The following is a 72,089-nucleotide window of genomic DNA, read 5'->3' as shown; positions in this document are numbered from 1 at the left end:
GGTAAGATGCTTTCATAATATTCCTCCAACCCTTAAACCTGACTGATTTTGGCAACTTCGAGACATAACATGGCTCCGAGATCGAAACCTGGCGGTGAGTGGACTACTCTAAGTCAGAGACTTCATAAGAACGATGAATCTGTCGATTCATAGGTAAGATTCTTTCATAATATTCCTCCAACCCTTAAACCTGTCCGGTTTTGGCAACTTCGAGACATAACATGGCTCCGAGATCGAAACATGGCGGTGAGTGGACTACTCTAAGTCAGAGACTTCATAAGAACGATGAATCTGTCGATTCATAGGTAAGATGCTTTCATAATATTCCTCCAACCCTTAAACCTGACCGGTTTTGGCAACTTCGAGACATAACATGGCTCCGAGATCGAAACCTGGCGGTGAGTGGACTACTCTAAGTCAGAGACTTCATAAGAACGATGAATCTGTCGATTCATAGGTAAAATGCTTTCATAATATTCCTCCAACCCTTAAACCTGACCGGTTTTGGCAACTTTGAGACATAACATGGCTCCGAGATCGAAACATGGCGATGAGTGGACTACTCTAAGTCAGAGACTTCATAAGAACGATGAATCTGTCGATTCATAGGTAAAATGCTTTCATAATATTCCTCCAACCCTTAAACCTGACTGGTTTTGGCAACTTTGAGACATAACATGGCTCTGAGATCGAAACCTGGCGGTGAGTGGACTACTCTAACTCAGAGACTTCATAAGAACGATGAATCTGTCGATTCATAGGTAAGATGCTTTCATAATATTCCTCCAACCCTTAAACCTGACCGGTTTTGGCAACTTCGAGACATAACATGGATCCGAGATCGAAACCTGGCGATGAGTGGACTACTCTAAGTCGGGGACTTCGTAAGAACGATGAATCTGTCGATTTATAGGTAAGATGCTTTCAGAATATTCCTCCAACCCTTACACCTGACCGGTTTTGGCAACTTCGAGACATAACATGGCTCCGAGATCGAAACCTGGCGGTGAGTGGGCTACTCTAACTTAGAGACTTCATAAGAACGATGAATCTGTCGATTCATAGGTAAGATACTTTCATAATATTCCTCCAACCCTTAAACCTGACCGGTTTTGGAAACTTCGAGACATAACATGGATCCGAGATCGAAACCTGGCGATGAGTGGACTACTCTAAGTCGGGGACTTCGTAAGAACGATGAATCCAACCATATACTGGGATTATTCCTTTGGAATATTCTATGTATATCATCACATCATAACCACCCATTCATTTAATTTTTAATTCTATTTCATCTACAGCCGTTAAGTTTTTGTTTTTTTTTTTGTTTAACATCATTCTCATATTTATTCCTTCCTTATCCTTTTCTTTTTTTCCCTCAACTGCATCTCCCCAGTGTGTTCGACGGAGAAACTTCACCTCAAACCACCATTACTCAAACCACCATCACTCAAACCACTTCGGTATAGCAGCACCTCCATCACTCAAACCACTGGCAACTTCATCGTCTACGACTCCAACAGCTCCGTTCATTACCATCCTTTTTAACTTCATCGATCTCAGGAGATTACTTCACCAACTTCATCACCACCACACAATGTTGAAGATCGATCTGTAACCCATATCTCGACTAACCACCTCCACCAATTTCCCGAAGTTGAAGATCGATCTGTAACCAAAGCTCAATTTAGGGTATATTGATTTTTGATTTTTGAATTAGGTTTTTTTCAGTGACTTTTTTTGCATTAGAATTTGAATTAGGTTTTTTGATAATCAACATAGAACAATATGGGTTTGGTTTAAAATTTGATTAAAATCAACAATATGGGTAGTTTGTTCCTTTCTTATTTGCATGACAGTAATGAAGAAAAGAGGGTTTCATGATTTTAGAGAGTTTTCAATTGCTCCATTTGTGTGTTCTGAGTTCAATTTTGTTGTGATCCAATGTAGAATAAGAATTGCCTGCTCCAATGTGTTGAATGTCTAGAATTAGTACTCACATATGTGGTTCATTGAAGGGAAGTTGAACTGGATTAACTAGTATTGACATATTTTGTCTAAACAGTGCGAATAGTTTGTTTGAAGGACTTGATTTCAATTTGGTTGGCTAGTTTGTCTAAAGCTTTTCCTGTGTAGGCTGTAGAGGCACTCTTAGTAGCAAATGGTTATACATGTGGCCTGATGTACTCAATTTAGATGAGGCTGGTTATACTAGTTCGAAATGTATCTATATACATAAAAAACTAAACAAGGTGGCTGTTATATGCTAGCTAAATATTCATATCAGTACCTCACTCTGGAATATGTATTCTCAATCCCCTTTTTGTATATGTAAATATCTTATGATTTGTTAATCCGTTGTGGTTACTTATGCTGGTTATCATATTTTGATTGCACCAGGTGCCATTAATCTTTAATAAATTCAACATTCCAACCAAAGAAGTGGCTCCAGTGTTGGTTGAGAAGGGAAATTGAAAGGTTTTTTTTAACTGGATTGAAGAACTGAACAGATTTGCAGATTCAAGTCATTCAAAATTATGAATAAAGATTGGGTTCATTGGCCAAGGTTAATATGTTGTTCACTGTAGAATATTACATTCTTTACATTGGTTTTCCCTCTTTTATTGTGTTATTCCGTGATTAATTATTTCGTCGTTCTTTCATGTAGGGGTTGGTGTGACAAGCAAAGACACACAAAAGCTTGCAAGTATACAAGGTCAAGATTTATAATATAGTGATGAGTGGGGGTTTGTCCACAGGGAGAGGAGCATACAAGAAGTCTTCCTAGCTAAGTTCACAGTGAGCTAATGGCAGTGACTATAGTGACAGTGACAAGTTTCTAGAGTAGAAGTGAAACAAAGGCAGCAGCCTAAGGCAAGGGTATTGAGTAATAGTGACTGACAAAGAGCAAAATGCAGAATTGTGTGAAGTAACTAAGGCAATTGAATCCACCTTGTGCCCTAATCAAGCAATGCAATCTAGGTTTAGTTGGAGTTCCTATGCATACATCTAGAATGAGATGAAAATCAGCTTGCTCACTGATATGCCCCTAGAATTGATTGTCTTTTGACAGCACAATCAATCACAGGCATGCCAGAGCACTGAGTACTTCTCATTGCTCAAGCAAACAGGCAATAAGAATAATATCCTAACCATGCATCATCCAACAGTGCACTAGGCTTCATCAGAGCCCTAGTTGCAGTGAATTAGCTCATGCTAGACATGAGTATAACCAAAGCATTCATCCAACAGACTAAATTCAAATGCAACATACATACAAGAAACACACATTCAACTGTTGCTAAACAGAAATTGGGAAATTGAGAATTGATTCAATAAATTGTTCACTGGCTAGCCCAGAGATAGTCTATAACACAACCCAACAGTACATATTTATACCCACAGATTAAAATTAGGGTTCTTCCCCCTTTTCCCAAAAATCAGAAAAATAGGGTTACCTAATTTGTTGAAAATTGAGCCTTGAAATCGAGCACCCATGCTTTGAATCGTCCTTATGCTCCCTCCTGAATCTTCTGCTACCATTAATTTCCCTAAATCGAGATGTTTTATCAACCTCACCTAGGACAGTTGGTGAGAGAGGATAAAACAGCTAGGTTTAGGGGGATTGTTTGGGGGTTTGTTCTGTCGGGTGATGGTGGAGGTTATGGTGATGGTTGAATGATTTGGGGAAAGGATGGTGGAGTGATTTGGGGGAAGGGTCACTGTTGCAGGAGAGGGGAAGAAGATGGATTCGATGGATTTGGGAGAAGGGTGTGTTTGGCTAATGGGTGTAGGGTTCGGGTACTAGGGTGTTGAGCAGGTGTAGAGGATTTTGATGTTTCGCGAAGCTGGACCGATGGATGGGAAGATGGTAGGTGGATCTGACGGCGATGCGGAGGCAGGCGATGAGCGACCGTCGGATGAAGAGATACAACGAAACGAACGGTACTTGATGGAGTTAGGTATTGTAGTGTAAGGCGGAGATATCAAACTTCGATGCACAGCAAGGGAGCGACCGTCGGATGCTTCTGAGAACTGATCTGACGGCTGAAGACGCAAGCGGGTATGGATTTGGGTTTTAGGCTTTTGGGTATAGAATATGGGTTTGGGAAATGAGTTTGGGCTTGGAAAACCTTGAGCCCACTTCTTCTTCTTAAGAACAACTTCTTCTTCTTGAGCCCATTTCCAGCTTTTTGGACGTGCGCTCCATTCTTTGCGGCTTCCTTGCGTAATTTCTCCCGGCTTTTCACTACTTTTCTGCTCTTTTTGCTCCGCAACTCATCCAACTTTATTTATTAACCTAAAAATGCAAAATTAAGTAAGAAAAATATTTATTCTTGAAAACAATGAAAATACAGAATATGGGATAAAATGTAGAATTAATGCAAAAGATGAGTTAAATGCCAACAAAAAGGGATAAATATATACATATTTGGCACTCATCAAATACCCCCAAACCTGAATTTTACTTGTCCTCAAGTAAAACAAAACTAAGGAAATCCTAACTATACCACTGTCGCTGGTCTCTCGAATGCATTTAGCGTATGCACTAAGCCTTTTAAACCACTAAGTGTCCCTAGTGGACGAGTTGAAGTCTCGTGAAGGTTTGCTTAGAGTACCTACAAACTAGGTCAAAATATAAGCTCAGATTCCATCAAATGTGACATGTGCAAAACAGTTTAAGCTCACAGCAAAATGGAGATGTCAATCTAGCTATCGAAGGCACAATCCTAGCACTGATAACAAAAAAGACATGTGATAAGAGTGTAAAGTGTATCTACACATGTGTAAAGAAAGATCTGAAGTTATGACTACTAATCACCAAGAGATAGTTTCTCAGGCTAAGAACTGAGGTCGAAATCTAGCTAGCTGTCCGGACTTTACGAGAATTGTGAATGAGTTGGAGGTATTTCACAATTACTCGCGTTGTACATCAATGGCATACACCCTCCTTGCTTATTACAACAAAATGACTCTTTACATGACTCTTATTTACATTGACTATTCTCTTTTTTTATTTTTGGAACAAGAGATGATGGAATTGATAAATACTTGATTTTTTTTTTGTATTTTTCTGATTTTTTTTTTTTTTTTTTTGATATATACATCGTTTTTTTTTTTTTTTTTTTTTTTTTTTTTTTTTTTTTTTTTTTTGAACAAGGAAACACTTTTGATACATAACAAAAGGAAACAAAAGATTACATGACACTTTGCAAGAGGTAGCCCTTTTTGATGCACCCAGTTAAATTCGATGGTTGTCTTTCTTAATGTAACCTCCACCTTCTATCCCAACCAACCAAAGAACAAGCTAGTCAAGTTTCGTTCAGTATTCTAAAGTGATTGGCAATCGTAACTTCCTATCAAACACCTTGAAGATCGAGGCCATACATGTATTGGTAGATCGTGCGCGTGCAAATTTCTTATCACTATGTGAATTGTGCTAGAATCAGGGTGCCTAAATATCTAGACTAAGACTCCTAATAAAAATACATATTTGCACAAGAGTCAACATTTCAAGGTAAATGAGCTCCATTTTTATGATTTTTTTTATTTTTTAATTTTTTTTTTTTGATTTTTCAATTTTTTTTTAATTTTAATTTTTTTTTTCAAAAAGAAGAAGGAGTTCGTTTTCAATTATAGCAAATTATCATGGTATCTACTCTATACCCCCAAACCTAAACTAAACATTGTCCTCAATGTTTCAAAATATGGAAAGAATTATAAAACAATATATGAAGAGGAACATGCTGAGTAGAGTAAAAGGAGAGAGAATACCCGATTGTACGGTGAGCTCGATTAAAACTCTCCGTTATTCAAGGCAAAAATCCATCATATTAGGAGTCACAATGGATGAGCACAAAATATACACAAAAGGAAATTTAACTAACACATTATCTACAAGAAAATTTGGTTTTTAATGGGATTGGACTTTTTGGAAAAAATTTGGTTTTGTTGGGAAACATTTGGTTTTGATGGGAAAACGAAAATTTTGGTTTTTAGGGAAAGATTTGGAAAACTTTTTGGTTATTTAGGGAAAGAGTGGACCAGTTTAGTCCACATAGACTGGGTCCTCCAGGTTGGTTGTTTCAATGTCGGGTGGAAATGGCTCAAGGAATGGCTTTAATCTCTGCCCGTTGACTTTGAAAACGTTCTTGTTGGAGACATCCTCCAGCTCTACAGCTCCATGAGGAAAAACTGTGCGTACTAGGTACGGACCCTTCCATCTGGAACGCAGTTTTCCTGGAAAAAGATGTAATCGGGAGTCATACAGCAAGACTTTCTGACCAGGAGTGAAGGATTTGCGCAGAATACGCTTGTCATGAAAATATCTTCATCTTCTGCTTGTACAGCTTGGCACTGTCATAAGCCTCATTTCTCAATTCTTCCAACTCGTTGAGTTGAAGTTTCCTTGAATTCCAGCTTCGTCCAGAGAAATTCAGCTCTTTGATTGCCCAGTAGGCACGATGTTCTAATTCCACAGGTAGATGGCACGGCTTTCCATACACTAGACGATAGGGGGACATGCCAATTGGTGTCTTATAAGCTGTTCTATAGGCCCACAAAGCATCATTCAATCTCAATGACCAATCTTTCCTGGACGGGTTGACCGTCTTCTCCAGAATGTGCTTAATTTCCCTATTAGACACTTCCACTTGTCCACTAGTCTGAGGGTGGTACGGAGTAGCAACCTTGTGAGTTATGCCATACTTGCGTACTAAAGACTCAAAGTACTTGTTACGAAAATGTGAACCGCCGTCACTGATGATAGCTCTAGGGGTACCAAAACGTGCAAATATGTTTTCCTTTAGAAATGAAAGTACCACCTTGTGGTCATTTGTTCTGGTTGCTATGGCTTCTACCCACTTAGAAACGTAATCAACTGCGACTAGGATGTACAACTTGCTGTCAGACATGGGAAATGGACCCATGAAGTCTATCCCCCAAACATCAAAAATCTCCACAATCAAAATGGGGTTCAATGGCATCATGTTTCTCCTCGAAATGCTTCCTAGCTTTTGACAGCGTTCACAAGCAACACAATAATCATGGCAATCCTTGAACAATGATGGCCAATAGAATCCACACTGCAAGATCTTTGCAGCGGTTTTCTTGGCACTGAAATGGCCTCCACATGCTTGGTCATGACAGAAAGATATCACATCTTTCTGTTCAGTGTTGGGGACACATCTCCTAATGATTTGGTCTGGACAGTACTTAAACAAATATGGGTCATCCCAAAGGAAATGTTTGACTTCAGCCAGGAATTTAGAGCGGTCTTGTCTCGACCAACGTGAGGGCATCCTACCTGTAGCGAGGTAGTTAACAATATCAGCAAACCAAGGAAGGTCTGAGATAGACATCAGCTGTTCATCTGGGAATGATTCTCTAATCAGCTCACATTCATCAATAGACTCTAAAGTTAATCTAGACAAATGATCAGCAACCACATTCTCACAACCTTTCTTATCACGGATTTCGAGATCGAATTCCTGTAATAAGAGTATCCATCGAATAAGGCGAGCTTTAGCATCCTTCTTGGAAAGAAGATACTTCAAAGCCGCATGGTCTGTGTATATGATGATCTTAGACCCTATCAGATAAGATCTAAACTTGTCTAATGAAAAGCGAAACGACGGCAAAATTCCTTCTCGGTAGTTGAATAATTGAGTTGGGCATCATTAAGGGTTTTGCTAGCATAGTATATCACATATGGTAGTCTATCAACTCGCTGTCCTAAAACAGCACCAACAGCATAATCAGAGGCATCACACATAAGTTCGAACGGAAGCTTCCAATCGGGTGGTCGGACTATAGGAGGTGGTGAGAAGGGTTTTTTCCTCCCATGCCTTACACAAGCAGCAGCATCGAAATTGAAGGCAACATCTTTGGAGAGAAGAGCACAGAGGTCTGGAGATTTTGCTGAAATCTTTGATGAATCGCCGGTAAAAACCAGCATGACCTAGAAATGATCTGATCTCCTTCACAGAGCAAGGTTGTGGTAGATGTTGAATGAGGTCAACTTTAGCTTTATCCACTTCAATTCCTTTTTGAGATGATGTGTCCTAGAACTATTCCTGAATTCACCATAAAATGGCATTTTTCCCAATTTAGAACAAGGTTCTTTTCTTTACATCTGGATATCACGAGGGCAAGATGCTTCAAACATTCGTCAAACGAGGAACCAAAAACAGAGAAATCATCCATAAAGATCTCGAGAAAACTATCTATCATGTCAGAAAAAATGCTCATCATGCAACGCTGAAAAGTAGCAGGTGCATTACACAACCCGAAGGGCATACGTCTATAAGCAAACGTCCCAAATGGACACGTGAATGTAGTTTTTTCCTGATCTTCCGGAGCAATGTGAATTTGGTTATAACCGGAAAAGCCATCTAGAAAACAGTAGTGACTGTGTCCAGACACACGTTCTAGCATTTGGTCAATGAAAGGGAGCGGGAAGTGATCCTTCCTTGTTACTGTGTTCAACTTCCTGTAGTCGATGCATACTCGCCATCCTGTGGTTGTACGAGTAGGGACTAATTCATTCTTGTCGTTCTGAACTACAGTAATGCCTGACTTCTTAGGCACAACTTGAATGGGACTAACCCATTTGCTATCGGGAATTGGGTATATGATACCCGCATCAAGTAGTTTCAGGATCTCTCCTTTGACTACATCTCTCATGTTAGGATTAAGTCTCCTTTGCATTTCCCTCGATGGTTTGGCATTCTCTTCAAGGTTAATGTGGGTGCATGCAAATGGTGGGACTAATTCCTTTGAGATCTGAGATGGTCCATCCTAAGGCCTCTTTGTGTTCCTTAAGTACTTCTAAAAGCTTACTTTCCTGTTCCGTGTCTAAACATGATGAAATAATGACAGGTAAAGTATCAGAAGAACCTAGGAATGCGTACTTCAACGTACTAGGCAATGTTTTCAATTCAAGCTTGGGTGGCTCAACAATGGATGGAATAAGCTTGGAATCAGAGAGGGGTGGTTCCACTTCATATTTCCTTTCAGTGACGTCCATTTGAGGTACAGATTCGAGCAGAGATAGGACGTCACTACAGTATGCATCATCATAGGAATCAGGGTTAAAGTTCTCCATACATGCTTGAAAGGGGTCGACGGATAGAATGTTAGTCAACGAATCTTGCATTAATCCTTCAATCATATTAACTTCATGCACATCATCATCATCAAGATTCACAGGTTGTTGACTAATATCGAACACATTCAATTCTAACCGTCATGTTACCAAAAGACAGTTTTAACACTCCATTCCGACAGTTGATGATCGCGTTGGACGTAGCCAAGAAAGGACGTCCTAAGATGACAGGAATGTGACAGTCTGGGTTTTGTACAGGTTGAGTGTCTAAGACAATGAAGTCTACGGGAAAATAGAATTTGTCAACCTTGATCAAAACGTCTTCGACCACTCCACGAGGAATCTTGACAGATCGGTCTGCCAGTTGTAGAGTGATAGATGTTGGTTTCAACTCCCCAAGACCTAACTGCTCATAAACAGAATATGGCAGTAGGTTAACACTTGCACCTAGGTCTAATAACGCTTTATTGACCGTGTGTTCTCCTATAGTGCAAGAAATTGTTGGACATCCTGGATCCCTAAACTTGGGTGGAGTTTTGTTCAGAATGATGGAACTCACCTGCTCAGCTAAGAAAGCACGTTTTTGCACATTGAGCTTGCGCTTTTGAGTACACAAGTCTTTGAGGAATTTGGCATAAGCAGGGATTTGCTTGATTGCTTCAAGAAAAGGAATGTTGATGTTGACTCTCTTGAACAGATCTAACATCTCATTGTAATGGGTACTTTTCTGTTGATAGATCAATCTTTGAGGAAATGGGGCAACAGGAAGAGAGTTGGCAAAGGGACATTCACAGCAGTAGAATTGTCAGATTTTCCAACTTGCTCAGATTCTTTGGTTTTCTGGGGTTGTGGAGACAAGCGTGGAATTTGTATCAGATTCATTAGGTTCGCCCACGTTGTTCTCGATGACTTTACCACACTTCGGAGGGTGGTAATGGCATGGATTTGATCAGGTGAGGTTTCAGTGCAGGATGTTGTGCCTGTTTGAAATATCCTCTTTGGATTTTGTTTGGGGTTGGCTCGGAAGTTTACCCTTTTCTCTCTCACACATTTGATCCATCTTTTGATCTAGATTTTTCTCGACTTTGCATCAAACTCTGGAACATTTCCTCTAGGGTGGATAATCTCTTGTCGGTATTGTGTTGAGGATATGATTGTTGTTGAGAGTTTGATTGTTGTTGAGGGTTTCTCGGGTGTTGATAACCTTGATTGTTCTGATATCCCTGATTGTTTTGATAGCTCTGATTGGGTTGAGATGGTCCTCCTTGAGTGGGTCCTTTTGACCATGAAAAGTTAGGGTGGTTTCTCCATCCTGGATTGTAGGTCTGTGAATAAGGGTTATGCTCTGGTTTTTGAAACATGGCATGTGCCTGTTCAAGCCTAGACTCCTGGACTGCAAGCAAATCTGGACAATTTTGGAATTGATGGTTGGGGTCGTTACAAGCAGCACAAACAGACGAAGCGACATGTTCTCGGAGAGTAGTGGTGGAAGGTTTTTGAATTTTTATGTAGTTCTAACTCTTCTAATCTCCTAACTATTGATGCCATGTTTGCTCTTCCCTCAAAATCCGCTTCAATCCTAAAAGCCTTTGCTTCAGATGTAGTCTTTCTGGTTTCACGGATGGATTCCCACTGTTGCGTCTTTTCAGCTACTTCAATCAAGAAGTCCCAAGACGCGTCAGCAGTTTTATCTACGAATATACCATTACACATCGACTCAACCGTTGTTCGGGTGGACACATCTAGACCTTCATACAAAATTTGCACAAGTCTCCATTTTTCAAAACCATGATGGGGACATTGGAGCAATAATTCATTGAATCTCTCCAGGTATCTAGCTAAGGTCTCACCTTCTAATTGCACAAAGCTATTCAGACTTTGACGAATTGTCGCAGTCTTGTGGTTCGGGAAAAACTTTTTGAAAAACTCCTTTATGAGGTCATCCCATGTCATGATGGATTGAGGCTGTAAAGCATAGAGCCAGGCCTTTGCCTTATCTTTCAGGGAGAAAGGAAAAAGCCTTAACTTCAGGGTTTCGTCGGTCATTTGAGTGAAACGCAGAGTTCCACAAATTTCCTCGAATTCTCTCACGTGGTGGTACGGGTTTTCATTCTCAACACCTCTAAAAATAGGAAGCATCTGTATTGTGCTTGATTTCAGCTCATAATGGCCATTAGCCTCGGGTAGCACAATACAAGAAGGTTGACTGGCTCTAGTTGGGTACATATAATCCTTGAGGGTACGGGGTTCTCCCATTGTTTCTGGTTGATCTGGACTGTCTCCCTCAGAACTTAGAATTTCGATAGGTTCGTCTGGGTTAATTCTAACAAGTCTGTTTGTCTGGTTTCTGTAGGTCACAATCATGTCCTAGTAGGTACCTTAACTAACATGTTGGTCAGACAGAGAAATCGGAAACAGTTTGGCCCACAAGGGTTATGAAGATTTGGTTTTGAATGGGTTTTGGTTTAAAGAAGGGGTTTTGTTTTTGGTTTAAAAAAAATTTGGGCTTTGGAAAAAAATTTTTGAACTAAACCTAGCATAAATTATCACAACTCATAAAAGAAAATAAAAACAATAATAATAATTAAGACAAGCCCATAAAAGAAAAATAAAAGAAAAATAAAAGAAAACAACAAACAAAAAAAAAATAAAATAATTACAATCCCAAATAAAAAAAAAAGAAAAAGAAAAAGAAAATAAATAAAAATTATTACAATCCCAAATAAATAATTAAATTAATTATTACAAGCCCGAATTTGAATTTAAATGAGGCCCAAGTGGGTTAACTCATGGGTTAGGCTTACTTGTTTTTTTTGGAGGGAAGCCCAAAAATAGGCTTTTAGTCCCCTTTTAGTTGCAAAGCCCAGTTGGGCTTTATGATCGTCCTAAGCAGCTCATGTTCAAGCCCAGCAGCAACAGGTGGAGCAGAGCCCAGCAGCAGCAGCAACGAAGCCCAGCTCACAGAAGACCACGAGCCCAGCAACAAAAGGAGGCAGAGCCCAACAGCACTTGGTGAAGCCCAATTCAGAAAAGTACAAGCCCACTAGAAGAGGGCAGAGCCCAGCAGCTTCACTTCAGTTGGCAGCCCAGCAGCTTCACTTGGCAGCAGCAGTTGCTTTGGTTCACCAGCAGCAGCAACAGCAACAGCAGCAGCAGACTTTGGCTTGGCAGCAACAGCACAGCTTGGCAGAGAAGGCACCAGCACCAGCATCAACAGCAACAGCAGCAGCAACAGCAGCAGCAGGCTTTGCAGCAGGCTTGGCAGCAACAACAAATAATGCACAGCTCCAGCAGCAGTTAGCAAGTGAACAAGATAGCAATGAACACACACAACTATGCAAGCACAACAAGGCCACAACAGCTATGAAAACTTCAAAAATATGGCAGCCAGCTCCCCGGCAGCGGCGCCAAAAACTTGGTGTGACAAGCAAAGACACACAAAAGCTTGCAAGTATACAAGGTCAAGATTTATAATATAGTGATGAGTGGGGGTTTGTCCACAGGGAGAGGAGCATACAAGAAGTCTTCCTAGCTAAGTTCACAGTGAGCTAATGGCAGTTACTATAGTGACAGTGACAAGTTTCTAGAGTAGAAGTGAAACAAAGGCAGCAGCCTAAGGCAAGGGTATTGAGTAATAGTGACTGACAAAGAGCAAAATGCAGAATTGTGTGAAGTAACTAAGGCAATTGAATCCACGTTGTGCCCTAATCAAGCAATGCAATCTAGGTTTAGTTGGAGTTCCTATGCATACATCTAGAATGAGATGAAAATCAGCTTGCTCACTGATATGCCCCTAGAATTGATTGTCTTTTGACAGCACAATCAATCACAGGCATGCCAGAGCACTGAGTACTTCTCATTGCTCAAGCAAACAGGCAATAAGAATATTATCCTAACCATGCATCATCCAACAGTGCACTAGGCTTCATCAGAGCCCTAGTTGTAGTGAATTAGCTCATGCTAGACATGAGTATAACCAAAGCATTCATCCAACAGACTAAATTCAAATGCAACATACATACAAGAAACACACATTCAACTGTTGCTAAACAGAAATTGGGAAATTGAGAATTGATTCCATAATTTGTTCACTGGCTAGCCCAGAGATAGTTTATAACACAACCCAACAGTACATATTTATACCCACAGATTAAAATTAGGGTTCTTCCCCCTTTTCCCAAAAATCAGAAATTAGGGTTACCTAATTTGTTGAAAATTGAGCCTTGAAATCGAGCACCCATGCTTTGAATCGTCCTTATGCTCCCTCCTGAATCTTCTGCTACCATTAATTTCCCTAAATCGAGATGTTTTATCAACCTCACCTAGGACAGTTGGTGAGAGAGGATAAAACAGCTAGGTTTAGGGGGATTGTTTGGGGGTTTGTTCTGTCGGGTGATGGTTGAATGATTTGGGGAAAGGATGGTGGAGTGATTTGGGGGAGAAGATGGTGGAGTGATTTGGGGGAAGGGTCACTGTTGCAGGAGAGGGGAAGAAGAAGAAAGAAAGAGGAGAAGAATGGGTCGATAGTTTAGGGTATAGGTATAGGTTGCTAGGGTGTTGAGCAGGTGTAGAGGATTTTGATGTTTCGCGAAGCTGGACCGATGGATGGGAAGATGGCAGAACAATCTGACGGCGAGATGGAGTGAAGCTTGTAGCGACCGCTGGATTATATAATACAACAAAATCAACGACGCCAGATGGAGTTAGGTGTTGTAGTGTTAGGCGGAGATATCAAACTTCGATGTACAGCAAGGGAGCGACCGTCGGATGCTTCTGAGAACTGATCTGACGGCTGAAGACGCAAGCGGGTATGGATTTGGGTTTTAGGCTTTTGGGTATAGAATATGGGTTTGGGAAATGAGTTTGGGCTTGGAAAACCTTGAGCCCACTTCTTCTTTAAGAACAACTTTCTTCTTCTTGAGCCCATTTCCAGCTTTTTGGACGTGCGCTCCATTCTTTGCGGCCTCCTTGCGTAATTTCTCCCGGCTTTTCACCACTTTTCTGCTCTTTTTGCTCCGCAACTCATCCAATCTTTATTTATTACCTAAAAATGCAAAAATTAAGTAAGAAAAATATTTATTCTTGAAAACAATGAAAATACAGAATATGGGATAAAATGTAGAATTAATGCATAAAAGATGAGTTAAAATGCCAACAAAAAGGGGTAAATATATACATTATTTGGCACTCATCAGGGGTGATCTTCCATATCAGGAGGCCTTGAAGAATTTCATAGATACCATTTGTCAGATACATGGAAATCCTTCTGGAGAGGTACTTCCCTCTGTCACTTTTTGATATCATGATGCACTTGACAATTCACCTAGCTCTAGAAGTGCGATTATGTGGACCTGTATAATATCGTTGGATGTATCCATTTGAAAGGTATGCCAATTTAATTTATATTACTTCTGTTTCTTGGTTTCATGTAGAAAGTTATGCCCTTTGTATCTTAGAGATACTAATATTTGATTAACTAGTAATTGTTGCATACTCGACTTTCCTAGGTATATGAAGACATTCAAAGAATATGTAAAGAATTATGCACAACCTGAAGCTTGTATAGTCGAGTGTTATCTTGGAATGGAGTGTGTTAGGTATTTTGATATTCGTAAGGCCCAAGCAGCTGAAACAGGAGTAAAGCAAAGGCGTAAAGAAAACACTCAAAATGGTTCCACACCGGCAGCACGTCCTCTTTCTAAAGGTGTCCAAGTGCGTATGGATAGTGAGAAGTTAAAGATAGCTCACAGATATGTGCTTTTTAACACACCCGAATTGACCCATATATGATGTAAGTATGATGTTCACGTTTATTAAAAATGGTATGTCAATTAATACTTCATTTTCTAATTTTAATTTTGTCTTAGAATGCATATGGACGAGTTAAAATCTCCTGCTGGGAGGGCAATTACTAGTGAAGACCAACTCAATTCCATACAGTCTGACACATTTGCAAATGGTTTCAACAAAAGGTATGTTTAGTCCACTCTTAGTCAGATTATGCATCTTAGTATAGTTTAAACACTTGGACATTTGGCTGCTGCGGAAAACTACTACAAAAAACACAAATGCGTGTGATTTTGTTTCATTCTATCACATAGAACAATCCATGTTAGGCACACCATCATATAAATCTAACTTCTTATGCTTAGATAACAAATTTAGTTATATTCTTATGTCCTGAGATTATACATTTGTAGGTTAAGATGCAAATTGAACAAGGCATGCCAATATCACACACGGTAGAATGGTTGTCATATGGGCCGTTAGAAAACTGCATATCATATAAAGGCTTGCTTATCAATGACACTAGGTTTATTACGAAGGATGTTAAGAGAGTCACACAAAACAGTGGAGTTTCAATTGAATCAACAACCTTAGTTGCAGGATTGTCAGAAACTAGTGGGTTCTACGGTGTTTTAGAAGAAATTCTATTGTTAGACTACAATCATATGTTTCAAATTCCAATATTCAAATGTATTGGGCTCACACCAATTTTGGTGTGAAGGTAGAAGATGGATTTACATTAGTCAATTTAAAGCAGCATAAGAACCAATACTGTAACGATCCATTCATTTTAGCAAAGCAAGCGCGACAAGTTTTCTATTCTCGAGAGTCAAATACATCTAACTGGTATGTGATAGTGAAACCACCGCCTAGGGGTTTCCATGAATTAGAGGAATACAATGAAAAGCATGACACAAATTTCCAACCATTGGATACTTCAACTCTTGGTTTCCAAATGGATGACGAGAGAGAGAGTTACTTAAGAGAAGATGGGGAATATACCATAGTGGTTCCGACAAAGAAGAAGAACAAAAAGAAGAAGAAAAAGAAGTTCACAAGTTAGATCAGTAGTTTATTGTTTTTACGGTATTGTATTCTTACTTTAGCAATATTTGGTGTTATTTGCCTTCTCAGTAATCTACTTCAACTGCTATTCTCAAGTTTCTTGCTACAGCTGAGTGTGTAGTTCTGTATGAGTTGTTAATTAATAGTGCAAGATCTTTCTTTGTGAAGTATGCTTCTATTGAGAATGAGTATGGAGCAGTAGATTCTATCACTCGCCACTTCTATGGATATTTGATGTATCTATGCTACTTCCGCACATGGGGTGTTTTTTCGCTGATAACAGTATTGCAGTGTGTGCTATGTGACTGCGTGTATTGGCTTGTGTATTTATCACTTATCAAACTCTATGTTCTATTGTTGGTAATTCAGGGCTTCTTTTGTTATCATCATTTGTGTGTGAATATCGGTTTGGAGATGGTAATGTTTTTCAGAAACGTGCAGAGTGCAGACCACTGTTCTCATATGTACAGGTTTGCAGGTTGTAAGAATGCAGCTTGCATACTCTGGTTTTATTTTCTTTACTAATACTAGTATTTTTCTTGCAAAAAGACAGTTAACAGCTCCATTTGTGTGCTTAGTTATAAAATGCTAGCTCTGTTACTTTTATAACACCATTTTTAACTCCGCCAGTGTAAATGATATATCATTTCATTGCCGGTCTCAAGGCCGGATGAAGGAGGAGAGAAAATGAGACATTTCAGTTGTTATGGTTGCTATATTTGCCCACTTAAATTCTGCCTTGGTCTCAACTTGTGCATATTTTCTCTACATCTGCTTATATTCGTATATATATGCTCCCTCCCTTCTAACTTATAATTTGATGGTATAATTTTGCCATAATTCCCCAGTTGCATGCTTTGCTTAAAGTGGGTGGTCTTATAGAATGTATGTGATTATTTACAGAGAAGAATGTATATGGTTACAGAGAATGCTTCACGCTCTTTGCGGCTCAGTCGGCTTTGAGAATTATATTTTGTTTTACAATGCTTATGAAGGGTTGTCATAATAGTATATTAAAGAACCACCAACTTTACAGAACTTGTGATAGTGTAGGTATGGTTAGTGGTGTAGACTTCCATATAGGAGGATCAGGGTCGAATCCCCCAAACCTAATTTTTTCTCACATTCTATATTTTAACTTCAACAACACTTATAAGTGTTGTTATACGTTTCTATTAAAAAAAAGAAAAAACCTAAACTTGTGAAATGTAAGGATGATTGATGAGCTATACATCCATGCATTAGGTTCATGTTCGAATCTCCCCTCTAACGTATTTTTCATTATCATATTTTTGTGTTCTTCAACAACACTTGTGAGAATTGTGATAGGCTAAGTCACTACACTTATGAAACAAAGTTGTTATACCTAAATATCGTCACAACAGTTTTGCTAAAGGAGTTGTCGTTTGTTTTCTTAGCGCAACCCCTTGTTCCTAAGGGTTGGTAGTGATGATATACGACAACTCTTTCTTTGAAACCACTTGTAAAACATAGGACTTTCTACGATGTATAGAGAAGTGTTGTAAATCTCCAGTTGTATATGTATATTTTTCCCATAGTGTACATTAACCAATAGAACATGATTAGTATAGCCGTTCATATACTCAACACAAGAATTTGTGGAATATATGAAAACTCAACTAGATTAACTACAAGAGAACCTATAATTAATCTAATTGGAATACAAACAACCAAACTAATCACCGAAGTAATCAATTTAATTATTTTGGCCTCAACATAAGAGAACTTATGGAACCCCGACTAAGTTCATCATAGAATATGACAACCTTAACCGTACATGTACTCGACATAAGAAAGAAAACTTATGGAGTACAAACTAAATAATCAAATTGGTTGATTAATTTAGTTCCTAATGCTCGACATATAACATCTTATGGAACAACCAACAAGCCAATAAGAAAAATCGACTTAGTTGTATCGTGCTCAACATAAGACACACAATGGAGCCTTCACGGTGAAACATAGAAAGATGGATCAATGAAGATCAATACCGTGGATAACATACAAGGATATATTTTAATTTTCCATCATAACGATATAATAGACTTTATCCTTGTCAAACAAAAGATATCATCATATTTTCCATCAAATACATGATTGCATAGGCATAACTTTTGTAATTGTCAAAAAGTCCATTCGTTCTTTCATCAATACGAATACAAATTCATGAACGACTTTACTTTTGACCGCAATATGGGACCTTCAAGTTCACGGACGTACACAATACATATCCCATAAACAAATTGCAATATCACAAAATCATAAAGATCAATACTGCAATAATAATCTTTGCCCTTAGAAGGTAGAATCAATCTTTTTCGCACGGATTTATACCAAGAGTGGTTACCAAAGCGTATAAAAATATTTCCTTAACAAAGAAGAACATACAAAGTCATTGACGACTATGCACCATAGTTCACATGAGGTGATTGTGAACACTCAAGAATATATGGCAATGTGAACTACTACCCATTCTCGAACTTCCTTCTTTGTTATTTACCAACAACATTCTTGTAAAATGATTAATAATTTTTCGTGGGTTGTAGTAATGAGGTTCAAACTCTCGGACTTGTGAAGATTAAATTTAAAGGTTTAATAAAATTATATACAAAATTATTAACAATGGGTGCGAGAGGTAACCAAGACACTAGATTCCACTATTATGCAAAATTGAATGATAAAATATTTCAAAACTCTATTCAATTCTTAAGTCCTCTTTTATCTTTAATTCACTATCAATCAAACAGATTCTCAAACATTATTTGTAAACCTTAAGCATAGATTATCAAGAGATGAAACCAAGCATAACCTATCAAACTGAATAACAAATAATTAAGACAATCATTCAAATAATTTAAAACTCTGCAAAAGCAGCGATTAGGTGAATTATATAATTAAATGAAGTAGTTACCGATTTATGTCGCGTGAATAGCTTCCTCCATTGCCTTGGTTACGAGGGAATTAGCCGCTTATCATGTTGGAAAACCTCTCAAAATATTTCATTGACGCTCAAAAATGGTTTACAAATGATGCGAATATGAGAAATACAATAAAACCGGGTTTGTAACAATTATATTTTTTACAAACCAGAGAACTACGACCCTCAGTGACAAAATAAGACTGCTGCAGCTGTGTCGCAAATGCTGTAGCAAATAAGTCTTCCTAATGTACGACCCACAAGTTTGAGTCGTTATCACTGTAGAAAAACGACTGCTGGTGCAGGTCCGTTCTTCGTGTTCTTCATGTTCTTCAGCAGCAGCAGCAGCAGAAACCGAGTTTGGGAAAACTCGAATTTCTTCTTCTCTGGCTCTCCTCAGCCCCACAGACTCTCGACCCCCTCTCTAGTAGACCCAAAGAGCATATTTATACCCAACAACATCTCCAAATATCGCCAAGAACTCCAATATAATTCTTCATTATGCGGGCAGTGAATAACAATATTTTTCGAATATTTTCTTACCAAACTTGGAATTTCTTGCGTAAACTTCCTCCCTCCACGCTCCAAATCGATTCTTCACGACCCAAAGTGATGCTCGAGCCATTCCACATCATCAAAACACGTCCATAACTCTCCATGACGCGTGATTATCATCCTCCAGTGCATGCTTGCCCTGTTTTGAACTCGAGAATCAAAACACGTATTCCAGCCAAATTTGATCGAAACCACCACCCAAACTTTGTTTCTTATGCCAAATCACATCTTTCTGCCAATTTTCAGCGATTGAATCGCACTCTAACCCATTCATTTTGACAATCAAAATTCTGCCAGTTGAAAACTTCATTTCCCGCCAAAAACACAAATTCAAATTGTTGAAGAAGATGCCCCTTATCCAGAGTGCTGGGGTGCGAATATCAATTGGGGTGGAAATAGTAATTTTTCTGGGTTCCTCCGGGACATTTCTGGGACGCTTCCGGTGCATTTCTGGGGTGCCTACGGTACATTTCTCCGGGGTGTAAAACACTGCTTTTTGAGCCCATTTCTCCGCAAGGGCTTATTTCTCTAAAATTTCCTACAAGAACACAAAATAAAACAATAAGTACTTAATCGAGTCTAACAATATAGAACATTGAGAACAAAATTGACACATAAATGCGTCTATCAAATACCCCCAAACTTATTATTTGCTAGTCCTCGAGCAAATTTATTCTAGAAAGGAAAATCATTTGAACCCCTAGGTGGCCCTAGTGGCGGAGTGTTGTCTCCGGAGGTTTTACCAGAGGTGTACCCACAAAACCTTTACTCCAGACCCTAGCTATCTACGCAGAACCTTGAAAGGCACTAAAGAACCTCATTGGTTGGCATACTTATTGCTTATGGGAGGAAGAACCCTGATGCGAAATTCCAATTGATGTACACGAGTTTGCACTCAAGTATACTAAAATTCATATAAAGTGACAGATCTTTACTCAGATAGTTGCACTATGGACATCATATTCGGAGTCAAACTAATCATATGGATAGAAAAAGGAGATGGAAATAGAAAAATGTAGATGGTTTTGATGTTAACCAAATGATCGATGTTTCACATATCTGTCTGAAGGCCACTGCCAGAATGAACCTATCCTAATGGACTGCGATACGGGTCTGACTAATATTAACACAACTGGCATATACAAGGGAACCAGTGGTCTATAACTTAAATCTAGATCAACAAACTGGCAAATACAAGGGAACCAGAAGTTGACTATACAGAACAATAACCATTTTTTTTTAACTTAACGACATGAATATATGTTTTTGATCCAAGCGCATGCTTCTTGTCAGCAGATTACACGATAGTTCCCACGGGTCCTGCATTCCACGCTTGCTTAGGCGACAGAAACAGGAAGAACACACGCATATTGATATCCAAGTGTTAATACTTATTACGATTGGTCTAACTGGTCCGGTCTTTTTTTATTTTTTTTTTAGTAACTCAGTCACTCTAATTCACCCTAGCAGTGGTAACAACTTGAATCGTGTTCCCCACCTAATCACTTAGAGAAACATAGTTTAAAATGAAAAAAAATAAAAAATAAATGAAAAGGACTCAACGAGATATGGTGCAACTATCATGTTATTTCTAACACCTGAGCTATGTGCTTTTATGAATAGACTCTTTCGATGTTTCCATCTAATCAGATTGGTTCCTCAACTCCTATAACCAAGATGTTCCCATCCACTTAGATTGGTTAGTGCAAACCTTAATAGGCATAAATTGTTAGGCTCTGGAGTTTACTAATTGCAACTAAAAGGTTTCTCCCATACCCCCAAACTTAAATCTAACATTGTCCTCAATGTTCTAAAGATGAAATTAAAAGCATGAACAAGGAGAAACGGTTACTATTTGAAGCAAAAGAGTTAAGGAAGGATATTACCGTGTTGCATGAGATTGGGTTACCTCCCAAGAAGTGCTAAGTTTAAAGTATTCAGCCAGACTTAGAAAAGGATTGGTCAACTCGAACCATAAAGTAACAGTCGAAATAACTGTGGGTCTCCAAAACCAAATAGAGCTGACCATAGGAAACTGCAGTGAACCAAGAAAATGGACAAGAAAAGCATGCCCTTACCTAGTTTCCTGAAAACTATCGCTAATTTCGGTTCAGGTTCAGGTTCTATGAAAGGGTCTAAATAGAATATTTTCATTGGCTGCGTTTCTTCATAGATGGGATCCGAATCACTAGGTCTTAGAGTCTGTAAAAACTCAAATACGAACTTAGAATCACGAAGTAATAACCTAAATAATTGCGGATCCTCTAAGTCAATCATATATGACTTACATAGTTGACCACAGTGAAAGAGGTGGTCTTCCTTAAGAAAATGTGTCGACCCTAATATCCTAAAGTGATTAGGTTTAGTCTCAAAACTTAATAACCGACACATCTTAAAATCAAAAGTTCCCACAATTGGTTGAAAAGTTTTTGGTGGGAAAACAAAGTCAATCTTGGTATCATAGCCTGGGTTAACCATATCAAACAGAGGATGGGTTTCTAATAACTGAACTTCTTTCTGGACATCATTAGGTTCAGGAAAACGTGTATGAAGATAATCTTGTAAGATGGTTGAGGCACAAATGTCAAGTCCTACAGTAGGGTACTTTCTAAGAGTTAAAGCACACGGAGAATGATAATCACCCCAAACTTAGAGTTTTCTGTGTCTCTAGAAAGACTAGTCACAACTTCCCTAATTTCTAGGTCATCAGATTCCTGGAAATGGTCAATAGATTCTTCTAAGTTGGGTTCATCCTCACTCATTTCTACGAGTTTATCATCTTCTAAGACTAGTGTTTCTAAATCGCTAGATTCTAAAACAGTATTCTCAGGGTAAACTCTTTCCTCTAAACCATCATCACAATCATATAAAGGATTATCAGAGAAAGGCTCATAAACTAAGGTTTTAATCATAGTTACCTCCTCCGATTCACTGATAGGCACATCAAATAATGGATTATCCAACATACTGCAGGCTAAAGGATCATGAACTACGTCGTCTAAAACGGTGGTATCTCTAGTAAAATCCACATCCTTTTGAATAAGTGAATAATTATTAAAATTATTTGGATTTGTATTAGAAACACCACTATCATTATAAAGCTCAATCGGAGTAACAAATTCCTGATCACTATGCCTACATATTTCATGTTCTTCATCAATACTATCCTCATCATAATCATCACTATAATAACATGAAAATGATCGAACCTTATCAAAACAAGTAGTGTTACCAATTCTAACCTCGTCCTCTAAATTAGGCAAATATTCACTATTGATATCAAGGGTAGAATTAGAAACCCTATTTTGGAAATTTAGATTATTTCGAGCAGCATTAGCCAACTGTTCATTTTCTGCCTCTAGACGTGCCTGAATTTCACTGAGCATAACACTTATACGTTCACCACTCTCGTTTATCATCTCAGAATATCGTGTACACTCTTCTTCTGAACTATTCATTGCAACTAAACGTTTATACATCCTTTCAATCCGTTGTTGGGTCTCTTCTAGAGATGGAACAGGTTCAGAAATATCATAATCAGGACTAGTTTCTAAAAAACGAGTAACCAGTACTACAGTGTTCCTGATTTTCTTGCTCGTAAGACCAATTCGCGTGTGGATAGTAATTGGGCTCACCATGGTATGAACCATAACCTTGAAAAGGTTGGCGTTCCCAACTACTATTCCCACCATGGTCATAAAACTGATGACGTCCATATTCAAATTCAGGTCGATACTCATTGTATTGGATTCTATCATACCAGTTCGACATTCTTAATTGCAAGGGAATTCTACACAACCAAAAACAAGGCCGACTCGACTCTACCAAAACAAACCTAAATATTTCTAGCAAACAAAAAGCATGATGGCTTCTCTTAGATTGTTTTCTAGACCAACTTCTATTTTTTCGAAAAGGAATTCGTTACAATTTGAGCACACCCCTCTGGAATCAATCCGAGCTAATGTAAGTTGAATCGAGGCGAGGTAAGCTTAGTAGAGCTTTGATACCCAAGGCCTCACCGCATTAGAAGGCGGCGCAGTCACGCATTCAACTCACAGAAACCATCATGAACTTTGAAGTGTGCTTAAAGAGCAACCAATATTTTTCGAACGAGTTTCCTATTAAGCTCGTTACCCTATCAGTCTCGTTCTATTCCAAATTTTAAAGCTTGGGTTCGCGTTAGGTTTCGTTTTCCTAAGGCGGGCAAGAAGGGAGCGGTGATGAAATCCGAACCCTTATCTTGTATTGGCCAGGCCTTTCCCTTTACTAGGAATTTAAAAACAATCCAAATTCGTCCTCAATCAATGAATCACCTTAAGGAATACAGTAAACCCGCTGACAGGAGATTCGCGAGTGTTTCAATGGACTTACCTCCCGTACCAGACGGGGGATGAACTGTTGAAGTCGACTCGGGCCACGACTCCTATGTCATGTACGAACCCGAGGGGCCGAGACGATATAGTAATCGTCGTCCTTCCCTGCACACAGTTTATATAATTTTTTATTTTTATTTTAATAATAATACCCTTTCGTAGGGTCAAAAAAAAGAATAAAGTCCAATTGTCCATAATAAAGTCCAAATAAAAAGTCCAAAAATTACAAAAATTATGAAAAATAAAGCCTATTTACAAATCCTAAAAAAAAAATTATGTCTTTTTTTTTCTTCTCTTTTAGCTTTAAGCTTTTTGTTCCCAAGTCCTTAGTATTCCACTTCGAACCTGTAAATCAAAGACACAAAAAGAAACGTAAAAAGTAACAAATAATAGTAAAAAAAAATAATAAAAACCTTAAAATTCTACCGAAGCACAAATCCGCGTCGGCGGCGCCAAAATCATTAATAATTTTTCATGGGTTGTAGTAATGAGGTTCAAACTCTCGGACTTGTGAAGATTAAATTTAAAGGTTTAACAAAATTATATACAAAATTATTAACAATGGGTGCGATAGGTAACCAAGACACTAGATTCCACTATTATGCAAAATTGAATGATAAATATTTCAAAACTCTATTCAATTCTTAAGTCCTCTTTTATCTTTAATTCACTATCAATCATACAGATTCTCAAACATTATTTGTAAACCTTAAGCATAGATTATCAAGAGATTAAACCAAGCATAACCTATCAAACTGAATAACAAATAATTAAGACAACCATTCAAATAATTTAAAACTCTGCAAAAGCAGCGATTAGGTGAATTATATAATTAAATGAAATAGTTACCGATTTATGTTGCGTGAATAGCTTCCTCCATTGCCTTGGTTACGAGGGAATTAGCCGCTCATCATGTTGGAAAACCTCTCAAAATATTTCATTGATGCTCAAAAATGGTTTACAAATGATGAAAATATGATAAATACAATAAAACCGGGTTTGTAACAAGTATATTTGTTACAAACCAGAGAACTACGACCCTCAGTGACAAAATAAGACTGCTGCAGCTGTGTCGCAAATGCTGTAGCAAATAAGTCTTCCTGATGTACGACCCACAAGTTTGAGTCGTTATCACTGTAGAAAAACGACTGCTGGTGCAGGTCCGTTTTTCGTGTTCTTCATGTTCTTCAGCAGCAGCAGCAGCAGAAACCGAGTTTGGGAAAACTCGAATTTCTTCTTCTCTGGCTCTCCTCAGCCCCACAGACTCTCGACCCCCTCTCTAGTAGACCCAAAGAGCATATTTATACCCAACAACAGCTCCAAATCTCGCCAATAACTCCAATATAATTCTTCATTATGCGGGCAGTGAATAACAATATTTTCCGAATATTTTCTTACCAAACTTGGAATTTCTTGCGTAAACTTCCTCCCTCCACACTCCAAATCGATTCTTCACGACCCATAGTGATGCTCGAGCCATTCCACATCATCAGAACACGTCCATAACTCTCCATGACGCGTGATTATCATCCTCCAGTGCATGCTTGCCCTGTTTTGAACTCGAGAATCAAAACACGTATTCCAGCCAAATTTGATCGAAACCACCACCCAAACTTTATTCCTTATGCCAAATCACATCTTTCTGCCAATTTTCAGCGATTGAATCGCACTCCAACCCATTCATTTTGACAATCAAAATTCTGCCAGTTGAAAACTTCATTTCCCGCCAAAAACACAAATTCAAATTGTTGAAGAAGGTGCCCCTTATCCAGAGTGCTGGGGTGCGAATATCAATTGGGGTGGAAATAGTAATTTTTCTGGGTTCCTCCGGACATTTCTGGGACGCTTCCGGTGCATATCTGGGGTGCCTACGATACATTTCTCCGGGGTGTAAAACACTGCTTTTTGAGCCCATTTCGCCGCAAGGGCTTATTTCTCTAAAATTTCCTACCAGAGCACAAAATAACACAATAAGTACTTAATCGAGTCTAACAATACAGAACATTGAGAACAAAATAGACACATAAATGCGTCTATCATAAAAGCTACAAATTAGCTTAGAAGAGTATTACTCCAAGAATCCAATTGCCCAAGTCCAGGAGAAGTGGAACAAGTGCAACGAATTGGAGCAAAACACTCAAAAACAAGAGACAGGACAAATACCAATATTAACTCATTCAAATTAAAGGTTTCTCATCTTTATTTTGAAGATAATTCAAAAAAATAAAGAGAATGCAAAAAGAATGAGGTCATTCCGAGTTTGGACGAAGAAATTACGGCCAAAACAAGCTTACCGAATATCGACGTCTACCGGCAAGTATGCATACGTGTTTGCAAATGAATTTTCATGACTTTGAGCAGTTTGCAGACTGGGTTTGCAAACTTAAACCCCAGGATTTTGATTTTAAAAGATGTTATGCATACTTGGTATGTCTACCATGAAGTCCAAACATCCCGAACTATTATTTTCATATCTACACATATAAGAACCTTAAACACGGATCAAGTTAGGTAGAAATGAACGATAAGCAAGGTACATGGATCATTATAAGTACTCTAAGCAAGTAAAAACACAAATATTACTCAAGTTTATAGACATACCTTTAGAATAATCCAATTGAACTCTACAGCCTTACCGAACATAATCTGTGTGCCTCAAATTCTTGTGCTTCCCTCACCGTATACATAGTAGGGCATTTCTAGGTGAGGATGCACTTTCAACACAAACAAGTTGTGTTGAGGTGAACAATGTCTTGCTCACCATGGCACCAAGAAAGAGTTTCTTTCCAACAACTCTTAAATCTTGTAGTGTTGAGAAACACCCAAGGAACTGTTTTTATGAGTCTATCAAAGAACTTCAAGAGAACCTAAAAAGATTTGTGTTTCTGATTTCTTGTTTTCCAACGTATAAAAAACAGTTTTTGCAGATAGTTTTTAGTACTGCGAAGGGAAACTCTTTTGATGAAAGCGACGTCCTAGATTCTTCATAAAAGAAGACAATACTACTATCTTTATAGGAAGTATCAAGAATTGAGCAACGAATCAATTCATGCTTTGAGGTGATACACTCAGATGACTGAGATTTAAACTCCTCTTGTAATTCGTTTAGTTTATCACAACTAATTGGATTACGCAGAGGAGGAGCATTGCTCTCACTGATTAGTAAATCAATATCAACCTCAACATGAATATTATTCATCATAACTTGATTTAGCCTGTCAAGAGATTCTTGCTCTTTCTGGAGGTATAACTCAACATCAAGAGGTAAGCTCTCAAGCTTCTTTTCAAGCCCTGAAAACACTTCAAGGGATTTTAAACCTGATGGAGGTTTATATAGAATTTCTTCTACAAATTTTATTAAATCAGTCATGGAAGGGAATTCTGAAATCCCTGGATCTGGTGGTGCATTTATTGAGATATCACTACAGTCCATAGAGCCAGATCCCTACAAACACCGACTTGTTAGGTCTTAAACATGTTTGTCTGCTCTGATACCAATTGAAAAAGCGGGGGTCTAGCAACACCACCCAATATTTCGCTTAGCAATCTGTATGGACTAACTCGAAATACTTTGCTAGAGAATCAACTAGACAGTCAGACTTAATCTAGATAAAAGTATCTCAAGGATTTAATATCTCTCTCTTGATTTGATTTTTACTCAAGCTAAAAATAATAGCGAGTCTTTATCAAATACAAGGAATACTTGGACTGTACCAAAGAACAATGTCCAAGGATCAATCAATATCAATCAACAACCAAAGGTTGGATTTCCAATTGATGATCATGAACGCACAAACTGTATTATTTCAATTATATAAAATATAATGCGAAAAAGAAATAACACAGACACCAGAAATTTTGTTAACGAGGAAATCGCAAATGCCGAAAAACCCCGAGACCTAGTCTAAATTGAATACACACTGTTTTAAGCCGCTACAGACACTAGCCTACTGAAAACTAACTTCGGACTGGAATACAGTTGAACCCCAATCAGTCCCCCACCGATCCAAGGTACAGTTGTACTCCTACACCTCTGATCCCAGCAGGATACTGCGCACTTGATTCCCTTGGCTGATCTCACCCACAACCAAGAGTTGCTGCAACCCAAAATCACAGACTTGATAATAAACAGATCTGTCTCACACAGAAAAGTCTATCAAAGGATAAATCTGTCTCCCACAGATAAACTCTAGGTTTTTTTTCTGTCTTTTGATATAAAATCAAGGTGAACAAGAACCAATTGATTATCCGGTCTTAAATTCCCGAAGAACAGCCTAGATTAATCAATCACCTCTCTACAATCCTTCCTGACTACACAAGAGGATTGTCGAGGAATCACAAACAGTGAGACGAAGATGTTTGTGACTTCTTCATCTGGCTTCACAATCCCAATGAAGTTTTTAAGTCGTTAACCTGATTTTAGAGAAGAAAATCAAAGGTTAATGGAGATCGACTCTAGCAGGCGCACTAGTAGCACACAGACGTGTTGGGATTAGTTTTGCACAATGCTATATGTCTCCTTTATATAGTCTTCAAATCAGGGTTTTGCCTTAGTTACAAAGCAATCCTTATTCACCGTTAGATGAAAACCTGATTTAGATTCAAGCTAATATTTCTCAACCGTTAGATCGAAAAACCTAGCTTTTCACACACATTTTGGTACACGTTTACTGGGTTCGTGAAAACCATGCCCAAACGTGTACGTGTATGTTGGTTCAACATAGTAACCCAAAAGGTTAACCATATGAGAATTTCATATCATTAACCTGGTTCTTCTTCACCATAACTAGTTCAATTGACTCAAATGAACTAGCTAAAGAGTTGTTCAATTGCTATGAGATCTTATGTAACTACACAAGACACAATTGAAACAAAGATGATTCGATTCCATTGAATCGGCTCATGAACATTATAGCCACGGTTTGAATAAAGCATCCTTAGTAATTTAATGTTTCATGTTCAGAGCACCTCTTTATATAATAACCTCTCAAGTTCACAAACAAGTTCGCAGACTTAAGTTAATCGGTTGAGTTTTCCAAACAGCACAAATTCTCGGAAAGAGAACTTCCCCTAGTTCGCGGATTGGGTTTGCGGACTTAGCACATAAACGAGTTTTGAAAAATCCTAGCAGAAATTCTCGGTCGAGAACTTCCGACAGTTTGCGGACTGAGTCTGCGAACTAGGTTCGCGGACTTGGCAAGCCAATTCCACAATCCTCCCTATTTCTCTTGATCAACAAAGTTCGAAAACTTCGGTTCAAGGAATACATGGTTATGTAATCTAAACTCTCATTTCAATCATTGAGACATTCTCAGAGGACGCTGTGTAGCCGTTATTCACAGACCGAGTTACGTCAGAGCAATTCTCAAAGTGATTGAAACTTTTCATGACTTTCGTCACTAGGTGAAGATAAAATTGATCAAAGCGAAACGCTTTACCAACACAAGATTTCGAGATAAAAGATAAGCAATGAATGCTCAGCTCGAAATGTCAAATGTGTATGATCTAGTCTATATAGCATACGACTTTTGTCTCATAAGAAGTAGGAGATAGAAGAGATAGACTTTTGAGTGATAGATAAGTTCAAGTCTCCACATACCTTTTTGTTGATGAAGTTCCACGGTTCCTTGTATAGATCTTCGTCGTTGTATGATAATTCGCCATGAAGTCCTTGAGCTCAACTACACTTTTCTATCCTAGTCCGAGACTTAGCTATGCAGGCTAGGAATCAAGAGTTATAGTTTTGATCACTAACATTGACAAACATGCTTGAGATAGTAACGCATGTGAGGTTGACCGAGCTATGCTCTAACATAATCTTCCTTACCAGCAACTTCATAACCAATGGGATGTGACATATAAATGTCTTCCTCCAAATTTCGATGCAAGAATGATGTCTTGACATCTAATTGCTCGAGCTGTATGTCAAACTGTGCCATAAATGCTAAAAGGACTCGGTTTAAAGTGTGTTTAACAATCGCAGAGAAAACTTCATTATAATCCACACCTTCACTTTGTGCATATCCCTTAGCCACTAACCTTGCTTTGTATCGTACACGATTAACAATACCCTTGGAATCTGGAATTCCATATTTTACCGTATAGCCCACTTGCACCCAACCTTATTTCGACCCGTAGGCAACTTAACAAGTTCCCAAGTGTGATTCTTGTAAAGAGACTTCATCTCCTCATCCATGGATGTTTTCCATTCAATGGCATGAGTATTACTCATTGCCTCCTCAAAGGTAAACGACTCATCCTCAAAAACGGATAATGCGTAAGATGCATACTCATCAAAACCATATCGGGTTGGTGGACATCTCTCACGTTGATACGTCAAGGACGGAATATTCTCAAATTGTTGGTGTGTAGATTCCTCACTAGGAACCTCAAACTTAACTTCATCTTCTACAAGAGTTTTTATTTCTTCTTCTATAGTAGATGAACTAGGAACTCTTTGCTCCACCTGCAACACCGCTACTACTCTCACTTTCAATTTGAGAGCCCCAACCTGTGAACTTCTTTGAATCAAGCATCGCTTTCTCATTAAAGGTCACATCACGACTAATTATGAACTTATTCAATTTTGGACACCATAGACGATATCCTTTCACACCTAATGGATAACCTAAGAAAATTACTTTCTTAACCCCTAACACCCAACTTATCTTCTTTCACATGAAAATAGGCTGGACAACCAAACACCCTTAAATTAGAATAGTTCACGGAATTACCGGTCCATACCTCCATAGGTGACTTACACTTAATAGTTGTTGATAGTGATCGATTCACTAAATAGCACGCCGTATTCACTGCTTCAGCCCACCAAATATTGTCTAAACTTGCATTTGACAACATGCACCATGCTCTCTCAAGTAATGTTCGATTCATTCTCTCCTCTACTCCATTTTGCTGTGGTGTACCCTTGACTGTGAAGTGCCTAACGATACCTTGTTCCTCAGAAAACTCCTTTAGTGGGTCTTCGATGTATTCACTGCCACTATCAGAACGTATCTTCTTAACCATACGACCAAGTTGTTTCTCTACCGTGGTCTTCCACTTCTTAAACGCCTCGATGACTTCATTCTTATGCTTCATGGTGTAAAGCCAAACTGTCCTCGAAAAGTCATCGAAAAAGGTCACAAACCACCTAGCACCTCCCTTAGAAACTGTACGAGAGGGACCCCAAACATCCGAATGGATGTAATCTAACATACCCTGCGTGTGATGCACATCGGTACCAAAACTTCTTCTACATTTCTTCCCGAAGATACAATCCTCACATAAATCAAGCTTGCAAGTATTTTCACCTCCAAGCAAGACTTTACTACTCAACACGCACATACCTTTCTCACTCATATGCCCAAGACGCATATGCCATAAACGTGTTGACTCCACCTGTTTCTCATCAATTGATTGGGAAACCATAAATCCATCATAAACTATATCTCCTTGTAGAAAATATAAATTACCATGTCTTTCACCAGTCATCTTCAAACTACCATTTTAGAATACCTTCAAGAATCCATATTCAACAACATACTTGTATCCAAGTGATTCAAGTACTCCTAACGAAATCAAACTCTTCCTCAAATCTGGAACATGTCTAACCTATGAAAGTATAGTGATAACACCATGCGAAAGAACATATACCGTACCAACTCCAACTGTTTTGCAGGCATTAGAATTTCCCATCATAACAGTACCATCATTCACTTCTCTGTAAGTAGTGTAACAATCCTTAGAAGGACACATATGATATGAAGCACCAGAATCAAGCATCCAACCATCATTGAGATAACTCTTTGATGTAACGGTTAACACTTCCTCATCAATGCCACACATTGGGTCTTCTAAAACTTCACTGCCTTCAACAACCGAAGCAACAATATTCTTCGAATCTGATTTCTCACGTTTCTCATCTCTTGCCTTAAGCTTGAGACAATCAGCCCTAATATGACCAGTTTTCCGACAATAATAACACTCAATATCGCTCTTTTTGGAACGATTCTTTGACTTCGACTTCTTATTACCATTCTTTCCTATAACAAAAAATAAACCCTTGACTTGTGCTTCATCGCTGAACTCTTGCTTCCTTAACGCCTTAGCTTGTAAAGCAGAGACCACATCATCGAAAACCAACTTATCTTCATCTTCGTCGTCTTCATCGGTTTTCCCACTCACCAAATAGTCAACGAAAGCATCATACGACGGAGGAAAAGAACATAACAATATCATGGATTTATCCGTATCAGAGATATTGACACTGATATTAGACAAATCAGAACAAGTCTTATTAAACTCATTAATATGATCAATCATAGACTTACCTGGAGACATCCTAAAGGCATGGAGTCTATGCTTCAAGTAAAGTTCACAAGTCAAATCCTTTTGTAAGTAGAGCTTCTCTAACTTCTCCCACAACACCTTTGCACAGGTTTCACTCGAAAAGTTATGAGTGATCTCCCTTGACAAACATTAATGAATAGTTGAACACGCCTCCAAACACAAGGTCATCCCACTTCTCATCGTTCCAATCCTTTGGTAACGTTGCTGGTTTGTCCCTGATAGCTTTGATATGTTTCATACTAACAAGAATATCTTTTACATCAGTTTTGCATGATGTGAAATTATTCTTCCCATTGAATTTGATAATATCAAATCCATGCACCTTCGAAAATCCACTTGATGTAGAACCAGACATCTATACTTCTAACTATGATCCTCTCCACCTTCACCGCACCACTTGTTAGGATTAATACCTTAGAATTAACCTCTTCACAAGGAACTAGTTCTTTGGATCACGTCGAACTAAAGGAAACATAAAACAGATGCACCAAAACAGAAAACAAAGAAATAAGATTTAACGTGGTTCGGCAATATGCCTACGTCCACAAACGGCTACGATCAACTCTTATTATTTAGAACAGAATTATAGAGAATTAAACCACAATTATGAGCAGCAGGTTGCTGTTCACAAACACCAAACTAATTCTCTATGAACAAACGTTCTAAACCCTAAAATTCTCTTATGCTGAGAATTCTTCTCTAAACTATGTTGTGTATGTATTTCCCTAAGACTTGTACACCTATTTATATAGGTTACAAACTTGTCTTCCAAGTATACGAGTCATACTAGCAAACCTAAAGTTTAACTAAATCAGGAAACCTAGAGTTTAACCAAAAATAAGGAAACACCTAGATGATTCTAGAAAATTCTGGAACCTTTCTAAAACATTGACAATTCTAACACTACGTACGATTTTAAACTTTTAGTCGTTTACTATCATTACTTTCAAGAATTCAAGGTAGATCCGTCTTGCAGAGGAGAATATGCTCAATTGCTTATAGCGCGTTTGGATGCACACTCAAACGTTACTTTTCGACTTCTGGAAGTCAAAAAGTCAGAAGTCAGTTTGCAATAATATTTCAAAACGACTTCTAGAAGCAAAAAAGTCAGTTTTTTGTGAAGCAAAATGTTTTTACTTCTGACTTCTTCTCCTGACTTCTACTTCTGGAGAAGCAGAAGTCAGAAACGGATTTGTTTCCAAACGCGCTATTAGTACTGCTGCATGCAACTTAAATACAAGTAGCTAAATATAATGTAATTACTTGATATTATTTAATTCAGGAAATGTAATTAAGAATTTGAATACATCATTTGTTATTTTACTGTCTTGGTTCCACCATTTGTGGGGGAAAACACTACGGTGTGGAAAAATTTACTCACTGTCAGAAAAAAAACAACTAAAAATCTGAAAATTTGCTAAATTTCACTCCAGCGCTGGGTTGCACAGACGCGGACGCGGACATTACAAAATTCTCAAAATATTAGGACGCGGACACGTATATACATATTTTATTTATATATTATATATATAATCATGTATTTATATAGCAAAGTCAAGTATTTCGATCCTAAAAATTAGAAAATGATGCTACATGTGTATAAATTTAAAAGAAAAGAAGATATCGTTTGTGTATACACGCCGAAGGTCAAACAATCAGTCACTACTAAACACATGACACAATCAAAATCCATTCTTAGAACAACACATGCCCAACTATGGGTATACGTGATATCATTTCCAATTACAAAACCCTAATAAAGACCTAAATTATTGATCTAAATGTTTCTCTTTCTTAATTTGGTTAATAATAGTAAAAATAAAGGAAGAAGTTTAAATGAAAATGGAAAAAAAAAATGTGTCGGACACGCATCATCGGTGCGTCCAAACCAGACGCGCGCAGGACACGCAAATTGGTGCGTCAGACACGCGTCGTGTCAGCGTCCCACGTGTGTCCCGTGTCCGACGCGAGTCGGACGCTACACGACCCAAGAAATGGAGCGTCCGTGGGACTCATCTCCGTAGTAACTAAAAATATATTGTTGTTTTGCTAAAAATCTGAAACTCGTAGCTTCCCATACCCCCAAAAAGAAAGAACGGTTTTTTGGGGACCAGCCTTTTTTTTTGGGACCATTATTTTATATTAATATTTATATTAATACCAAAATTATCTTCCTGATTATTTTTCTATAATGATTAGTTAATGTGATTAATCATTGATTAAGATTAAATTAATAGATAATTGTATTTAAAAGAAATAGAATTATTGAGTGACCAAAGTAATAGAAGAAGAAGAAGAAGATGATGATGGAGAAAAAAATTATTTTGAGATGGGTAAATATGGAGAAAAAACATTCTCTCGGTACCGAAATATGCTTGTAACTTAGTGAATGTTGTTATAAATGGCCTAAAATATCGTCAAAATCAAAATTGTAACAAAAAATTTCAACCAAGTCAATAAAGTTCGGTTATATTATATGAAGAACATGTAGCCGAACTTTCTGCAAATGTAGTTCGGTTAATAAATCCAAAATCACAGGCAACCGAACCAAAGCTTTAATGGAGTTTTTGTTTCTACAAATGTAGTTCGGTTGGGACATTTTTTGCGACGTAACCGAACCCAAAGTTCGGTTGAGACATTTTTTCGCGACGAAACCGAACTTTTTTGCGACGTAACCGAACTTTTTGCGATGTAATCGAACTCAAAGTTCGGGGGTGGGACATTTATTTTTCGACGAAACCGAACTTTTTTCTTTTGCGATGTAATTGAATTTTTTGCGACGTAACCGAACTCAAAGTTCGGTTGGGACATTTTTGCGACGTAACCGAACTCGAAGTTCGGTTGGGACATTTTTTGCGAGAAACCGAACTTTTTGCGACGCAACCGAACTTTTTTGCGACGAAAACGATTTTTTCTCTGGAAAAAGAAAAACCTCCATTAAAGTTGAGTTCGGTTAGTTCAACAAAGTTTTGCACATAATTCATAATCGAACTTCTCTCTACAACTTCCATTTTCAACTCATTTTGCTGATTACTTCTCATTTTTTTCAACCAAAAACGATATATATATACATATTTTGATGATATATATGTATATATATAGAGAGAGAGGTGGTGGTGGTTGTTGGTGGTGGTGGTCGGAGATGGTAGGTGATGGTCGGTAGTGGTAGCAGCGGCGGCGGTGGGAGGAGGTGGTGGTTATTTATATATATATGTATATATATGTGTGATTATTAGGTTAGTTTTAAATTAAGTTAGATTAAGAATAAGTTAGTCATTTCCACATTTTAGGAAACCCCGTATAACTACAGGGAAAGTGGTCTAATAAGACATGGTCCCCAAAAAAACCATGGTCCCAAAAAAACCGTTCAAAAGAAACCACGTGTAAACAACTCCCTCGTATGAATGGGTGGGCCCTGCCTTTTGGGATTAGCACTAGCAGGGGCCATTTTTGGGCCCACTATAGAGACAGAAGTGAAGAATATTTGAAAAATGATAAAAGAAGTTGGCATTCCTTTTACCGTCTTTGTACCATTGAAAAAACGAAACTGAAGCTCTATGCTGGCTGAGTTGTGTATCATCGCCTGCCATTGATGCGCCCACTTGAAACTCCCCCCACTTGTCTGCTGCTGCCTTTGATGTCATCCTTGACGGAGAAGGCGATGTCATCTTTGACGGAAAAGGAAAAATATGACGGAAGCCTTTCTCTTATCAGAGCTGCTGCCTCTGATGTCATCTTTGACAGAAAAGGCCAAAATATGACGGAAGTTATCAGAGCCAGGTTATCGATCCTGGGACCTATGGGTTATTATAGCCTAAAACCAGTTTGGCACTGTGGGTTATGGACGACTACTCAAAATATTTCTTTGCTTAGATTAGAGTCATTTGACTGAATTCACCAAAACCAATGAAGTGGACAAGGTTTTCGCTAAAACCCCAGTTGAGCAAGAGTAACTGCAGGGATACCGTATTTCTGTAAATTTAGGGGGGTGGATTTCAAGTGTTGTGGGTCTTTAGAAGCACATTATACCTGAAGAATTTGGAGCATTGACACCCGTCTAAGTGCCTTGGAAGTCTCTGCAACTTAGAGGTAGTCGAGCTAGATAAATTAATTGGACAACACTAGGACATTTTATTTTACCCATCCCAAGGTTTGGTGATGACAGTGAGTGATAAAGTAATGCCTACAGGCATACTAAATGCATCTCCACGGGCGGGACGAAGTCCCGCACACAATAAATCAAAAATGCATCTCACGGGATGGGACGAAGCCCCATGCACACCAAATCAAAAATACATTCCCATGCACATCAAATTAAAAGAAATAAACTACGCATCGGGCACAAATCTAATATTTTTAAATGTCCAAGAAATTAGCACTATAATAAGGATACGTAAGGGAAATAGATAAACTTACTTTATCACTTGGTTGATGTTTTTTTTTCTGTTCTTCTGGTGATTTAACTGCATTGCGTCCTGCTGATAATATGAAAAACACACTAACTGTTATAACGCCATTTAGAACCTGAGTATGAAGTAAGGACCCAAGTCGACGTAAATTTGTTAGCGCATTTTGTAATAGAAAAATGGTACGCAATGCCAATTATACTGTTTTGGGTGCGACATAGTTGGTCACCAACTGATAAGAAAACTATTATGAACTATATATATACTGCATGACTTTTTGATAGTGAACTGTAACTCTGTAAGATGTCAACAACAAAAGAAGGGCAAACTGCTAAAGTGAATTAACCGCGCAACAAACTAAATCCTGCAAACTTATTTTAAAAACCTGTAACACTATTCTGTACATCTTGTTGCCTATATAAGTTGTGTCACTATGTGTGGTAGTGTAGCAATATTCAAACGAAACTGAAATCATCAGAACATCCAAATCCCGAACATCGACTGACAGTGGCAGTTTTTTTACGGCTACAACCATCCTGAAATGGTTAGGATTGGAACCAAATCATTAACACTACATGAAACAATTCAATTTTTGTAATTTGGAATTTGGGCAGAACCTATAACAAAGTAATAACAATAATTTATTATATCAAATTTAATCACAGAACATGTAGTCTGAAGTTTACCGTGCCTGAATTCCTCTGGTATTGCTTCGTGATGTCGATGTGGGAGTAAGGAAGATCCTGCACATATTGGTAGTTATGTATTTGTATTTGCAAGTCCTTCTAAGAATACAATGGGCGTAGTGATAAAGTAATGCCTAGTTATGCGAACTAGGTTGCACGTCACAGTTGGATTCCTAAATAATCTGATAATAAATATCGTTTCTGGTGTCTTTTATTATGGTCTTATTTTATCATTTCTAATGCCTTTTATTAAGGTCTTATTTTATCATTTCTGATGCCTTTTATTAAGGTCTTATTTTTGCCTTTTCTTCTTTGATTTTCTTTCTTGTTGGATAGCTCTGTTTATCTTGATTCAAGTTCCTCTTGGTGCGTAGATATCGCTTTTGATTAAAATAGTTATACCTTGACCCCCTTTTCTTCTTAGTGTGTTTCATGCGATGATAACCTATTTTTAGAAATTTTCTGCAAAAATATGAGTAGGACCTAGGATGGGTTTGAACTTTGGATATGTGGCTTGCATATTGCTTGATTAACCATATGTGCATCTTCTTCTTTGCAAAATAAACGCACACTTTTGAAACTTGTCTTTATCTTAGTGTTTGGCAAAAAATGTGAGTAGCTGTGCGAATTTGATGCTCCTAACCATCTCTGTGAGTATAGTGAGGTTCGACCCTGGATCTTTGCTGTGCGAATTTGATGCTCCTAACCATCTGTGCGAGAGCTATAGAAATATGTAAAAAAAAGTGAGTGGAGAGGGGAATCGAACACGCGATGTTCAAAATCGTTATCTTCGCTCATGACCAACTGTTCCAGTTCGTGTTTGTGTTGATTCAGTGAAATTTGCCCACCTATTCTTATGTGATCGTTCTTTGTATAAAGTTCATCTTCGTTCTTTCTTCTTCTCCTGTTACTGATTTCTTCGCAGACCCCTTTCTGTTGTGCTCTTTGTATCACCTGTTCTTCATTAGACATCTGATTGTGTTGCCTTCGTATCATCTGCTGTATGTAAAGTTGATTGCTTCATCTCCTCGTTTATGCTTTCGCCCATCCTCATCTTGGTCTTAGTAGTTGATGAGGATGTCTTGGTTTGAACTGTGCGTTATTATTCTTCTGACAAGTAATGCTGTGAATTTTTCTTCATCTGATATTGTGAATCGATAACTGGTTTGGTTCTTTCTTTTGTTGTTGGTCTTCTTTCGCCCTTGGCCTTTCATGAATCACGTTCCCTGTTCATTGATGCGATATCATCGTATTCTTCATCCTTACTTTATCATCACCTTACTTGCTTCATTTGCCTCTTATCGAGTTGTTAGGTTGATTTCCTTTCTGTCTCAGTACAGACTTCCTTACTTTCATGAGCTTTGTTCGCATACCTTGTTAAGTTAATCTTCTTTTCGCATCTTCGTTTTTGAGGTTTCGTCCTGTGCTTTATCTATCCGATGTTGTGATACTTCACCCTTCCCTCATATTTTTTCTGGAGTATGCGTCATTTGCTGTTACTACTGTTATAGCTGTTCTTATTTCCATCGTCTTTATCGCAATGATAAACTAATTTTCTTCTTCGGGTGTATTCTGTGCGGCTTTGTTTGACTTTGTTGTAATTGACGCTTCTCCAAATCTACTTTTGTTCTTCAATGTCTTCTCACTAATCTCCATGACTCACTTTATACCTGTGCGTTTTCTTCGCACACGCCCTGGCTTTACTTTCTCTCATGAATTATTTGGCCGGTTAGAATTATGGTTTTCTCTTTTGTTCCTAGGGAATTCTTTCGCATAAGTGGATTCCTCCGTGCTAATCTGGGTACTGTATGCTTAGCACAAACTGTTTAAGATCTTCCAACCTATTCTGCTCTTGAGTTGCTGATGGAATAAACTTGGCAAACTCTTCTTCCTTAGTTGTGAATGTTTTCTTCGCACAATTCCTTTTCTTCTTATTTTCTTCGCACGGGGCAAATCCTTCTTTTCTTCCTATCTTTTCGTTCTATCATTTGGTTGAGGCTTTACTGCCTGAGAATTTATTTGTACCCAAATTATTGTCTTCGCTTGATCCATTTTTGGTCCTTGAGTTTGCCGTATGAGAGCTGGCACGAAAGACTTCGCGTGATGTAAAACTTTTAGATCATATTGCGTTGCTGCTGGTAGGAGCTTCTCCTTTCGGTTCTTTTCTTTATGCGATAACAGTTGTTTTATGTTTTTTTTTTCTGTTTCTAGCGCCAAAAATGCAGTTGTAGGAAATCCTACAACACACCCCATATGATATTTTCTAGATCTAAACATATTAATCATCTAAATCTCAAATATAAATACTAGAATTATAAGAGACACAAGATTTACGTGGTTCGATCAATTTGATCTACATCCACGGGGTTAGGGTTCACTATGATTGTTGATGTTACATTTAGGTTACATTGAGACTACATTAATGAGTATTTGGAGCTCCAAGTTCTTACATAGTGGATGACAGCTCACATACAGCTAATATTGTCTTATTCAGTGTCAAGTTCTCGCATACTAAGGAAGTAAATGAATCTCCCACACTAACAAATATTTGTAATCTACAATTATATTTCACAATTAGAATTGAAATATAACTATTTCCAAATCTTCTAGAATTTGCTGACATGCAATGCATTTGCACTCCACTTACGTGGTAAGCAGCAAAGTGGATAAAGTATGAAAATAGGGTACCATAACATGGAACAAGAGGGGGACTCCACTGAAACCATCTCACTTGGAAAACATAGTTTAATCTATTCATAAAGATTTTTATTCCTTTTTTAAGTGATCCTGGACAAAGATACTTTATTCTACACCCCACCCAGATTTATTTTGAGATTCCAAAACTCTGATTATTTCTGCAAACAAACTCTTGTTCAATCTCATGTGAATTTGGTGTTCAGGTTTTGCCGTTTGGGAGATATGGAAGAAGGTCTGTTATTCAAGGCAAAAGATCAAGAAGAAGAGGGAGGAAACAAAAGCTTAACATGGGATGCATTTGTGGAAGAGGCAAAGAAGGTGGCTTACATTGCCGGGCCTATGGTTGCTGTTACCTTGTCTTTTCAGCTCATTTCAGTCATATCTTTGATGATGGTGGGTCACCTCGGTGAAGTTGCTCTCGCTAGCACCGCCATGGCGACCTCTCTTTGTGCTGTTACTGGCCCCAGTCTTCTTGTAAGGAACTTCATCCCTTCTTTTTTTGCCATATTTTCTGGGTATCAACTTATTTGTTTTGCACGTAGTGACTTCAAAAATCAAGACAAAATGAAAAGTAATGCCCCTGAATTGTAAAAGGAAACCGCATTTTTAATATTTTTGTTGCCAAAACCAGGTAGGAATGGCAAGTGGGCTAGAAACACTATGTGGACAAGCTTATGGAGCACAACAATGTCAAAAACTTGGAGTTTATACTTATAGTGCAATGATTTCTCTTACTTTAGTTTGTATCCCTATCTCTTTTATATGGATTTCGATGGAAAGTATACTCACCTTTACAGGACAAGACCCTGTTATCTCACGCGAAGCAGGGAGATATGCAATATGTTTTATCCCAGCGCTTTTCGGTCGGGCAATTCTCCATCCGTTAATAAAATATCTTCAGACTCAAAGTTTGATTGTTCCCATGCTACTAAGTTCGATGACTACTTTATGTTTGCACATACCTCTTTGTTGGGTTTTCGTATTTCATTTGGGGTTTGGAAACATTGGAGCTGCATTTTCATGTAGTATATCATATTGGCTCAATGTTCTGATTCTCGGGTTATATGTTAAGTATTCTCCATCATGCAAATCAACTCGAGTACCGTTATCAAAAGAGGCATTTCAAAGAATTGGAGAGTTTTTAAGCCTTGCAGTTCCTTCTGCCGTAATGGTTTGGTAAATTTCTATCTTATTCAATCTTTATATTTGCGGTATTTCCGGTCTTATAATTGATTAAACTTGATGATTGTAGTTTACAGTGGTGGTCATTCGAGATTATGATTTTGTTATCTGGACTTCTACCTAATCCCCAACTTGAAACTTCAGTGCTCTCCATATGGTATGATTACGCAGTACTTCTGTATACTGATCTAATATGTTCAATGTCAGTCAGATTGGTTAGCTTTACGTTCCATCAAATGATCAATGCAATTGAAATGTTTTTGAATGAACAGTCTCACAAGTATCTCACTGCTTTACATGATACCATCTGGAATTGCTGCTGCTGTAAGGTCTGTTGTCTCTCTACAAATATCTATGTATATAAGATTTTGAATATGGGTCAATAAGTCCTCTAATCTCTGTCTATATGTATATTGTGTATTTATAGCACTCGAGTATCAAATGAGTTAGGTGCTGGGAGACCGCAAGCAGCACGGTTAGCCGTCTTCACCACTATGATTATTGCAGGGACTGAGATTGCTATAGTAAGTTCGACGCTTTTTGTGTGCCGTTATACTGTGGGATATGCCTACAGCAATGCGAAAGAAGTGGTATACAATGTGACAGCAATGGTTCCACTAATCTGTCTCTCAACCATTCTGGACGGCCTACAAGGTGTCCTATCAGGTAATTTTCTGTCACACTCTGTGAGAAATTTTCCAATAAATTTCATTATCACTACTAACTTGATCATCATGCAAGTTTCCTTGCAGGTATTGCTAGAGGGACTGGATGGCAGCGTATAGGTGCTTATGTAAACCTAGGATCACTATACATTGGTGGAATTCCAGTGTCTCTTTTGTTGGGTTTCTTTATAAATTGGAGAGGAAGAGGGCTTTGGCTTGGAATTATGTCTGGGGCTGCTATACAAACAGCTATACTTTGTGTTATAACAATCCAAACAAATTGGGAAAAACAGGTATCAATCCGCAGTTATTGATATTCATAGTAATTTTCATGAAGTTCTAGCCGCTCGGGATCAATTTCACGATCTCGACTGTTGTCCACTAATTAATGATTCTTTGGTATGGCAGGCAGAGATAGCAAGGAAGAGGATATTTCAGTAGAATATTTCTTTTGTTCTTCGAAAATTATTTACGTAGAGAATGGACCGAAGCAAAATTTTGGATCGGTTGTTGATTGTGATTACACTCTAAAAGATTATATATGAAGTAATCTAAGAAATCATTGTGAAATATTCAAAATCTTTTATTAAAACTTAGAACAAATACAAAGATGATAAGAGAAAATTCCAACTTGGGAAACAAATAACTCTCACCAAAATACCTATCCTTAGCTCCCCAAAAAAATCTCCCTCTACCACAAGGGTCTCTCGCTCCTTTTATAGGAGTTTACACAGTGGAAGACAACTAATAAAGCCCCTATTTTCGGATCTGGGGCGCGTCAATGTCGTTCGGACATTTACATTACCGCTCGGTTTCCTTACAGCCGCATAAATCTTCATACTATTATTGTGACTTGGTGACGTTATCTGGATCGTCATCCTGGATATGTTGTACGCGTTTGTGTTCTCTTGCTACTAAAGGGATTGTTTCGCATACTAAATGAGTGTGAGGTATTTTGTACCCACACTGGCGGTGAATGTTTTCGAGTAAGTAGTAATTCAGCGATTGAATGCTATAGTTTTTTCGGGTAATTTGTGCTACCTCCCCTGGCCAAGATCATAATTTGCGTTACCTCCCCTACAGAGATAAAATTAGTGAAACCTCCCCCTGTTGCATTTTCCGTCCAAGGTCAGTTAGATGAGTCACCAACTATATAAGGTGGCAGGAAAAAAAAATTAATCCAAAAAAAAATCCTACGAACTACCAAAAATACCTCCGTCTTCTTCATTGTACCCTACTCAGAATACCCTTCACTATTTGCCTTCTTCCGTTCAATCACCACCAGCATAATCACTTAACCTTCTCCATCTAAATCTCAATGTTCAATTCGCAAATAAAATCTTCGATTCTCAATAATTTTCTCTTTCAATGTATTAAGTTCATATCAAATCGGTTTGGATACTCATGGCGATTGAAAATCCAATTTGGATCCCAAGTAGTGGTATCTGTGAAAACATAAGAGATCTACAATCAAGCCCAAATAAATAAAGCATGTGGTTGTACACATGGGAAATTCATGCGGTTATAATGTTCAAGTAACAAGTATTGTTGAATCTGTAACAATGGATTTCTGGTCTGATACTCAAATAAAAAGCAATGACCGAATTCAATTAGCTTCCAACTTTGGTAATTATGTGGATTTTTAGCTCTTGCAATATGTTTTCCCTCGATGATAATTTCTTAACGGGAACATCCCCACTTCTGCGGTACGAGAAACAAAAAGGTTTGTCAATTGGTCTTCTGGTTCTGTCTTGACTCCTGTTAATGGATAAGAAGAAGAACAAGAGAAGATACGGGGAGAACAAAAGACTGAAGTTATGTGATTTGAAATCTCAGCCATTGATTATCTGACTTTAGCTACCACTGTTAGATCAAATAAGTGTAGGAGGGCATTTAGGTTACTGAGACTGCCACGTGTATAATAATGTCAAGTCAGCTAACATGGAATGGACGAAAAATGTAACGAGGGGAGGTTTCACTAATTTTATTTTCGTAAGGGAGGTAACGCAAATTATGATCTCAGCCAGGGGAGGTAACGCAAATTTTCCCTAGATTTTTTTGGTGGTGCTCCAGCTCCAGTCAGTCGGTCTGCAATTATGTAACTTTGTTGCTGCAATCAACATATTAACATGTCCAAAACTTGAATATGAATGGATTTTACTAGCTTTACTCCAGAGTCATCAGCCTTGAATACGCGTCTGTAAAATAAACAATCATAAATTTTACCAGATTAATTCCAGTCATTAAACTCGAATTTGGCCTGTAAAATAAACAATTATAGATTTTACCAGTTTTATTCCAGAGTCATCATACTTGACTACGCGACTATAAAACCAACAACCATAGATTTTACCAGCTTTACTCAGAGTCATCAGACTTAAATACGCGTCTCTAAAATAAACAACTCTCGATTTTACCGACTTTTCCAGAGTCATCAAACAAAGTAATAGACAACCATAGATTTTACCAGCTTTACTCTATGGTAACTTTTCCCCCTATCCTATCAAGTGAGTGTACCGAGTGAAAGTTGGGTGTAAACATCGAAACCTCTCTCTTATTTTTCCCTCTCCATCTCTATCCTATTCTCATTTTTTCCAGAGCACTTCACACCCAAATGTTTCTCTGAAAAACCCTAACTTCTCAAATGGCTTCAATCAATTTCAATTGGTTTGGTGGAGAAAACTGGTTTCAAAAACCCCCAAACCCAATTTCTCCAATAAATCTCATTTCCTTCACAACAACAACAAATTTCCAAAAACCCTCTTCAAATTTTGCTTCAATCAGTAGTTCAGTTTCAAATCTCTTCGGAAAACCCAAGAAAAAGCCTGAAGATGAAAACCCAGATAGACCACCACCTGGTTATTACAGAAATATGTATGACCAGTACGTATGGGAATGTGAGAACAATCCAGATTATCGTCATACACCAGAAGTAGATAAAATACTTAATGAAGATCAAGTGTTTGAGGAAAAGACTAACCCCACTGAAGAAGAGATTAAGAAGAACGCTGAATGGTGGGAAGAATTTCATAAGAACCCAGTTGTTGAGTTTTTGAGAAGAGCTGAAGAAGTTGCTGATTATGAGAATGAGAAGGAATTGAAAGAGAATGAGAATCCGTATAGGAAAGAGGATAGGAAGCTTTGGAAAGCTGTGCCACATGTTCCAGGGTTAGATGGTAGACCAATGCCTAGGAAAGCTATTAAGACTGATGAAGAATCTGATGATAAGTTCTGGGATTTTGCTAGGCAGTTCTTTTTTGGTCTTTGGGGTTTTAGACAAAGACCGTATCCTCCTGGTAGACCTATCGATGTGGCTCAAGCTATTGGGTATAAGCGACTCGAGAAACGGTATTATGATTGTAAGTATGATCATCTCTAAATTTTTAAGATGGGTTTTGCGAAATATATTGTTTATGATGGATTGTTCTTCGTAATGCATGTGAACGCCTTTGGTTATAAGCATTTCGCAAACCACTTTGTTTATGGTGCTTATATACTTGTGAACTTTGTTACCTTAATTCTTGGACACTTTGTTTATGGTGCTTATATACTTGTGAACTTTGTTACCTTAATTCTTGGAAATTGGTTCTGCTAGATTGTTTAATTGTTGTTCTTTCGTGTAGTTATCATGAGGAGTGGTGGTTGGTACTACAAGGATCGTTTGGGTCGAACAAGGGGACCTTTACAGCTGATAACCATGAAAACTGCTTGGGGTGCTGGGATAATTGATAAGGATACCTTCATTTGGGGTGAAGACATGGATGAATGGGCACCTATTCACATGGTTTATGGCTTAGAAAGAGCAGTTGCCACTTGGGAAGGTTGTTAGTTTTTTTTTTAATCTGCTTTTTACCATTTAGATTTCTAAATTATGCCAAAACTGTTCTACCTTGATACTTGATTTTAAGGATAACTTTGCATGAGCATGTCTCGGTGCCGCTGGATAAACCACCATCTAATGATGGGTATACAATGTTGAAAGTAGTTATTGACCGTCAATTGAAAGTACTTGAGTGATAAAAATCAATCTTTTGCCGAAAGTTATGGTTTTGGTAGAAGTGGCATGACCTTCTGGAGCAGCTCATAGCGTTCATTTTTCCTGAGTGATCTGTGTGATATATATTTTGAGATTTTAGTTAAGCTATTTCCACTTCGTCTGTTAATTCTGTTGAGTTATAGAAATGATTTTCTTCAATTGGCATTTCATCTTTCAGAAATTGGTTTTTCGTTGTAACATATCTGTAATATTGGTGAGCTGTTTCGATGCAAAAATCTTAATCTAGCATTTGCTTGGTTTACCTCCAGTTAGACTAGGAGCTGCTGCAACAGCTTTCGTTCATAAACTACAGAAAGGTATACCTCCCTGGGTGCCACTCAAGGGGCAGGAAAAGAAGACTTATAAGCAACTTCAAGAAGAAGCAATTGCAAGCAAAAACCGGGATTTAGCAGTTCTTGAAGCTAATGATGGTGTCTGGCCTGGAATGAAAACACCTAGCCATGCTTTATTTCTCTGGGCTAGTGGCTCAGAACTAACCAATATGCTGAGAGGTGAAGACCACATGCCCAATAAGTATATCTCCAAAGATCTTAGGTATGAGCTTCTCTTTCATCTTTTTCTTACTCGTCAGATCTTTCCCCATATTATTCGTATAGTTCCATAACTTATTTGGTATCTCGCTCCCTTGCATTCCATATCCTGCCTCCAAACTACTTATCATTTGGCAACTGGAGAAAGGGTTGGTGATTTAATTTTTTATGTGTTTGGCAGGAAACAATTGCAAAAAGAAATTCCTGGTTTGAGGCCGTGGGAAGTTCTTAGCATCGAACAAGCTATGGATCAGATTACATACGGTGGGAAATGGTACCGTGAGCGTCTTGGCTCCTATACAACAGGCCCTCCATACCTAAGGAATTGGAATAGGGATGTCAAGGTATGTTTACTTCCATTCACCATTCAACTTTATCAGATATGATGCTTACTCTTCGTGTTTTTGTTCTGTAACTTATTCTTGATTGGTATAAGCCACCTGACATCTTATCTTACTTGTTCCAGAGAATCTTTAGAATATTCTACACCCTCAGCTACAGAGTTTATAACAAATTAGAGCGTACAGTTCCTGGATTCGGTGAAGTAATGAGGAAGGTCCGCGCTGAGACAGAGAAAAAACGGAACGAGAAGATGGCCGCACAGAAGAAACTGGAACTAGAGAAATCCATCAGCAGACCTGCTACTAATCAATAGGCATGTCACATTCCGCTCTTAGCCGAACGTTTGTAACGTTAAACAACGCCACCATCCCTTCCTGTTCTTCATTTTGGGTGAGCAGGTTCTATTTTGGCGCTTCATTGGTTATTTTGTTAGGGTTCGAATTATATGTGTTGTAAGAACACTACTGTTCTAACAGCCGGAGAGAGTAATCTGTATTGCATTCTAGTTCTGTGCTTATTTTCGAAGTTTTTGAATTGCTGCATTAGATATAAAACATTTCTTGTAATGTACATTTTGTCACAGCATTGTTGATCAAATTGCATATAATGTGACTTGGATCAGCGTAATTCCAACCGAGTTGAATCGGTCACTCCATGGTCTTATCTGAGTTGACTTGGCACCTAGGTGATTTCATCTGAGTTGACTCATTTCTCTTCAATGTATATAAAGCTGGGTGCAAAAATAGTACAGATACGAGTCAGATTCCAAATTCCGGCCACAATTTGGCATACGCTATCGTTCTGTTTACTCGGCTCGTTTCTCTTCTTAGTTTTGACAATTCTTGTTATAAATGGAAGGGTGTGATCATTTTGCTAACTCGGCTCTCTTGGCTCGATTTTCATCCTAGTTTTGACGAATCTGGATATACATGGGGTTGAAATATCCTTTCAAGTTAGTTACGGACTGTGTTCAAATTTTAAAAATTTCTTTTTGTTTGGCCGATAAATTTTGAAAAGAATTAAGGAATTGGTCAAGTAAACGTTCAAAAAATGCAGTTACAGGATCCATTAATTTGAAACCAACATAAAATTCTGCATCATTTTCTCTACTCCAAATCTCATTCTCATAAACCCTAAACACAGAAAAACAGTCATTAGGAAAAAGTTTAATTAGTACTCATTAAACACTAATCCAGTTTCAACAGTCAACAACTATGATGGCTGATAAAGAAAACACCAACATTTCTTTTTCTAATAATTGGTAATGAATGTATTTCATGTTTATTATGTGTTTGTTTGTGTTTCCAGTTTGATTGATTGATTCATTGTTGTTGTTGTTGCAGGTATCGTAAGCCCACTGCAACGTTGTCCGAAGTTCGTTTTCAGATTCATGGCGAGCAATATTGTCTAGATAGAGTAAGATTTGCACTCACTTTTTTTTTGCTTGGAGCCAGATTGCAGTTATTATGTAGATACCATGTCTCTTCCAGCACATATGATAATGCTGCACTAACATCTGTGTGCTTAATTAATGGTTCGCATCTTTGTAGTCAATCTCTCAAAAGATCGATGTTACTATTCTTTGTAGTCAATCTGCGTTTCAGAAAAAGTGATACTTTCACTTTTCAATCTGGCCTATTTTAGTCAAAAATGAAAAGTGAAAGTATCAGTTTTCCTGAAATGGAGGGCGTATATGTTACGGCCACTAGAGATGTACCTTGGAATTTCATTCCCATTGTTTATCAATTGTCTATTTTTCTCTCTGCAGAAACATCTGACAGCAAAATCAGGCAAATTTGCTGCCTTACTGAAAAATCACAAGAATGAAGAGCTTGCTTATGCTTTTAAGAACATACCCGGAGATTCCACAACTTTTCAACTTGCCATGAATTTTTGTTACGGCCGTGAAGTAAACTTTACAGCCGTTAATGTTGTTCCTCTTATTTGTCTTGTTTTCTACCTCGACATGACTGAAGATCATTGTAAGGGAAATCTCTTAAACATTGCATTATGCTTCTTTTACTCGAAAATCCTACCTACATGGAACGAAGCTGTTAAGGCGTTGCAAACCACAGAACTGGTTTTTGACGAGGCGAGTCATCTTGGTTTGGTTGATTCCTGTCTAGAGTCTTTACTTTCGAAGGCCCGTCAGAATCCTCGCCTCCTTGGAGAACCATTCAAGAAACCAATCCACAGTGACGATGGAGTCAGTAACAAAAATGGTGATTGTAGACCAAATGCAAGGAAGAAATTGTTTGCACCTAATCAGCGGCCATCATCAGAGGCTTTTACATCATTAAGTCTACGGCTTTATGATCTGACCATATCGAATATGGTTCAAAATGGGGTGCAACCGGAATACATAGCTGCTTCTCTTTACAAATACGCAAAGAAATGGGCCAATGTTGACATCACAGGGGAAGAAGCAGTTAAGGATTGTAAAGAAGTCATTGAAACAATAGAGAAGCTCTTGCCTGACGAAACCGAAGTACTTCCCTGCAAATTGTTGTTTGAGATGCTCCAGACTGCAATTGTCTTCCACGCCAGCCCAAGCTGTAGGTATGGATTTGAAACGAGGATAGGCAAGCAGCTAAAAGAAGCCGCAGTTGAAGATTTATTGATTCCGTCTCAAAGTTATGCATCTGAAATGCAATTTGATACAGCTTGTGTGAAAAGGATACTAAAAAACTTCTATGCCAACTACAATGCGTCAGACAATGTGGGCATGATCAAAGTCGCGGAGCTCATAGAAGATTTCCTGTCCACAATTGCAAGAGACGTAAATCTCACCAAGGATTCGTTTATTTCACTCTCCGCAGTATCCGTAGCAACATCAGTAGAAACAAAACGATACTCAGATGGAGTATACCGGGCCATCAATATCTACTTGGACAAACACAACTACCTGACAGAAGCCGAGAAAGAAGAAGTATGTCAAAGTCTGGATTGCTCCAGGTTGTCTCCAGAAGCGTGCACTCACGCTGCACAAAACAGTCTATTGCCACTCAGGGTTGTAGTGCAGGCGTTATTTGCTAGCCAGCTGCACCTAAGAGAGGTTATCACCACAAGGGCTGAAGACTCGGATAACGGGTCCAGAAAAGACGAATCCATCATTGTAAGCGACATTACTGACGATGCACGGATCGAAATGGAGCACCGAGTGATCGAGCTGGAGAACGAGTGTGACAGAATGAAGAAACAAATAGAGCGTGGCGTCGCGAAAGAGAAAAACAGCACTTGGAAGGCTTTGAAAAGGAAGCTTGGATGCATGAATGGCAGCCATGCCTACACTGATTGTCAAGTTAAGAAGAAGGTCCATCCTAGAAATGGTGCCTAGCTAGCTGGTTAATGTGCAAATCTAAATTCTTGTTTAAGAACTTAATCTTTAAATTGTTGGTGCAGAATTTGCTATAATGTAGAATTTTTGTTAACGTTTTCAATGAAAATGGCACTGAAAATTTCCCCAAATACTGGTGGAAGTGGAATTCGAACCCCCGACCTACTGACGGTGTGAGATAAAGACATTCTTAAACCCTTCCGAACATTGTTTTCTTCACACTTTCCTAATTTCATTTCAGGGTTCACCGTCTCCCTTTCATTTGCTCTGAAGGAAATACCCCCAACACCTTCAGTTTGCAGGTATTGTGAGTCTCACTTTCACAGGCTAGTTTCTGATTTGTTTGGATATTTGATTTTGGGTTTGATTTTTTTTACTTTTTTGGTCATAAGTTGTTCTTTGATTTGATTTTAATGCAGGAGGATGAAGTTACCATGGGATATCCTATTAGACATTCTTATTCGGCTTCCGTTGAAGTCAATCGTACGATTCAGGTGCGTAAACCACTCTTGGAACAATCAATTAAAATGCCCCAAATTTCTTGAAGAACGAAATCAGTATGCTGTTGAAATGGGCAAATTCAATCTTATGTTCCATAAATATAATGATATATATACCTCCGATTACGATACAACACTGTCTAAATGTAAGAGAACTAGCCATTTCGTATATCCTAGTCATGACGTCTGCCCTGGTATATTCAACAATGTGGGAATTGAGGTTTTAGGATGTTGTGATGGTTTGGTTTTATTAAGGCATGTTACTAGGTCTTACCTATCATCAATAACCCATGTTCTTATCTTGTGGAATCCGACAACGAATGAATGTAAGACATTACAAAGTCCACCAAATCGCAGGGGCAATGAAGATTATGGGTTTGGTTTTGATGAGAAAATTGAGGATTTTAAAGTGGTGCATTTGACAGAGGCTGTGGGGCGGGATGGTGTGTATGATGTGCACCTGTTGATGGATGTTTTCACTGGTTAGCAGAAGTGGAACAGGGTGATTTCAACGGCCTTTTTATTCTTCGTTTTAAATTTGAGACGGACGAGTTCGATGCGTTGGTTCTGCCGGACTTTGATGAAGATGCCCAAGTAAGTTTGTGTGTTTTAGGGGGATCGCTTTGTTGTTTTCGTAATGAGACTGAGGTTATGGATGTGTGGGAGTTGAATGACAATGAAGAGGAGGAACCCTGGACCAAACTTTTCACCATTGAGTTAGGAAAACATTTCGGTTTCGTTTCTAGTTTTATGCCCTTAAATATTTTGAAGAATGGAAAGATTGTGTTAGGCTTAGATCTGAGTGATGGATGTTTACATATCGTTCTTTATGACCCAAAATATGCCACAGTTAAAACTATCGCAGTCCATGATCAATCTGCAAAAGCTAGCGCTTATAGTAGTTTTGTCTATGTGGAGAGCCTTTTTTCACTGGGCACAGGTACTTATCTAGGGAAAGCAATGACTCCTTAGAAGAAGATGATGACGATGATAATACTGATGGTGGTGATGGTGAAGAAGAATAAAGTATTGAGGAGAAAAAGAAGTCAACGGGAGTGTTACGTGCTACTGCTAATCCAGTAGAATATATCAAGCTGGGTTGTTCTTTCTATTAGATGTCAAATTGATCTTTTTGGTAGTTCTGTTATAAACTAGGCGACATTATTGCATATAAGGTTAGTCACATCTATTACGGAGTCTTTTTTCCCCCTGATATGGGGAACTGAAATGGATTACATTTACATCTTGTTTGGTCTTTGCCATAGCAAAACATTTATGCCCGGTTCATCTTTTCCAGGTCTTTGCCTATTTTAGTGATCTTAGGCTGCTATCTCAAATTTAATTTAACCTACAATTTTAGTCTGTATCAGAATTTCAGAAGTGTAGTTTAATTAAAGTTCTTCCAAAGTTTACTTTGTATTGACTTCTAATCGTCTTGACGAGTCTATGATTGTTATATTCTAAGTACATATTGCAACTTCTTCGACTGTGCCTCAAGAAACATCCTAGTTGCAAAGTGTTTTGTTTTTTTCACTTAGTAATGTAATTTACAGCCGTGAACGAAATTAGGTCTCACACTTAAAAGTTAGAGCCTGGGACCTTTTTGTGAACCGAAAAGGATTAAAATGAGTCGTATCTTTTTTGGTCTGTGCCATAGTAATGATTCATGTCTTATTCATCTTTTCCAGGTTTTTGTTTAGGTGTTTAAAGTTCAGTTCTACACTGTTTCAGTGATGTTTTTCGGCTGCTGTTTCAGATTTAATTTTAATGTACATTTTCAGTCTGGTGCAGAATTTCAGAGGTGCAATTCAAATTCTTCCAGATTTTACTTTGTATAGGCTTCCCATCTTCTGAATGATCCCTTGACTGTAATTTTGTACTCTCTCTGCTCTTCTTGGCTTGGTAGAAATGAGATTCGATTTCTGAAATCAGGGATTCAGCTTTTTAAGCGTTATTTTGGCTTCAACCTGCTCTTCTCAGTGCAGTGCTGTTACAAAGGCTTCAGCAAGGATACCTGCAACTTTCAACAACTCTTGGACCCATCTCTCCCCAAAGCTTGTTTTTGGACATCTAAACCCTGTTTATATCTCTGGAATGACCTGTTATTGTGTAAGCATTAATACCCAATCGCATATCCCCAGCAGACATTGCAATGATCTGAACTTGGTTGACGTGTTCTCCATGAAAATGACATTGACATTTTCTTTTCATGCACTGATACTTTGTGTAAAACTTGGAACAAACTGACTGCCTTATCGTAATCAAAAATTCAAAAATAATAAACTGAAGCTACAAGTTCTGCGTACCTCTATATTTTGACCAGAACATTGACTTCTGTAAATACTCAACATCCGGCAGGCAGGGGCAGAGCAAGGTTGTAGGAAAGGATAAGCAAAACTGCTGCAAACTGGATATGGCCCATATTTGGTAGCCATTTTATGACAAAAAAGAGACTTAAATGGTTAAAATTGGGCTTGGCAGCCAGCTAGGGTGCGCAACTACACCCATGCTTTACGCTGGCTCAGCCCACAACAAGAAACTTAATATATTGCAGCACCCTATGGTTATGGCATAAACTCCTACTAGTGTCGCGATAACCTATGTAGCAAGAAGTCTATTAATTGTTGCACCCAATATTTATTGCTGCAGCAAGAAATTATACCTTTTTGCCGCATTCTTTTCATATTGTTGCTACAGTTGTGTGGCAAAATTTTGCAGCCATAAATTATAGCTTTTAGCTGAAGCTGAAAAGTACTGTGACGAGAAATTTGCTTTTGCAGCACCTATATCGAAGGTGTGGTAATATTATGGTGTAGCAATAGCTAGATTATCTTGTAGTGGCCTCTACCGCCAGGCACTATCCAGCAGGGTATATTCATTTACTTATGAAATTCTTTTTGTGGTTTTGAGGGTTGCTAGAGCTAGGGTAAGCCATCCTGGTACCGCCCCCAGGGGATCTTGTTTTGTTTGGCATTTGAGACTCCGACCTGAGCATAGTGCTTTCTGGAAATAAATAACACTCGAAACTAGGCCCGATATTTTCTACATGCACTACTTGTGCTCATAAGTTAGCCCATTACTATCCGGCCTGGCCTGCCCTTTTTGAGATAAAACCCTTCTCCATTTTCCCTTTTACAAATTTCCCACTCTCTCATTTCATTTCCTTCGTTAACTTCACCCTTGCTATCTAGGTGTAGATACAAAATACCGCACACCAATTAAGTATGCGAAGTAAAGATCTTCAGGACTGAGCGAAGACGATCACATATAGCATATCCAGAATGACGCATAGGATGACGTCAGCTTAATACGAGAAAAGTGTGAAGAGCCATGCAATGTTGTAGAGTATGTGCGATAAGAGTCAATGTAAGCGTGCGTTAATGACGCACGCCAGATCCGAAAATAGGGGCTTTATTAGCTGTCCTCCACTACGCACGCCAAATCCGAAAATAGGGGCTTTATAAGGAGCCGAGCGACCTTGTGTTGAGAGAGAGCTTTTTTGAAAGTCTAGAGAAGAAATTTAGGAGAGAGAAAGATTATTTGTTTCCCAAGTTAGGGTTTTCTTATTACTTTGTATCAAATTTGAAGATCTTAATGAATGTTCTTGTGATTCTCATGGAATTAACTTAGATTGTTCTATATATTTTACTAAGGGTGTGGTTGTAGGATTTCCTGCAACTACATTTCGGTGCTAGAAATCAGCTCGGAATGATGTATCCTGTTGGTGGAAGTTCTTAAAAACAAGTTAGAAGATATTCATAATCTTGGAAAAGTTTGGAAGTTTAGATCTAAAAGATTCAGTCAATAACTTTCTCTTTCAAGAAAAACAATCTTCACTAGTATAATATTTGGTCCTTAGGAGAGTATTTTTATCTTTGAAAAGCGAAAAAAATGTTACAGATAAACAAGACGGTGAGACAAACAACTGCAGCAGAACAAGCAATAACAACCAGGAGGAGTAGAAGAATCGCTGGTAGAAGAAGGAGCGAACTCGCCGAAACCTCAAGGATGGGAGAAAGAAACAATAGAGGAAATCAAGTCCAAACTCAGATCCAAAGCGAACCTGTGCAGGATAACATTATCGATTACGATGGAGTAAACATTCATACCGCAAACACAGATTCAAAAGAAGAAGATGACGGAAGAACTGGAGCCCCGAGACTAATAGAAGGGAATGAAGAGAACGTGACAATCGAGGAACTGCGACAAAGGTTAATTATAGAAAGAAGGAGAGAGGATGAAGAGCGTGCGAACTTGACACGCCAGAATAATGAGTTAAGAGAAGAGAACATCAGAATACAAGAACAAAGATCAAGAAGCACCACACGCGCGAGTTCAAGGTCAAGGACAAGTAGGAGTACATCAAGATATTCGAAGGGATATCAGACAAGAGTCACCTTTGGATAATATTGCTGAAAACTTTCAGGTAAATGACGACTTACAGAATCCACGCGGTGAGCATCGCATAGAACAACAACCGGTTGATGATCGATACATACAACAGGGCGAATAACATCGCATGCAAGAAGGTAATAGAGGCGATAGACGACCAGGATGAAGAAGATGATGAAGAACAAGGAAGAATTATACTGCAAGGAAGAGAACTGATAAGAGATCAACGCGAACGCGAAGAAGAAGCTCCAAGGAACAATGCCAAACAGATACATGCAAGGAATGAACGAGAAAGATGCAGACAAAGAAGACGAGAGGCTGAACAGAGGGAGATACAAGAAGCTATGCGTCAAAATAACCATGACAACAGTGTAAGACAAGCAAGATTTAAAATACCCATGCATCAAGGTGCAGATCAAACAATGAATGCGACAATCCATAGAGAATTAGCAGAGATGAGAGAAATGATTATTGCGCGAAGAGATAGAGGAAGACGACAACTGGATGAAGCTATAAAATAAGCGTAAAGAACACCATTCGCTAGACAAATACAATATGCAGTTATACCACCTAAATGTAACCTCCCTGCGTTCACAAACGTCTTTGATAAGAGCACATGTGCGGTGCAACACATAAGAGTGTACATCCGATCTCTCTTACAATGGGAAGCAAATGATGCGGTGCTCTGTAAATATTTCCCTGCAAGCTTGACCGGAGAAGATTTGCAATGGTTTGAAGATTTACCAGTCGGTACCATCAGATCATTTCATCACTTACAAAACATCGATACATCAGCAATAATATGTTAAGACCCAGAATAGAGAAGGTGTTCAACTTACATAGAAGAACCAATGAAAGCTTGCGAAAGTTAACCACGCGTCGGAGGAGCATGTGCAGTGAAATGGCAGGACGAGTAGATGAGAGAAACCTTATACTAGCCTTCATCAATGCACTATTTGCGACAGATTTATTGTATATACAGATCTTTAGAATCAAAGATACGATAACCATGCATAATTACGCGAGTATCAAGAGGAATATATCGCTCTTGAAGAAAAGAAAAACGAAATGGAATCTTACCCAATGACGATCACAAACACAGGAAATACCAGTATACTCCCAAGAACAACAAATAAAGCAGATAGTGGAGGAAGAACAAAAACTGGTGGCTAAGGGAAGTAGGGATCAAAAAGAATTTCAAAGAGGAAGACAGTTCAATAATCGTGGAGGAAACAATAAAGTTCAGAGACTCGATTACCATCCAGAAGGATATGGAGGGAGAAAGCAATATTATAACCAAGGCCAAGAAAGCAATATAAAGATGCCGTATCTAAACACGACAGTAGAGAAAATCTGGGAAGCAATAACTTTGATGGAAGAAATACCGGCAACACCAAACATGGGAGATGAACCGCCACCAGGGAGGAGAAGTATCGAATTCTGCGCTTACCATTGTTTCCGCGGTCACACGACTAATAACTGCAGAACTGTGAAGAAAATCATATTGAGAATGATTGATCAGGGAAAGCTAAACCACTTCATAGTACAACAGCCACATAATCTACCACCACCACCTGCAGGGCGTGCACAAGATAGGGATATAGAAAAGAACACATATCTGATCGAAGTGGGCTCGAAGGCAAAGAATTTATATTGTAATTCGATAATACACTCATTCAAAATCGTAGAATATTTTCATGATAATGTTCTAAGTCGAGTTTACGCAAGAGATAGTGATGGAAGAGAGATACTCAGCCTTGCGAAGATATTACCATTAAAAGATTGACAGAAGCAACATATTTCATTTAACGCAGAAGAAGTACCAGGGGGTGGAGAACCGCACGAGATCCCACTTGTGGTCAAATTGGAAATTAATCCAAAGGTAAAAGCTAATGAAGAGGAAGAGGATGATGCAGACGCTTGGGCTATTAATAGAATACTGATAGATCCGGGCAGTTCAGTTGACATTATGTTTTATCACACATACAAGACTATGGGTTGTAGGGATGATGAACTCATCCCATCAACTTATAAGATTTATGGTTTCAACGGAACAACTAACAAGCCAAAGGGAGAGACAACGATGCGAATTCCTCTGAAGAGCATATCAACAGAAGTAGTATTCTGCGTTGTTGACGTAGAATTGCACTATAATGCTTCGATAGGAAGGCCATGGTTGCATGGTATTCTAGGAGTGGCTTCAACTTTCCACCAATGCATCAAGTTCCCTCTACATCAAGGTGTTGGAGTAATAAGAGGGGATCCAAATGAAGGTAAAAGCTTCCATGAGATTGATGTTGACAAATGTGAAGAACGCACAAGCAAGCGAAAAAATTGGAAGAAACGGATACAAGATAACCGAAGAAGTGAGCGATTAATGGTGGATGATGTAAACAAGGAGAGTGAAATGAGAAAGACTTCTGCATAGGCGACAAAGACCGCACAAAAGAGCGAACGTGACAAGTATGTTAGCAATAGCGAATTCCAGGAAGGAGATTCAGTGTTGAGGAAGAAACCGCTCTATCAGAAAAATAGTAAGAGACAGATGGAGAATATATGGGAAGGGCCATACAGAATCAGGAAAGTGTACTTGAAGAAATATGATCCGTGCGGCAGTCATAGCACATCAAAAGATGTAGAACGCATGCGAATTAATGTATTGGAAAACATACGCGGACTCAATGAAGTACATAAGGCGAAAGAAACAACCAAGTTATCTCAGATATGAAGTCGTTTAAAAAATAGTCATCATGTGGGAGAATAAGCAAAAGAGAGCAGATATCAGCATTGTATTAATCAAGAGTGTGAATGTGAATGAAATTTTTTATGATAATGTCTTATCAGAACAAGGCAAAAATAAGACCTTAATAGAAGGCTACAGAAGTAAAAACTCCAATTAGGGAGGCTAGGTATTCAATTATGGTGTGCATGATAGACACATTTTTGTGTCTAATTTGTCTCGATTCTATATATTGATAGTGCTCATTTTTGTACTTATTATGGTATTTTATCTGTGTGTAGGTATTTTTGTCTAATAAACATTTTTGGAAAAACCGGCTCGAAAAGTTATCGAAAAGCGCACCGGAGGACACTTGCTATTCGGACTCTCACTATGGATAAGGGGTACCCCGAATTACTAAGGGACACCCTCAGGACACCCCAAAGGCACCTTCTATCGGCACCTATACTCTGGATAGGGGGAAACCTTTCTCTTCTCCAGATTTTTTGCGGGAAAAACTGAATTCAAATTCAGTTTTGCAGCGGAACATTCTGGCAAGATTCTGATCGAGTTTTAGGCTGAATTCGTGTTTGTTGTGGATTGGGATTACCCTGTTTTGGTCAAACAGGGAAGGTATGAGTTGTAGAATCGAAAAAAAAGGGTCAGAAATCGAGTTTATACAAAACAAAGGCTTGGAGTTTCACGGGACTTGTGAGATTTTATGGATCTGATTTGGAGTGATTCAACTGCATATTCGTGTTGGGATGGACTTCTTAGAGCATAATAGGGGATGTATGTTTATCAAATACGAAGGAATAAGGATGAATTCTTGGATTGAACAAAACAGAGGAGGAGCATTATTATCGGGAATTTTCTTGGTTCTATACATGGGGATTACGTGCAGATAAGGGTAGAAGATCTTCTGTAAATTTAATGCCATCATTGGGAGATTCTTGGACGTCAGATTTAATTTGTAAGACGCGTAGAGAAGATTCAGAAAAGGAAATATCCGAGACTTGTTGTGAAGGAAAGAGAGGGATTGAATCGAGTTATTTTTGGGTCTGTTGCCTATATATAGGTTGGTTGCAGGTCATAGAAGGATTACGAACAGTTTGGGGTAATTTAGAGAACCAGAGGAGACAAAAATCACGAGTTCCAGGAAAGCTGTTTTGTTGGTGCTGCTGAAGAACACGAAGAACATCAACCTACGCCCAACTGTCGCAGAACACTGTCGTTGTTCTACAACACTTCGCTTCTATCGTTACTGTAGCAGTCTTATTCCTTCTGTTTCTCTTGTAACAGTCGATCTGCAACACATATAAACGTTGCGATTGAACTGTTTTACTCCCTTTGAGTCTCTTCACCTTTGAAAACACCTTTTGAGCAATGGAAAAATATTTTGAACCTGTTTTTGATATGAGGAGCTAAACCCCATTGCTGAGGCGATAGTGTAAGCTATTTTTTCCAATAAAGAGTGGTATTTTCTATTTATCTTATTTATTACAATTATTTATATGATTATTTGCCTTGTTTGAGAATTGTTTTAATGATTTTTATTCAACAATATTGTGATTTCCATTGATGGTATATGCTTGGACTTAGGTTTTTGATATCCCATGCTTTTGATTTACACTTGTTATTTTAAAAATCTACTTGTTGCAACATCTTAGAATCAAATTAAACGAAAAAATTGAATAAATATAAATATTGGATTTAAAGCACTTTGAACTTGGAAAATAGTCGAATCTTAGCCTCAGTGTTCTCTTAATATTGATAACAACATCATCTTTGTTTGAGTTTTCTATTTTTGTTTTAGAATTTAAGTCTATATTTTATCCTTCGCAAGTCTGAGAATCGAACCACTTTTATCACTATCTACAATCACATAAATTTTTGGCGCCGCCGACGCGGATTTGCTTTTAGGGTTTTTAGACTTCGTTTTCTTTTATTTATTTTTATTTTTTAGGTTTTTATTATTTTTGTTCTTTTTTACGTTTTTGGGTATTTATCTTTTGTCTACAGGTTTTGGATCATAAAGCGAATTGAGCCAAGGAGTTTGGTGATTTCGTAAAGACTGGAACTTAAAGCATAAAGACTTGGAGCGAAAGCTTAAAGCGAAAAGAACGGAGAAGAAGACAATTTCTTTTTAGATATTTTTTTTTTTTTATTTTTTTAGGGTTTGTTTATTTTTCTTTATAAAAAAAAGAGAGAATGTATTAGGTTGTTTGTTTTTTTGTAATTTTTTTTTCTTTTTTGGACACTTGGACATTGGACTTTGGACATTATTTTTTTTTAAAACCCTAAGGAAGGGTTGGTTTAAATATAAACTGTGTGCAGAGAAGGACGGTGATTACGATATCGCCTCGGCCCCTCGGGTTCGTACATGACATAGGAGTCGTGGCCCGAGTCGACTTCAGCGGTTCTTCGCCCGTCTGGTACGGGAGGTAAGTTTTTCGAAACACCCGCGAATCCCCTGTCAGCGGGTTTACTGTATTCCTTCGTTTGCATATATGCTGAGGACTTGAAAACGGCTGCTTTAATTTCCTAGTAAAGGGAAAGGACTGGCCATACAAGATAAGGGTTCGGATTTCATCACCATTCTCTTCTTGCCCGCCTTAGGAAAACGAAACCAAACGCGAACCTAAGCCTAAAATTTTGACTAGAACGAGACCTATAGGGTAACGAGCTTAATAGGAAAGTCGTTCGAAGAATATTGGTTACTCTTTTGAGCATACTTCGAAGTTCTTGAAGGTTTCTGTGAGTTGAATGCGTGACTGCGCCGCCTTGTAACCGGTGAGGCCTTGGGTATCAAATCTCCACTAAGCTTCCCTCGCCTCGATTCAACTTACTTTGACTCGGATTGATTTCAGAGGGGTTTGCTCAGATTGTAACGAATTCCTTTTCGAAAGAATAGAAGATGGTCTAGAAACAATCTAAGTGGAGACATCATGCTTTTTGTTTGCTAGAAATTTAAGTTTGATTTGGTTGAGTCAGCCTTGTTTTGTGTTTGCATAGAATTCCCTACCTTATTTTGTTGCATGCCTGAACGTAAAAGAGACGCCCTAGGTAGATTTGTTAAAGAGAAACCTAGTAGTTCTAAGCGTCTTGATTACCTCAATTTAGAAAGTCCGATTCGTGAAGATTCCGTTTTTGAACGTCCATTTGAGGAAAGAATCCCTGATAGTCCAATAGCGCCAGAAATGGCAACTTTGAATCCTACTAGGACTACTCGTCCCTCGTGTATCAGTTTACCTGAAACTGAAGCAAATTATGAACTTAAGCCTGGAACCTTACAGTTGCTCCCAATCTTTTTAGGAAAAGAAAATGAAAACCCCTATTTCCATGTTAGGGACTTTGAGTAAATTTGTAGTACCCTGAAAATTAGAAACCTTGATGATGATGCTTTAAAACTCAGGTTATTCCCCTTTTCCTTAAAAGATAAAGCCAAGTTGTGGCTGTATAGTTTGGCTTCCGAATCAATTGAAACCTATGAACAACTTACATCTGCCTTTTTGAACAAGTTTTTCCCTAGGCACAAAACCTCGTCTATTAGGACGCAAATCTGCACGTTTACACAACAGGAGGGAGAATCTTTGTATAGGTATTTGGAAAGGTTCAATGATTTATTAGCCCAATGTCCTCATCATGGTTTAGAAAAGGTTAGGTTAGTTCAGATCCTTTATGAGGGTTTAGATTATCCCACCACAACTACAGTAGAGTCCATGTGTACAGGTGGGTTCGAAAACCAAACAGTTGATGATGCGATGACATACTTGCATGAAATCGCCGAAAAGACCCAACAATGGGAAAGTAATAGGGTACCCCAGAAAAAAATTCTTCTAGGCAGAGGAAACGTTAATAGGGTAGAAGGAAGTTTTGAATCAGATGCAAAAATTGCTGCTATAGCGAAAAGGTTAGAAGCTTTAGAAGTGGGTCACACTAGTGGCAGATCGGAGCATTTTTGGGAAGGCCAGAATAATGAAGAGCAGGCCAATGCTCTCTATAATAACACTAGGTATGACCCTCAGAAGTTTGACCCATATTCAGAAACCTATAACAATGGTTGGAGAAACCATCCGAACCTTTCATGGTCTAAGGTCCAAGGTCAGTTTAGTAATTCTAATGCTCCCCCAGGTTTTGGTTACACTAAGAATTCATCAGGCCCAGAAAACAAAACGACTAGCTTAGAGGAATCTATTAAGATGTTAGCAAAAACTCAGGATATGTTAGCACAGAGCCAAATTAGTTTTCAACAGAAAACCAAGCAGAACTTTCAAACTAATGCTCAGAGCCTTGCTAAGCTAGAACTTCAAGTCGGCCAAATATCTAAGACCTTAAGTGAGAGAGATAACGGAAGGCTCCCTAGTCAGACTACCCCCAACCCTAGAGGAGTTCATGAAGTAGGTGCAAAACCATCGAATCAATTGAATGCTATTAGAACCCTCAGGAGTGGTAGAGTAGTAGACAATCAGGTAACCATGCCCGATAGTGAACATACTGTAGTTCACCCCTCAGTTGCTCATCCCTCAGGACCACTAACTGAGGGGACTGATAAAATTTCCGATGATGCCAATTCGGTTCCTGAGAGGTCTGATTCTGTGCCTAGAGCCCCATTTCCCCATCTATTAGCATCAACAAATAAGGAATCGAACTTTAATGACATATTGGAGGTTTTTAAGCAAGTTACCATAAACCTTCCTTTATTAGATGCAATTAGGCAAATTCCTGCTTAAGCCAAGTTCCTTAAGGATATGTGTACGCGAAAGCGAAAACTTAGCGTCCATAAGAAAGCCTTTTTATCTAGTCATGTAAGTTCAATCATTCAGAACACTACCACTCCAAAGTACAAAGACCCAGGTTTCCCAACCATTGCTTGTACAATAGGTAAACACCGGGTAGAAAAAGCTTTACTTGACTTAGGAGCCAGTGTGAACTTACTGCCGTACCATGTGTACTTACATCTAGGACTTAGTGAAATGAAACCTACTCACATAACACTGCAGTTAGCTGATAGGTCTGTCAAAATTCCTCGAGGTGTTATCGAGGATGTTCTTATTGAGGTCGACAAGTTTATTTATCCAGTGGATTTCGTGGTCCTAGATACCCAACCTGTCCCTGACCCAGAGAACCAGATACCTGTGATTTTATGTCACCCATTCTTAGCTACGTCTAATGCGATCATAAACTGTCGAAATGGTGTGATGAATTTATCCTTTGGTAATATGACTATTGAAATGAACATTTTTAATGTGAGTAAGCTACCTTATGAGCTAGATGACACATGTGTTGAAGAGGTGAATATGATAGAATCCTTACTTCAGTAGTCATTACCAAACATCTTGTCTGAAGACCCATTAGAGAGTTGTCTATCCCATTTTGGTTTAGATTTTGACGATGATAGTACCATTGAACAAGTGAATGCTCTATTAGATTCTACCCTGTGTTAGACACTGATAGATGGAAAGCTAGGTTCGAACCATTACGAGCTTCTGAGACTACCTCAGTTCCTTCCTTAGAAGAGCCCCCTAAGTTGGACCTCAAACCACTACCAGATAACCTGAACTATGTGTTCTTAGGCCCATCTGAGACTTTACATGTGATTATTGTTGCCGACTTGTATAGTGATCAGGAAAGTAGGCTAGTAAAAGTACTTCAAGATAATAAGGAAGCTTTAGGGTGGTCTATAGCAGACATTAAGGGTATTAGTCCTACCGTTTGTATGCATCAGATTAATTTAGAGGAAGACTCCAAACCGTCTAGGGAGATGCAACGTCGAATGAACCCTAACATGAAAGAAGTATTTCGAAAAGAGGTGCTTAAGTTGTTAGATGCGGGTATTATCTACCCAATTTCAGACAGTAAGTGGGTCAGCCCCATTCAGGTTGTTCCCAATAAATCAGGTATCACTGTAGTCCAGAATGAGGATAATGAGTTAATCCCAACCCGAGTGACCACGGGATGGCGTGTCTGTATCGACTATAGGAAATTGAACAAGGTCACAAGGAAGGATCACTTTTCCCATCCTTTTATCGACCAAATGCTAGAGAGATTAGCTGGATATAGTTTCCGTTGCTTTTTAGATGGATTTTCCGGATATAATCATATCGTTATTTCCCCAGAAGACCAAGAGAAAACCACTTTTACCTGTCCCTTTGGTACATTCGCGTATAGACGCATGCCTTTCGGGCTGTGTAATGCCCCTGCGACTTTTCAGCGTTGTATGATGAGCATATTTTCTGATATGGTAGAACGGTTTTTAGAGGTCTTTATGGATGATTTTTCAGTGTTTGGTTTATCTTTTGATGAGTGCTTGCGTCATTTGACATTAGTGTTGACTAGGTGTAAGGAAAAGAATTTAGTGCTTAATTGGGAAAAATGCCATTTCATGGTTAAATCAGGAATTGTTTTAGGGCACATCATTTCTTCAAAGGGTATAGAGGTAGACAAAGCCAAAGTTGACCTTATTAAGACTTTACAGGTCCCAAAAACCGTAAAAGACATTAGGTCATTCCTAGGGCATGCAGGTTTTTACCGTTGATTCATTAAGAATTTTAGCTTGATTTCTAGACCTCTTTGCAATTTTTTTGCAAAAGATGTTAAGTTTGTCTTCGATGATGCTTGTTTAGAGGCTTTTGAGAAGCTTAAAAATTTACTCACTACCGCTCCCATAGTCCAGGCACCCAACTGGAACCTACCCTTTGAGATAATGTGTGATGCTTCAGATTATGCTATAGGCGTTGTGTTAGGTCAACGTGTTGGAAAATTACTTCATGCGATTTACTATGCTATCAAAACTCTGAATGATGCCCAGTTGAACTATACAACTACCGAGAAGGAACTGTTAGCCACCGTGTTTGCCTTGGATAAGTTTAGATCCTACCTATTAGGTTCTAAGATCGTAATCTATACTGATCATGCTGCTTTGAAATACCTTTTTTCTAAGAAGGATACGAAACCTAGATTGATTAGGTGGATCCTATTGTCACAAGAATTTTCTCCAGACATTAGAGACAAAGAGGGTGATGAAAATGTAGTAGCATACCACTTATCTAGGCTAGTTGTTAGTTCCCCTAGTGATTCCCTTCCTATAAGGGATAGCTTTCCTGATGAACAATTGTTCTCTATTTCCCAATCACCTTGGTATGCAAATATAGTGAATTATCTTGTTACTGGTAGAACCCCTCAACATTGGGGTAAACAAGATCGTTCTAGGTTTTTAGCCGAGGTTAAGCATTTCTTTTGGCACGATCCTTATTTGTTTAAGTATTGTCCCGACCAGATTATTAGGAGATGTGTGCCTGAGAGTGACCAGTCCAGTATTCTCTCCTTTTGTCATGAACATGCTTGTGGGGGTCATTTTAGTGCTAAGAAGACTGCTGCTAAGATATTGCAGTGTGGATTTTACTGGACTTCACTGTTTAAAGACTCTCATAGTCACTGTGTTTCTTGTGATCGTTGCCAGAGCTTAGGAACCATTTCCCGTAGAAATATGATGCCTTTGAACCCTATTTTAGTGATTGTGGTATTTTATGTGTGGGGCATTGATTTTATGGGTCCATTTCCTAATTCTTTAAGTTATCTTTACATACTTGTCGTTGTAGACTATGTGTCTAAGTGGGTTGAGGCGGTTCCGTGTAAAACAAATGACCATAGGGTCGTAATTAAGTTTTTGAAAGAGAATATACTTATACGTTTTGGTACACCGCGAGCTATAATTAGTGATGGGGGTTCACACTTTTGTAATAGACCGTTTGATCTGTTAATGAAACAGTATGGTATTACCCACAAAGTAGCTACCCCGTATCACCCACAGACTAGTGGTCAGGTAGAGGTTTCCAATAGGGAAATAAGCGTATTTTAGAGAAAACAGTTAATCCTAATAGGAAAGACTGGTCGTCGAGGCTTACTGATGCCTTATGGGCTTACCGTACCGCGTTTAAGACACCCATTGGAATGTCACCCTACCGTTTAGTATTTGGAAAGGCATGTCACCTGCCTGTTGAGTTAGAGCATAGAGCCTATTAGGCTATTAAGCAGTTAAACTTTTCACTTGACAAGGCAGGAGCTCACAGAAAGCTCCAGATCAATGAGTCGGACGAGATTCGTAGAGATGCATACGATAGTGCTAAGTAGTATAAGAACAAAATGAAACTTGTGCATGATAAGAATATTTTACGGAAGTCATTTTCTCCAGGTCAAAAAGTTCTTCTGTATGACACTCGTTTGCATCTATTCACCGGGAAACTGCGCTCTCGATGGACCGGTCCTTTTGTGGTCCGTACTGTTTTTCCTCATGGCGCTATTGAGATTGAAACATCAGATGGTACTAGTTCTTCAAAGGTTAACGGTCAGATATTGAAGCCCTTTTTAGAGCCTTTTCCTACAGGTGATGTTGAGGAGGTCCCTCTGGAGGACCCTGTTTACCCTTGATTGACCATCGAGGCGATTTGTATGTTGTATAATATTTTTGTCAATTTTTGGTTTCACTTCACCCAGGTACTATCTTTTCGAACTCTCTCTTTACTATTTCCTCATGTTACTTATATTTTTGGCACTGTTCTTTCATTCGAAACATTGAGGACAATGTTAGATTTAAGTTTGGGGGTGGGGTAGAAACTTTTTGTTTTAAATAAACTCCAGAGCCTAGAAATTTATGCATATTAAGGATAGCACTAACCAACCTAAGTGGATGGAAGCATTTTGGTTGTAGGAGTTGAGGAACCAATCTGATTAGATGGAAACATCTAGAAGAGTCTATTCATAAAAGCACAGAGCTCATGTGTTAGAAATAACATGATAGTTTCACCATATCTCGTTGAGTCCTTTTCACTTCTATTTTTATTTTATTTTATTTTGTTTTTAAACTATGTTACTCTAAGTGATTAGGTGGGGCTCACGATTCAAGTTGTTACCAATGCTAGGGTGAATTAGAGTGATTGAGATACCATGAAAAAAAAAAGTTGAAAAAGAAAATAAAAAAAAAGAGATGAAAAAAAAAATATTTGAGACCAGACCATTTGACCAAAAGGAATAAATTCAATAAAGTCAACCACTGGTACCCTTGTATATGCCAGCTGTGTTGACCTAGAGTTAGGATTATCAATCACTGGTTCCCTTGTATATGCCAGTTGTGTTGCTATTAGTCAGACTAGTATCTCAATCCATTAGGATAGGTTCATTTTGGCGGAGGCCTTCAGACAGATATGGGAAACACCGTTCACTTAGTAAACATCAAAATCATCTACGTTTTTCTATATCCATCTCTTAATCTATCCATGTGATTGGTTTGACTCCGAATATTGATGTCCATAGTGCAACTATCTGAGTAGAGCTCTGTCACTTTATATGAATTTTAGTATGCTTGAGTGCAAACTCGTGTACATCAATTGGAATTTCGCATCAGGGTATTTCTTCCTGTAGTCAATAAGTATGCCAACCAAGGAGATTCTTTAGTGCTTTCCAAGGTTCTGCGTAGATATCTAGGGTCTGGAGTATAAAGGTTTTGTGGGTATACCTCTGGTAAGCCCTCCCGAGACTATAACTCGGCCACTAGGGCCACCTAGGGGTTTAAAGGTTTATTGCATACGCTAAATGCAATCGACGATGCCTGCGTCAGTGAGTTAGGATTTTATTTTTCAATTTTATCTTTGTTCGAGGACTAGCAAATAATAGGTTTGGGGGTATTTGATAGACACATTTTTGTGTCTAATTTGTCTCGATTCTATATATTGATAGTGCTCATTTTTGTACTTATTATGGTGTTTTATGTGCGTGTAGGTATTTTTGTCCAATAAACATTTTTGGAAAAATCGGCTCGAAAAGTTGTCAAAAAGCGCACCCGGAGGACACTTGCTATTCGGACTCTCACTACGGATAAGGGGTACCCGAATTACTAAGGGGCACCCTCAGGATACCCCAAAGGCACCTGCTATCGGCACCTCTACTCTGGATAGGGGGCAACCTTTCTCTTCTCCAGATTTTTGGCGGGAAAAACTGAATTCAAATTCAGTTTTGCAGCGGAACATTTTGGCGAGATTCTGATCGAGTTTTAGGCTGAATTCGTGTTTGTTGTGGATTGGGATTACCCTGTTTTGGTCAAACAGGGAAGGTATGAGCTGTAGAATCGAAAAAAAGGGTCAGAAATCGAGTTTATACAAAACAAAGGCTTGGAGTTTCACGGGACTTGTGAGATTTTATGGATCTGATTTGGAGTGATTCAACTGCATATTCGTGTTGGGATGGACTTCTTAGAGCATAATAGGGGATGTATGTTTATCAAATACGAAGGAATAGGGATGAATTCTTGGATTGAAAAAAACAGAGGAGGAGCATTATTATCGGGAATTTTCTTGGTTCTATACATGGGGATTACGTGCAGATAAGGGTAGAAGATCTTCTGTATATTTAATGCCATCATTTGGAGATTCTTGGACGTCAGATTTAATTTGTAAGACGCGTAGAGAAGATTCAGAAAAGGAAATATCCGAGACTTGCTGTGAAGGAAAGAGAGGGATTAAATCGAGTTATTTTTGGGTCTGTTACCTATATATAGGTTGGTTGCAGGTCATAGAAGGATTACAAACAGTTTGGGGTAATTTAGAGAACCAGAGGAGACAAAAATCACGAGTTGCAGGAAAGCTGTTCTGCTGGTGCTAAACCCCATTGCTGAGGCGATAGAGGAAGCTATTTTTCCAATAAAGAGTGGTATTTTCTATTTATCTTATTTATTACAATTATTTATATGATTATTTTCCTTGTTTGAGAATTGTTTTAATGATTTTTATTCAACAATTGTGATTTCCATTGATGGTATATGCTTGGACTTAGGTTTTTGATATCCCATGCTTTTGATTTACACTTGTTATTTTAAAAATCTACTTGTTGCAACATCTTAGAATCAAATTAAACGAAAAAATTGAATAAATATAAATATTGGATTTAAATCACTTTGAACTTGGAAAATAGTGGAATCTTTGCCTCAGTGTTCTCTTAATATTGATAACAACATCATCTTTGTTTGAGTTTTCTATTTTTTTTTAGAATTTAAGTCTATATTTTATCCTTCGCAAGTCTGAGAATCGAACCACTTTTATCACTATCTACAATCACATCAGTGCACCCTAGTTCGCATACAACAAGAGGCAAGAATAAGACCTAACGCGCGTCATATTGAGGAAACCCTAGTTAGCATGACTCAGGTAAAAGATACATCGACCCTGGAGCCTGAGTCATGGAGATTTGGGATGAAACAAAAGCCCATCCAGTAGAGCGCCTTAGTTGAAAGACTAAGGTAAGAAGCTCTCTACTAAGGATTGCAGAAACTCGATCAGGGCGTCGAGGTACACAGTTGAGTCAAGAGTGTTTGGGACGTCTGGAGCGTACCTGGCCGCTCTTGACAAGTCTTGACTATGATGCAATCGATCTGAAGAAACCCCACTTAGGGTGCGGTATTACAAGCCATATCGGTAGAGGGATAAGAGGCCACGAAAACAACTGATTGTTGCATCACCGGATGGGAGGAGCCCACCATAACCCGGTAGGGGTAAGCTTCCTTGAAGGGGAAATCAGGGGGAATATAAGGACAACACCCTCCATTGGGGAGTTGAATTGTCTCAAAAGACGCAAATATCATGAGGCTTTTTACTCACGGGAGTATTAAGACTTCTCGTATTTGTGAGTTAATAAAACCTGCAGAGGAAATAATACAATAAAACGATAAGGAGAGATCAGTGGGTTATTACATGAAAGTGTAAAAACCGCCTACGATCTCGTCGCACAAAAACGAAATAAAATCTTGGGCAAAATAAGACCTCATGAGAATGCAGAACAGAAGTTAATATTTTTTTGCAGATAAGAGAAATTAAACGTGCGGAGTCAATAGCATAAGGAAAATACAAAGGAAATTTCTTGCAGTCAGAGTGTATGGGCGCGAAAGGCCGATAATACATGGCTGAGGCATTATACAAAGACATATGAGGGACAAAAACGAGTGAGATCTCTCTCCATCGCATAATTGAGGCAGGAGATGAAGACACATACATAAGATAAAGTAAGGTAAAGATAAATTAAACCTACATGTACGTGTGCTTGACCAAATCATCTTGAGAACAGAGGCAAGTATGGGAATACTAGCATATAGAAGTGTTATTCGCCTCCATATGATAGATTCTCGCACATGTTAATAGATACAGTACTTTTATAAATATGCACATGTTATTATCACTGGATTAACCTCAACTATTGGAGAGAACAACATTTCGACTTTGTAAATACATGTGTAACACAAGGAGAATCTACATTAAGAAAGCCTCAAATGCTTAAGAGTTTACATCGGAGAATCTCAATATATAAGAAATTGGTAAAATATTTACAAGTGCAAAGAGTGAGAAAATATCTTCAGAAAGAGCAACTATTTTCCACCCATGTCTTCTTCATTAGCCTCATCAGCATCAGAACCAGTGCCTTCCTCGTCTGTCTCCTCATACTCATACTCTCCCTCGCTATCAGAGATATCAGAGTTTTCTTCATTATGAGGAACTTTAGTGAATTTATAAGTTAAAAGAGGAATGATGTTATCCGCACAGACTTTCTTAATAACTGCATCACGAATGCGAACAACATCCTTGCTCAAATTGGAGACAGTGTTAGTAAGCTTTTTCTTGAGCCTGCAGTATTTAGAATCACGAGCGGCAAGCTTCGTCTCCAGACCCTAAATTTTCTCACGAAAATTATTTTCATCATCTGTGAAAAAAGATAAGAAGGTTAAAGACGCGTAATAGTATCTGTCAAAGAATGATAAACAACCATCTTTGTTAGAAATAATATCTTTAATCAAGGCAGCATGATCATATTCAAGACCAACATTCACAGCTAAATCATTTCTGGTATTATCTAAAACCCTAGCATCCCGTTCAAATTCAACATCGCTTTTTATAAGGAGACGGCAACGGATCAAGTTTCCTCGCTCAATAATGGCATTCTTTTCGCTTATAGCTAGATATCGCTCAACTTGAACTTGGAGGATGGTTTCTTGAAATTCCTTTAAAGCTTTCGCGCCATTAAGAGCAACCCGATCCTTCTCAGTAATAAGAATGATAATCTTAGCTTCTAAAGCTTTAATCCTTTCTTTGGATTCCCAAAAGCGGCGTATAAATCCATTACTAGCAAATAAGGCACTCATATGATCAATATTAAGAAGTCGATACTTCTCCTTGAGATCCTCCAAGGAAAAGGTTTGAAATTTATCATCAAATGTTGTTCAGGGAAACATTAAGATGATCAAGGAGAATATCATCATCAACAGGATGATGAAAGGAGCGAAAAAGAGAGGATGCCTCATCAGTAAGGCTGTAAATATCTGCAAGAATACGCAATCAAAAGGGAGAGAAAGAGACGAACAAACAAAAGGGAAGAAGAAACAAATAATTACCCACCTAACTGATCATTCCTCCTGCGAAGATTGGATATATCATTCTTATAAGTGGAAATCTCAGCTTCGAGCTTGGCATTCTTAAATTCATAAGAGCGAAGTTTTCTCTGATAATCTGAAGAAACAACATATGACATGCGAGTCATTTGCGAAGATATAAGATGAAAATAAGAACATATTGCACGAAAATATTATCGAAGAAAGTGCGGAAGTATAGAAATTACCAAAGAGCCAAATGAATACTGAAAGCTTGGACTCAATGCTGAGGCAACTCCGCGAAGGGATTCATGAACCAAAGTAGAGGCATCACATATCTTCGCAATGGTATCACATGTTTGAGTTAACGGTTCATGTCCAATTGCTGACATAGAGTCAGAGAAGATACTAGAAAGATGCTCCATAGATGATGTGATTGGGGAGTCATCAGGAGAAAGCAATTCATTATCACTAGAGTGGGAACTTGAGGTGGAAGCAGAAGGTGCTTTTCGCTTATTTTAAGGATTCTTGGAAGAAGATTTAGAAGCGGTCTTCTTGGAGCGAACCGAACCCTTACCTTTAGCACCCAAAGCTTCACCAGAACCAGAACCATCAACATCTCCAACTTCAACCTTCACACACAGATAAAGATAAGAAATAAAGGAAACAATATTGTTAAAAGTTGAAAGAAAGTATTTCGTACTTCATCAGTGATTGAACGTAGCACTTCCAATGTGCTTCGCTTCCGATGAATCTTCAAGTATTTCTTCAACTTGGAAATCTAAAATCAAGAAAGTTAGTAAGGTGAGGAATTGGGTGAATAATGAAAACTAAATAAGAGAAGTTATGAATAAAATACCACATCCTCTCTCTAAATCCATTTGAACTCCCAGGGATTGTAAGCGGGAAAGTCCTCAGGGAGAGAATTGATTGATCCATCAACATTAAGACTAGTAATGTAAGGACCTTTCAGGATGACAGGGAAAACATACCAGCGA

General features: G+C 38.4%; 4 protein-coding genes and 1 pseudogene across 4 annotated transcripts; 4 read left to right on the top strand and 1 right to left on the bottom strand.

Moving 5' to 3' along the window:
* Positions 1-40,104: 40,104 nt before the first annotated feature.
* Positions 40,105-42,428, top strand: LOC113340465 (protein DETOXIFICATION 14-like). The gene is made up of 7 exons (XM_026585602.1): positions 40,105-40,436; positions 40,594-41,138; positions 41,215-41,301; positions 41,417-41,473; positions 41,572-41,810; positions 41,897-42,102; positions 42,218-42,428. Exons 1-7 carry the CDS (start codon positions 40,185-40,187, stop codon positions 42,248-42,250), a joined length of 1,419 nt encoding a protein of 472 aa, XP_026441387.1. The 5' UTR covers positions 40,105-40,184; the 3' UTR covers positions 42,251-42,428.
* Positions 42,429-44,392: 1,964 nt separating this feature from the next.
* LOC113340646 (protein TIC 56, chloroplastic-like) lies at positions 44,393-47,388 on the top strand. Its single transcript, XM_026585768.1, has 5 exons — positions 44,393-45,168; positions 45,433-45,630; positions 46,115-46,400; positions 46,578-46,740; positions 46,863-47,388. Exons 1-5 carry the CDS (start codon positions 44,454-44,456, stop codon positions 47,049-47,051), a joined length of 1,551 nt encoding a protein of 516 aa, XP_026441553.1. The 5' UTR covers positions 44,393-44,453; the 3' UTR covers positions 47,052-47,388.
* A 443-nt stretch (positions 47,389-47,831) lies between these two features.
* Positions 47,832-50,199, top strand: LOC113340687 (BTB/POZ domain-containing protein At5g17580-like). Its single transcript, XM_026585807.1, has 3 exons — positions 47,832-47,999; positions 48,082-48,154; positions 48,507-50,199. The coding sequence occupies exons 1-3, from the start codon at positions 47,953-47,955 to the stop codon at positions 50,073-50,075; spliced, it is 1,689 nt and encodes a 562-aa protein (XP_026441592.1). The 5' UTR covers positions 47,832-47,952; the 3' UTR covers positions 50,076-50,199.
* A 79-nt stretch (positions 50,200-50,278) lies between these two features.
* LOC113340574 lies at positions 50,279-52,785 on the top strand. Its single transcript, XM_026585697.1, has 4 exons — positions 50,279-50,377; positions 50,495-50,569; positions 52,332-52,376; positions 52,482-52,785. Exons 2-4 carry the CDS (start codon positions 50,499-50,501, stop codon positions 52,693-52,695), a joined length of 330 nt encoding a protein of 109 aa, XP_026441482.1. The 5' UTR covers positions 50,279-50,377; positions 50,495-50,498; the 3' UTR covers positions 52,696-52,785.
* An 8,453-nt stretch (positions 52,786-61,238) lies between these two features.
* Positions 61,239-61,338, bottom strand: LOC113340710 (annotated as a pseudogene).
* Between the last annotated feature and the right edge of the window lie 10,751 nt (positions 61,339-72,089).

The sequence above is a fragment of the Papaver somniferum genome, unplaced genomic scaffold (genome assembly GCF_003573695.1).
Source record: "Papaver somniferum cultivar HN1 unplaced genomic scaffold, ASM357369v1 unplaced-scaffold_22, whole genome shotgun sequence".
NCBI classification, from domain to species: Eukaryota; Viridiplantae; Streptophyta; class Magnoliopsida; order Ranunculales; family Papaveraceae; genus Papaver; species Papaver somniferum.
Note: the sequence above shows the minus strand (reverse complement) of the source record. Positions and strands in the feature narration are given on the sequence as shown.

Bases quoted from the DNA above. Each gene is read 5' to 3' on its own strand.
- LOC113340465 (XM_026585602.1), top strand. From the start codon at position 40,185: ATGGAAGAAGGTCTGTTATTCAAGGCAAAAGATCAAGAAGAAGAGGGA. The intron at 40,437-40,593 runs GTAAGGAACTTC...TGCCAAAACCAG, and splicing joins TTACTGGCCCCAGTCTTCTT to GTAGGAATGGCAAGTGGGCT. The intron at 41,474-41,571 runs GTCTGTTGTCTC...GTGTATTTATAG, and splicing joins GGAATTGCTGCTGCTGTAAG to CACTCGAGTATCAAATGAGT.
- LOC113340646 (XM_026585768.1), top strand. From the start codon at position 44,454: ATGGCTTCAATCAATTTCAATTGGTTTGGTGGAGAAAACTGGTTTCAA. The intron at 45,631-46,114 runs GTTGTTAGTTTT...GTTTACCTCCAG, and splicing joins AGCAGTTGCCACTTGGGAAG to TTAGACTAGGAGCTGCTGCA. The intron at 46,741-46,862 runs GTATGTTTACTT...TACTTGTTCCAG, and splicing joins ATTGGAATAGGGATGTCAAG to AGAATCTTTAGAATATTCTA.
- LOC113340687 (XM_026585807.1), top strand. From the start codon at position 47,953: ATGATGGCTGATAAAGAAAACACCAACATTTCTTTTTCTAATAATTG. The intron at 48,000-48,081 runs GTAATGAATGTA...TTGTTGTTGCAG, and splicing joins ATTTCTTTTTCTAATAATTG to GTATCGTAAGCCCACTGCAA. The intron at 48,155-48,506 runs GTAAGATTTGCA...TTCTCTCTGCAG, and splicing joins AGCAATATTGTCTAGATAGA to AAACATCTGACAGCAAAATC.
- LOC113340574 (XM_026585697.1), top strand. From the start codon at position 50,499: ATGAAGTTACCATGGGATATCCTATTAGACATTCTTATTCGGCTTCCG. The intron at 50,570-52,331 runs GTGCGTAAACCA...CTGCTGTTTCAG, and splicing joins AAGTCAATCGTACGATTCAG to ATTTAATTTTAATGTACATT. The intron at 52,377-52,481 runs GTGCAATTCAAA...TTGGCTTGGTAG, and splicing joins TCTGGTGCAGAATTTCAGAG to AAATGAGATTCGATTTCTGA.